Genomic DNA, 51062 nt, shown 5'->3' on the forward strand with positions numbered 1-51062 from the left:
CTGAAGAGGCCAAGGAGAGAATAAGCTAGCTCACTGAGCCCAGGGAGAGCTGGAACAGTGAGAGAAAGGCTACCTGACTGGGCGATGGCCACAGGAAACCACAGCCACTGCCAGAAACAGTAAGGCAAGGAGGAATCAGGGACCATAAATCCCCAGAGCTCTCCTCTGATTTTTGGCCAGTGCCTTCCCTCAGCCGAAGTCAACTAGGAGTCAGAGAGAGTGCAAGGGAGCCTCAGGGATGCAGTCTATAGAGGTATGCCTTTCACAGCAGAAGAGTGGATTGTAGGCTGGAGGGTGCTAGAGGGTCAGAGCACAACTACCCCTCACACCTTCACTTCATGAGCCCTGCCCTCATCTACACGCATCCTCAACATCCTTGCCCCACTGTCATACTGGCCTTGCAAGACCCAGCCTTCTCCACACCTATATCCAAGCGGGGGGTGTGGCTGGAGACAGTTGTGTGACTCTGCTTACAAGTGTCACTTTGAATTTACGTCTACAAGTCTCAAGAAGTTTCTGCGGTCTGGTTATGTTCCCCTAATCCACTCACCCTCCCAGTTTCACCCCATTCTCTCTTCATTGTACTATCCCCGTTCCTGATGATTTCATTTCGTATTTTACTCAGAAAACAGAAGCAATCAGAAGAAGACAACTTCATCTTGCCGTCGTCAACCTCTCCATAAACTCCACTCTCCCTCTAGTTACTGTGGGTATCCCAAGCCTGTTACTGTGGGTGCTGCACTTCCACACCATCATCTTTGGAGTGTGTGGAGGGAGCCCCCAGTCCCTGACACAGCAGTGGTGGAAGGCGCCCCCCCATTTCTGCCCAGCATGCTGGTGCTCCCCACTGGGCTGTCTGAAACCTCCTCAGACTATAACTTCATCTGAGGATCTTCCTGCCTGGTCCTCCTTCCTTCTGGTCTCAGGTGTCAGGTCTGAGATTTTTTTTTTTTTGCCAAAAAAATCTCTTATGCTTCTAACTCTGTCTCGTCTGTTTCCTGGATAACCCAGACTGACGCAATCAGACAACCCCTGCCTTGCCATATCCAATGGTCATCTCAAGTCCTGTGGCTGCCCAGAGTATGATAGGTTTATGAAACTGAAAGACCAATGGAGGATTTTCCCATAAAAGAGTAAAAAATAATTAAATTCTTAAGGTTTGAAAGAGTCTATTTAAATTTAAAAACTCACTTTACTGGAACGATTAGTTTCCAAATGACCAAGAATATTCCTATCGCCCCCCCTGTACCAAGCAAGTCTCGAAAACACCCATCACACTGGTAAGTACTCGTTTATCATCTTTTATTCCAGGTACGGGTTTCCCCTGTTATGGGAAAGTAGGGTGTTCCTCTGAAACCTTTTGTAAGCAGAAATGGCAGAGAGCAAAGAAACAATTATCATTAATGTATATGAAAAGGTTTTTAGCATTCTCAGACCCAAAAAATAATCTTTCTTGGGCTTTTCTGATACCCTAGGACCCGTCTTGCCAACAGATGTACAAAATAAATTGAGATAAAGCACAGATGCTCACAGCCGCAGTTTAAAGCAGCTTGATGCTGAGATGCCGAGTTCCCGGGGAAGGTCCAGGGGAAGGAGCTTGGCAGGGTCACTCTCGCGGCCTGGGATGCACACTGCCTCTGTAACCACTCACTGCAAAACAGATGCTGAACGCAATTTTTGCTTCGTGCCTTTTTGAGAAAATCCTCTTTTGGATTTCTTTTGGTCGTCAAAAACAAGTACTAACATCGGTCTTTCATAAAGAGAAGTGGTGTAACGTGAACTTTTGAAAAGCAGGGGACTCATGTACATGAGCTTCAGAAACAAATATTAAATCTGTCTTGTTCACAGTTATATCCCTAGTGCTTAACATTTGCTTAGTGCATTGCAAGTGCTATTTATTTATTTATTTATTTATTTATTTATTTATCTATCTATCTATCTTGAAACTGTTCACTTCTGTTAACCTTATTGCCATTTTGTTTGCCTTTGTGGAGGGGCAGCTTAAGACCACTCCGGGGTTGTTCCTCCCAACTCAGTGCCCGGAACAGTGGGAGCTGCACACCGGTCCGCACGGCAGGCTGAGAGCGCCAGGCTTCAGGAGGGAACTGCTGAACAGGCACAGAGGGCACCTGCTGCGCCTGCAGACCAGTCTGCGACTTGAGGTTGAGTAGCGGTGACCTCACTGGAGCTGGAGCAGTCCGTCCACCCTGCAATTCCTCCTTGCTCACAGCCTTTTCCTTTTCAACCTCTTCAGGTTCTCTGTAGAAGCAGAGATCAGGCGTGACCTCCCATGGGTGTTCACGGGAAATGGCGTCACGCACGTGCAGAACTTCCTGGACCAGCGACCACCACGTCAGACCCACTGAGCGAGCTCCCTTGTTGTTGCAAGGCGCGGCAATGTCCACACGGCGCAGAGGAGAGTTTGTGTTACACAGAGTGATGGCAGGGGGGTTACCAGAAGACGCCTCTGTGGGAGGGTGGTGGTCAGCCCTGGGATCCTAACCACCCCAAGTCTCGGCTTCCGGACGGCTGCCTGGATCCGGTTAGTGAAGGTTCCAGGAGTGAAGTGGCCGGCAGTGGGACCGGCTCCAGTAGCAGCCGCAAACTTCAGCCCAGCTCGCTGGCCAGGATTCCTGGGTGATAGGACACTGACGGGAGCCGTTTTCAACGGCAACAATGGCACAAGCTGCCAGCAGAAGCTTCTCCCACGTTCTCTTCAGATGCCATCACATTTCCTTTTATAGATGTAGTTCCATCTGGAAGTCAAGGTTGGCGCCACCTAAGTGGGTTCCTGCCGCAAGGAATTTGAGGACACCCTCCTCCTCCTTCATTTACAGGACATCAAGGGCTCTGGACATTATGAAAGTTTCCTTTAACGACAGGAATGCAGAACAACACCATATGGACCCTTCCCTGGGTAGCGCGGAAAGGGCAAGTGCTCTTTAAGTATCTTCAAAATCACTAAATTTGTAGAGCCATGATTTCCATTCACCTTTATATTTGTTTGTTGGGTAAACTATTTTAAGTTTTTGTCTAGGCCACGTGAAACCTTTTTCCTTTTCATTCACTCAATAGACATGGAGCACTAAAACTTGGCAGCAAAGTGCCAAGTAATAGGAGATACGATGACGAAATGACTCCCATTTCCCGAGGAGCACTAGTCTACGGGACAGGCAGACTTACAATGAGAATACAGTATGGCAACGGCTAAAGTAAAATGATGTACAAAATACGACTGAATTATCAGAGACTTACATATAAAAGCCAAAACTATAAAGCTCTTAGAAAAAAAGACGGTAGTAAATCTGTGTCATCTTGCGTTAAGCAATGATTTCCAAGGCCACAGAAAGCAAGTGATAGAAGAGAAGACAGATAAATTGGGCTTCATCAAAATTTAAACCTTTTGTGCTTCAAAGGACACCAGCAAGAAAACAGAAAGACAACAAACAGACTGGGAAAAAATATTTTCAAGTCACGTGTCTGATAAGGGACTCATATCTAGAATACACTTTAAAAACTCATAACTCAATCAATTTTTTAAAAAATAACCCATTATAGAAACTAGCAAAAGACTTGAATAGACATTTCTCCAAAGATGGCTAGTAAGCACACGAAATGGCTACTGGTAAACAGCATTAGTCAGTAGGGAAATGTACATCTAAGACACACCCACTGGGATAGATAAAATTAGAAGACAGAAAATAACAACTGCTGGGAAACGTGTACAGAAATTGGAACCCTCAGACGTTGCTGGTAGGATCGTAAGATCCTTTAAGTGGTACAGCCACTTTGGAAATCAGTCTGACAGTTTCTCAAAAAGTAAAACATAAAGTTGCCATATGACCAGCAATTCTACTGTTCCACTCCTAGGTATACAGCCCAAAAGAACTGAAAATAAGCATCCTTACAAAACTTATATACTAATGTTCACAGCAGCATCGCTCACAATAGCCAAAAAGTGGAAACAAACCAAATGCCTATGAACTGATAAATGGATAGAGAGGATGTGATATATCCTTACAATGGATATTATTTTGCCCATAAAAAGGAATGAAATGCTGCTACATGCTACAACACGGATGAACCTCAAAAACCTCACTTATGGTGAGTGAAAGAAGCCAGTCACAAACGACCGCAATTCTGTGTATATGAAATGTCAGAACAGGCAAATCTAGAGATGCAGAGAGATTAGTGGTTGCCAAGGGCTGCCAAGACTGCCTGGGAAAATGGAGAGTGAGTGGTAACGTGTATGGGATTTTTTTGGAGGATGACAAAAATGTCCTTAAGTTAGAATGTGATGATGTCGCACAACTTTGTTAATATACACCATCAAATTGTGCACTTGAACTATATGATATAAATTATTAAAAACTTAAAATTTCAGCTTAAATTTTTTTAATGTTTGTTTATTTTTGAGAGAGAGAAAGAGAGAGCACAAGCAGGGGAAGGGCAGAGAGACAGAGGGAGACACAGAATCCGAAGCAGGCTCCAGGCTCTGAACTGTCAGCACAGAGCCCGACGCAGGGCTCGAACCCATGAACTGTGACATCATGACCTGACCCAGTGGGACACTTAACCGACTGAGCCACCCGGGCGCCCCTAAAATTTCAACTTAAAATCTTAAAAATGTGTTTTAAAAAACACAATTGAATCATAAGAGACAGAACGCCTAGATCAGTCATAGAAGTCAGCGAAGGTTTCAAAGAGATCACACATGAATGTGACTTGGAGAAACAGTGGGAGTGTGCTGGGTGTATGAAGGGGAAAGGAGAAAACATTTCAGGCAGAAGCAGCAGCAGGCACAAAGCCAGGGGAGAGCGCATGCTGTAGAGTGTATAGTGTGTGAAGCCAGTAATGCTTGAACTAAGAAATTGGAGTCTATTACGGCAGGGTTTGAGCCTGTCTGGGTAGGCAGGGGCCAAATCATGAAGAGCTATTTAGTCATGCTAGCTTTCCATGAAAGAAAAGGAAAACCACCGAGAAATCTTGAGCCTGTTCAATGCACCATTCTAATGTAAAAATTGAAAGGTGATTTGGAGGTAAATGAAACTAGTAATCATTTGACCAGAAAGAAGAACATTCATAGCTAACGTGTATAGAGCCCTAATTCTCTACGAAGCACTTTCTTGGAATCACCTCATGTAATTGCATCTCATTTAATTACAATCATCTCCTCTTTATAGAAATGATATCGGCATGGCTTGATCCCTCAACTCTTTCAAGTCTTCAGGCAAATATAACTTCCCCACGCTTCCCTTACTCCATTTGCTTTATTTTTTTGTCTAGGACCCTCATCTCAACTTAACATATGTTTCACTTTTTAAATCCTGTTTAAAGATCCTCTCCACTCTCTAAAATGAAAATGCCCAAGAACAGGTTAATTTGTATTTCTCATTCAGTTCTGTATCCCCAGTGCCGAGCACGTAGGCAAACGCTCAGTATTTTTTTCAATAAATGAATACACAAATGAGGAAATCGAGTCTCATAGAAATTAAGTAACTTGTCCATGGTCATTCAGGTCATAAGTGGCAGAATTCGGACTCAAAAAACCATCATCTTAAACCACTCAGTGATTCACCAGAGTTGTAATGTTGTAAGCAAGAAATAAGTCCCCTCCTCAGGCTGTGGCAGTGGTAAAGGTGCAAAGGGATAGAATTACCTGTGTCTGACAATAGTTTGGATGTGGAAGAATGCTGAAAGGTATCAGTCCAGGATGACTTCGGTTTCTAGATTTGGCAAATGGGTAAACAGTGGTGCAATTTAAAAGAAAAAGTACAAAGGAAGTCTTGGTTTGAGAAGATAAAAGAGGAAGACCTATCTAGTCCAGAAACCTTCGTTACCATCTCTCTAGATTACTAAGAAATGCAAACAGGAATCAAGTAAGTAAACCCAAAGTGATGGTGATTGTTTTCAGTGAGAGACCCAATGGGGGCAGGGAAGGGCGGAGGATGGGTAGGTGGGGCTGAATAGGAATTGTTCCTTTTTTAAAACTCGTTCAAGCTTTCAACAGTTTTTTTTAAGTCACCAAGAGAGTTCAAAATAACTCTGAAGTTAATTTTTAAAAGATGCTAAAACTGAAGGATGCACCTTACCCTTGTGTATGTAGTTAGGCTGTGGTCGTATTTAGATTATCTTGATGGCGGCTGCGGCTTTCAAGAAGTGACTATCTATATGGAGACAAGCACTGACACCCAAGCCCAGCGTGGGCAGGTGGGCGGGAAGGCATGCTTGCGACTCTGCACGCCACCGCACGTGGCCGCTCTCCGACCCGCCGCGGACTCAGCCTGTTAACTAGGCGCTGGAAGCTCGCGCCTCAAGCGACTCCCAACCTCGTCCGGCAGCGGAGCAGTGGGCGTGCCGCTCTGGTTCAGTACCCAGGCCCGGCCGTGGGCCGACGGCCTCCGGTCCCCAGGCGGCGCTGTGGGCTCGCAGGGGCGGCCCCGGCACGAGCGAGCGCCGTCTCCCCGGTGCGCATGCTCACCCCCGCTGTGGGCTTGCCTTTTTTTTTTTTTTTTTTTTTTTTTTTTTTTTTTCGGGCGGCCCTGGCGGCTGCGTACTGGCTGTGGGATGGGAAGTGAAGCCCCAGCGAGTGGCAGCGGCGGGGCTGTGAGGAGCAGGCAGGGGGAGGCGGCGGCGGCAGCTAGTCGGTGAGCAGCTGGAAACAGCGGAGCCGGGGAGCACCTGCAGGCACGGGCGGTGGCTTCACCATGGCGATTCGCAAGAAGAGCACCAAGAGCCCCCCGGTCCTGAGCCACGAATTCATCCTGCAGAATCACGCGGACATCGTCTCCTGTGTGGCGATGGTCTTCCTGCTGGGGCTCATGTTCGAGGTGAGTCCGCCCCGCGCCCCAACCGCCCGCCCCGCCGCCCCCTCCCCGGGCTGCCAGCCTCGGGCCCCCGGCTCCCCCGCCCCTCGGCCCCTCGGCCCTGGACCGCGGGGGACGGGGCTGGGGGGGAGGTGCCGGCCCCCTGGACCCCGAAGTGCAGGCCTGCCCTGCCCTGCCCCGCGCGGGCCTGGGGATGCCGAGCCCCGGCAGGCCTGGCCACCGCCCGCAGGAGCTGGGGGCCACCGCGTCGCCCACTTAGCCTCCACGCACACCCCGCCCCCGCCCCAGTCCCTGTCCCCGTCCCCTCCCGCCGGCCTCGCCGCGCAGTTCCTGGTTCCCGCGAAGGGTTACGTGGCAGCCGGCGAGGGGCCGGCGGGCGGCGGGGGCGGCCCCTGTGCCGCCGAGCTGGCTCCCGGGCGGGTGGGCGGGCTGGCTGGGGGATGGCCGGCCTTGGGCGCCGAGTGCGTCCGACCGGCGCGGGCTGGAGACTAGGGGAGGCCAGGCCTCGGGGGGGCCCTTGTAGGACCGAGTTCGGGATGAACGGACAACAGCCGGAGCCAGGCGTCTGCTGCCTATTTGAAGGGCGGTGGCCGCGGGGCAGCGAGTGATCTCCACGAGTTCGGTACATTGAGGCACACCCGATTGTTTTCATTCTTCTCTCCCAAGCTGCTATTATTACCAGTCACTTACCGAACTTTTTGCCGTGACTCTTGCTTTTTCCTTAAAGAAACAAGATCTGATCCATAAATGTAGCTTCTGAACAGCCGTGCCAAGAAACCGAGTGATTTTCTTTTTGTTTCTTGAAGTATGAGAGAATGGAAATGTCAGGAGTGTGTAAATTCTCTTCCCACATGCCTAGTATTTTGATGACTTATTTAACAGCTGTTGAATAGGGGTAATAAACTTTGCAAGGTGAACGTGTATGTAACATCCTACGGTTTTCTTTCCCTCGCTCCTCAGTACACACGCCCATTCCTTACCTTCTTTTCCTTTAAAAATTTTCTATATAGCCGCTATGCCCCATCAGATATACTGATTATTTTACTTATGTATGGTTTGTCTCCCTCCTCCTGGAATATAACTTCGGTGAGGGCAGAAACTTTGAGGTTTTATTAGTCTGTTTCCAGTGCCTGGAATAGTACCTGGGATATAGTAGGTGTTTTAAAAATATTTGTTCAATGAGTGACGTTAAGAATTCTTGAGAAAAACTAATAGAACGAGACTGCCAGTGACAGATGAATAAATTTTTTTTGTGAACAAGATGAATAAAATTTTTAAGTGGAGTCGATGTGGGTTTTATAAGTGTTATTAGGTAAGTTAACATTTTAGTTTACTTTTACTTGTCTTTTAATAGGCTTTTCTGGACCTAGATAGATTTTTTTGATTCCTGATAGTGTCATTTATTCCACCCAGTCCACTACTAAGGAGGTAGTAGGTATGGTGGAAGGAAAAGTTAGAAGGGAACTAACATACGTCCCACGCTATTCGGCTGGCCCTATGCTACTTACTTATTGGGTGACTCAAGTCTAAGCCTCAGTGTTTCTGGGTAAGGAAATAACAGCACCTGTGGCATTCTCACAGCCGCTGTTACAAGAATCAGATAATATGGTGTGAGAGCATCTGATGGTTGTGTAAAGTACTATATGAATGTATGATATTAAAAATGCAATTCCAAACATATGTACTCACTTTCCGAATTTTGCATTTGTATATATTTTCTGCCTTGATATTTGAAGTGATACTTTGGTATGTACAATTTTGTAAAAACAGTTTTGTAAAAGTTGCCATAACCCATCTCCACATGTTAAGAATTCCTGACTTTAAAAATATAATTTAAGAGTAATATTACCTGCAGGGTATAGTTGCATTGTTTTCATTGAAATGGAATATAAATCAGAAATCCCGACACTTAAAAATGGTATAACTTTGCTTTTATGTAAGAGATTTCACAATCTTTTACCATATTTTGAGGGGAGTTCACCACCTATACCTTGCCCCACGTCAATGATTTCTTTATATGGTGAGTGGATTTTTGACTCTATGTAATCTGTAAAATTTGTAAATCTGAAAAGACACAACAAAGACTTAAATAGAAGTTGAGGGAACATTAAAGTAATATACAGAAGAGGGGTGTTTGTGCAAATTGTACATGTTTCTTACCACATGTTAAATAAAGTTTAGGATTTGAATGCATGTTATCTACACATCAGAAAAACTTAATTAGGTTAGTTTTCCTATTTGACTTTTAAAATAATTGCTGCTGAATCTCAAATTAACTAACATTAACATAACTATAGAATTACAGTATTTGTGCTAGAATAATAGAGAAGTTGATGTTTTTGCTGTAGAACCTGCTAAGCCTTTTGTGTAAATATATTGAGGAAATGTCAGAGGATTTATGGTGAAATTGACAAAGTGATAACAGATACTGTATTACTAGCCAAAATGAAAAATCGATATAGATATACTGTAGAAGCATAGATGCTGTAGCTAAAGGGGCTCATGTTCAAGTTAGGGCTCTGCAGCCTGCTCACTAGGTGACCTAGGGCATATCATTTAACTTCTCAGAACTTGTTTCCTTTTCTGTAAAACGAGGCTCATTGGGTTACTCTGAGAATTACATTAACTAATGTGTATCATGGCTTTAGTTCAGTGCTTGGCTTACAGGAGCCATGCCATAAATAGTAGCTATTATTATTCATTAGATATTTATCAAAGTTGAAAATAGAAGACAGCATTTTTTTTTAATGTGTATTTTTGAAGGAGAGAGAGAGAGAGAGAGGCAGAGCTTGAACGGGGAAGGGGCAGAGAGAGTGGGAGACACAGAATCCAAAGCAGGCTCCAGGCTCTGAGCTGTCAGCACAGAGCTGGACGTGGGGCTCCAACCCACAAACCTTGAGATCATGACCTGCGCCGAAGTCGGACGCTTAACTGACAGCCACCCAGGCCCCCCTAGAAGACAGCATTTTTAAATGTGAGAGAAGAGTCCAGTGGTTAGCATTTAAAGAGATTCATATACAAAAAAGGTTGAAAAAGAAGTAGACTGTTTTGGAGAAATCGAAGTTTAATTTCCAGGAAACTTCATGTTATCAAAAATTGCTTGTAACTTAAAATCATGGTTTTAGCAGTCAGTATCTGTCCACATAATGCATATCACGGTCTATAGTTAATGACTTCGTATTTGAGTTAGGAAAATTTGAACAATCAAAAAAGGATGTTTGGGAATTCAAGTGAGGATAAGAGGAGTTAGGGCTTTCCAAGAGGAATATTTTCATCTGGAAAGGAGCTTCTTTGCAGGAGGCCGGGTTGTGTGTACCAAGCAGACTTGAGGGAGCATTTACAACTGTAGCTATCTTAGAAGAGTTCTAGAGGCTTGTTGTATTTTTAAGGATGATGTGCCTTAATGCTAACGTTTTCTTTCCATCTCATTTTTTAAGAACTTAAGTTTATATCAGCTGGTGGGGAAGTGGAATTTGATACTCAGAAATTGTCTTTATCTTTCAGGCATACAGTCAATATAGTAAGTCACACCTTCTTCTAACAAGCACAAAATAATTTTAGCAAGAAAAAAATACCAAGCCTCAGCTGGTGACCATTTGATTAAGCAAACATTAGGATATTCATGATATTACATACTCATAGAATTAGGTAATTCCTCAGGGTTTATGTGACCTGTTCAAGATGTATCTATGTAAGTCTCATTCTTTTCTTGTAAACGTCCAAAACTGTCATAAACTCAGTTATTTTTACTTCTGAGTGTAACGCATGTTTTTGCAACGTATTTTATTCCAAACTAATTTTTGTCTTACTATTAACTGATTGTAATATTAATTTAAAGGATTGCTAGCTGGGGTGTGAGTCTTAGGAGGCCTGGGAATGGCTAATAGCATGATTACTGGTTTGCTTTTTCAATAAACTTTTTGGGATGTGTGGTTTGTAGTTTTCCTCTTGCTCTACTTAATGCCACATGCTAAAGTAGCTGGAGGCCAGGTTTTAATTGTATTTGGAAGCCCACCATAAAAAGATAATCCAGTTTTTGTTGCTTTTGGTATTTGATATTAAATTTATCTTTAAAGAATTTCACTTGTCCTTTTTAAAGGACTCCTAAGTAGTTTTCTTAGCTATGGTAGTGGTGACCTCATATTCCAAACTAGAAACAGGTATGTGGTGAAAGTATGTTATGTGCTGATGTGTGAGAAGTCTAAACAAAGATATCAAAAAAATGAAATTTAGTAATCAGTCAACTTTATTAAAAATAATCACATGAAAGCAGTGTTGCCCTAGAAACTCATGCCCTCATTCTGCTCTGATGCATCCGTATGAATGACCCAAATGGTAATACCAGAAGCCTTCCTCGCCTTTTCTATTCGAGTGACCTTTACATATCTACCACAGTTAAGCAACTCACTTTAGTGCCCATAGTGTGGACTTTATCACGTAGCCTGCCTTGTTTCCAGATTCTGAATTCCAGTAGAACAGAACACAGCCACAACCTACATATTGTTTCATCTCCCTCATTCTACTGTTCGTATGCCAGCTCTCTACCTAGTCTAAGCTTTTATGGTCCCGTGGCCCCCGCATTGCTTTGCTTTCTTCCTGTAGACTTTAACTACTTGTCCCCACTCACCCCAGGCCCTCAGCTCCCTTTCCTCATGGTCTTTCTCCATATTAGCCCTGCAAATATCCAACCAGCATCCGCCTTTTATGTGCTTCTCCATTCATGGATTGCTGAGGGTTGCCAGAGAAAGTGCTACACTTGTGTGGATAGATTATGTTACAAATCAAAGGTTTCTAATCTCAGACATCAGTAACACCCAGTGATCTTTTTTACTTTTCCCTGGCCAGCTCCTTTCCCTATAGGAACAATATAAATATTCATCATCCAAATCCCCCATTACGCTTAACAGATGGCATTGCTTTTTTTTCCCCCTACAGAGAAAATAAGAGTTTATTAGATGTGAATTTCTTCAGTTTTCCTGCCTTTTGCACTTATCTGTCTCATCCATTACTGCTTCCTCATCTAAGAAGAAAACTATTCAAAATTAACTTCTAGCTCTATCCTTACATTTCATTCCTTGTGAGATCTTCCTGTCCATTATCCCCTTCTATGCTGAATTTCTTCCTTTTCCCTGGCACCTTCTTAATTGCCCCCACACAAGCTCAGTCTCTCTCATCATAAAAACATTAATTTTGACCTGGCATCTATTGCTAGATACCATTTTCTTTCTCTTGTGTTCTTCAGTCCACTATATGTGGTTTTTGCTCTCACTGCTTCATTGGGATCACTCAAGCTGTGACCACTGTTGACTTCTTAAACTGTCCAGTCAATTGTACTCTTTTCCTGCCAAGTCTCTTTTGAAACCTTGACTTTATTAGCCATACCTTTTTGCCATGTTTCCTCCTTAGCTTCAAGGGCATCAAGCCCTCTTCATTCTCTTTCTGCCTCTCTAATCATTTCTTCTCATTTTGCCACCAGCTTTTTCTCTGCCCACTCCATGGCTCTGATGTTGTCCTACTTCTCTACAAACACTGTGCACTCTCCATAAGTGATTTATGTACCCCCAAAGCTTCAACTACTACCTGTAAAGTAGAGACTCCCAAGTCTTTAAGCAAGGGTCTCTCGGCAGAGTTCCAGGCGTAGGCTTATATGCCCACTGGTCTCTCCACCTGTGTATCTCACAGAAATCTAAGTTCATCTAAAACTCAGTTTTTTCCTCTTTTCCCCAAAATCTGCTCCTCCTCTTGTATTCCACATTTTTATTAATAATGTTACTTTTCACCTAATTGTTCAAGCTGTAAGTGTCCATACATAATCTTTGACTCTTTCTTCTTACTCCCCAAGCCTTATTCTGCCTCTATCCCACTATCACCGTGTTAGTTCAGGTCTTACTGTCTTTCATGTGGTATCTTGCAGAAGTTTTATATTTTGATTTGTGTACTTCATTTTATGTGTTATCGAGTATTTATTCAACAGTACCGATCAGTCAATCTAATATGGGTCAGGAGGCCCTGTGCTGGGCTCTAAGCATGTAATGAAGAAACAGGCATGGTCCCAGCTCTTACGGAGCTTACTTTCTAATGAGTGTGATAGAAATTAGTAATATTATCACACCAACAGTATGTGTTTTGAAAGAAAGGAACACAGTTTTCTGAGATAATCTAACCAAGGAAGTGACCTACTCTAAGAAGACAGGGAAGGCTTCCTTGAAAAGGTGTGATTGAACTGAGATCTGAAGGGGGAAGGTTTTCAACAGGGTTTCAGATAGAACTTGCACAGACCCTGTAATGGGAGGAGTGCGGGAGGCAGTGGTCTGAGGTAGGGCTGGAGAGAAGGGAATGGGCACAGATTGTTGTATGGTCCGCGTTAAAGATCTTGTTCTTTACCCTACAAAGAATGGGAATCCAGTGAAGGATTTTTGGGGTGGGGATAGAGGATGGGTGGCATGGGGAAAGGTGTTAACATGGTCAGAAGGTGATTCCGGTTGAAGTGTGGAGAATGGATCTGATGCTTTAGAGACCACTTAGTAGGTTACATCCATGATCTTTCTGAAAAACACAAACTCCCCCCGCCCCCACAATTCTCCAGTTGTGCCAAAATAAAATCTAAACTATTTAGTTCAACAAACAAGGCCCTTCCTAGCACTCGATAAGTTTTCCAGTCTTTTCTACTGCTTACTGATGCATATCCATGCCAGGCCTCATGTTTGCTGCTACTCAACCTTTGTGCTTTCTCTTCTTTTATCTAAGCTGCCCTTGTCGTCCCTCTTTATGAGGCTAGGGGACTTCTGTTTCCAACAAGAGACAGTTCCACACCACATGCTCTGAGAAGCCTTTGCCTCATTCCCCACTCCAGGAAAAAAGCAAAACAAAAACAAAATGCATTCTTTATCCTGAGTACCTGTTTGCACTGATTCTATAGAATTATAACACTTGCGTTTACTTATCTTCCTGACCCAACTGAGCTGTGAGTCATCAAGAATTGTATCATTCATCTTTGTTGTCCTTTCTTGTCTAGCACATTACCGGGTGCCTATAAATATTGAATAAGCATCCCATCTTTCTGTTCTGACCACTTCATTTTTACCAGTAGTCAGGTCAGTTAAGTATTTGTTGACCACTTAACTGTCCCAAATGTGTGGGAGATAAACATACACCACAGACCCTACCTTGGATCCATTTTGTCATGGTAACTGTGCTTCCTTTTCTGTATGAATTTACATTCCAGTTTTTTCTTGATAGGAACTTTGTTCATGGTACAGAGTAGAGAGTCTTTTTTGGATCAAATCCCTATTTACTGGAACTGCAGAGTGTCCCTTTAGAAATCTAAAGTTAGGAATAACACAGACTCATCTAAACTGCAGCACTCTCAGGTGAATTATGTTCACTCCCAAGCTCAACTCCTTGGTGATCAGGAATTCCAGTTGGGCCTGTCATGGTGCCACAGGAACTAGGGTGCCCTTGGTTCTTAGATTTGGGGCAGAACTTTTAATGGTTTCCTCCCCTGGTCTTCTATTTGGGAGAAGGTCACAGATTAACTTGATCTTTTTTTTTTTTTCTTTCTTTCTCTCTTTCTTTCTTCCTTCCTTTCTTTCTTTCTTTCCTTCTAGATAACAGCAAAAGCCTCTATCATTTTTGTGACTCTTCAGTACAATGTTACCCTCCCTGCAACAGGTAGGTAGTTTTCTGTTAGTTTACTTGAACAAACTTGGAAATTTCCATGAGTACTAAATTCCTTCATTTTAACAGATTTCATTCATGATTAGGCTGAACATTATTTTGATGATTTTGTAATGCAGAAATGATGTTTTTGTTGGCTGCACCCTATGCACTATATGAAAATCGGAATTTATGTGTTTAATGTTTATTGTATATTTTCCAAGTGGACTTGACTTTCCTTTTTTTTTTTTTTTCTTTTTGCCTTCTCTTCCTTCTGATCTTTTCCACAAGAAAATTCTAAGAATAGATATTGTTAAAGTGTATTGTTAAAGTGTTACCATTCAATCAAGGTTTCTAAAGGTACAGTGTTTAGGTTCAGTTTCTCTGACCTATGAGTTATGTTTTGGACCTATAACAATCCTTTTAAGCCTGTTTTATTTTTGTGTTTTTGTTGTGCTCTACCTGTAATAGTTACTTGATTAAAGAGGAAGTCAGTAAACTCTAGGAGTTATAATAGCATCCAAACTACACTTTCAGGCTTTATTTTTAAAAGTTTTCTTTCTTTCTTTTTTCTTTTTTCTTTTTTTTTTTTTTTTTTATTTTAAGTAGGCTTCACACCCAACATGGGGCTTGAACTTACAATCCTAAGATCAAAAATCACATGCTATACCACCTGAGCCAGCCAGGTACCCCTAAGTGTTTTATTTCTAAATTGGGCTATGTGAAAATCAAGTTGTTATTGGATATTGGTTGCAATTGAATACAGTAATACAGTTAACTAGCATGGGTGAGGGTATTTGGCTAATAAAATATTAACATATTCAGACAAGTATTTGGCTCTGTATTTAGAATGCAAGATCAGATAGATGTATATATGTATATATATGTATATATGTGTATATATATATATACACACATATATATATATGAAAAACGTTGAATTGGATTTAATTCAGTTATATAGTTGTATAAATACAGTTGACCCTTAAATAATGCAGAGGTTAGGGGCATCGACCGCTGCACAATCAAAAATCCATATATAATTTTTGAATCCCCACAAACTTAGCTACAATAGCCTACTGGTGACCAGAAGCCTTACCAGTAACATAAACTGTCAATTAACATGTTTTGTGTATGTATTATATACTGCATTCTTATAATAAAGTAAGCTAAGAGAAAAGAAAATGTTATTTAAAAAAAGAAAATGTTACTAAAATCATAAGGACAAGAATGTACATTTACAGTACCGTACTGTATTTCTTGAAAGAAATCGGCAGGTAAGTGGACCCATGCAGTTCAAACCCGTGTTGTTCAGATGTGAACCATATTTGATTTAGTGACTTAGATATCAGATCCCTCAAAATCACAAAGTTGTTTTGAAATTTGAATATGCCAGAGAAGAATAATGCTTCTTTTCCGCAATTGTTTCCATAATCGTGAAGCTTGGTAATAAGCTATAGCAATTCACAAGTATTTGATTAAGATTTGTTTTGAAAAATGACAATTTCAAGGATTAAAAACAATTTTAAGTAGCAGTTGCTTCTATCTCTACTGCTTATAGATCAAAACTAATTCATATATAGATTAAATCATTTTTTTCCATCAGAATCATAATGAAGTGTTTAATTTGAAATGAGGTAGAAAGTTTCAAAATTCCATGAAAAGACAGACATACAGGCTAAGTATAACTTTGTGTAACCTAAGTATAATCCGATCTCTACCTGGGATAATACCAATTTTACAGTCTTTTCGAGGATCTGAGTATGGCCTCCCTTTCCCTGTTTTTTGGTCTTTGATGGCTGTAATGGCTGTAACTAACACGTGTCAAATCTTTTGTAAGTAATTTCTGAGGCCTTAGATTTCTAGGTGGTGTCTTCAATTTTCATTGCTCCTAAGACTCAAAATGTCTAAAGGCAAATTACCTATGATGTTTCTGTGGGATTTATTTATTAGGTTATTAGTCTTCTTTTGTTTGTTTCCATAACTATGTTGTACTTAGTGCTGTTTTTATAATCTTAATGTATATTTTTGTGTATGTTTGTCCTGTCCTTTTTGGCCTTCAGAAGAACAAGCTGCTGAATCAGTGTCCCTTTATTACTATGGTATCAAAGATTTGGCTACAGTTTTCTTCTACATGCTAGTGGCGATAATTATTCATGCCATAATTCAAGAGTATGTGTTGGATGTAAGTATGCAATCTTAGAAATCTATACTTTGTAAAGTACTAGCTCTCCATACTGTGGTAGTCATGTATTAAATATATTTTATAATATATTCTTAATTACTAATGGTTGTTTTTATTTTTAGAAAATTAATAGGCGAATGCACTTCTCCAAAACGAAACACAGCAAGTTTAATGAATCTGGTCAGCTTAGTGCATTCTACCTTTTCTCTTGTATTTGGGGCACATTCATTCTAATATCTGTAAGTATATACTGTGCTGAAGTTTTCATTTCTCAAAGTATTTATGTTGTATACCCAGAACAAAAAATGATGTCCTATTTTTAATGCTCGTAAGCAAATCCTGAACCTTAGAAAATCCCTCTTGTATTCTTGTTCTTATCTAAGATGAGGAATTCTGTTTGAACTAGTATAAATCAGATTTCAGCGATAAATGGCTCTTTTGATTAGTTTTTATACAGCAGAAATTCTAAACTATGTCTGTGTTTCAGAAAGTTATTCATTTTCAGTCAGTCTGAATGTCGATTTTGTATCTTGTAATCATTTGCAGATAACTCTCTATTAGCAAAAGAGTCAGAGGTCAGTGATACTTTTAGTGGGTTCCATGAGTTGTAATGTTTCCAGTCATTTCCTCTTTTAAAAATAGTCTGAGGGGCTCCTGGGTGGCTCATTTGATTAAGTGCCTAACCCTTGATCTCAAAGTCATGAGTTCAGGCCCCATGTTGGGCTTCAAGGTGGGTGTGGAGCCTACTGAAAAAAAAAAAAAAAACTTGAGTATTGTCCAAGCAACTTAAAATATTATATAATTTTTCAGTTAAAGCTATCAAAACCTTTAAGTGTATCATTCTAACTAATGAGGGGGAAGGGAGTATCTACATCAGTTTCAGTATCCACAATCTCTGAAATTTATATGGACTCCAGAGTGTACAAATTTTTTGAGTTTATCAGGACACACAATTTTTTTGCATTACTGTGTTAAAGATGAGTAAACAGGCAAGTGTATGATATTTAATGTTGGAAATACACTAAAACTCAATCTTTCCAGGGCTCATTCCATTTTATACTGCTGTTTCTATAATACTTTATAAATGTATGTAATTTTAGCTTAAAATCTAGTGTACAATTTTTTGAAAAAAATATAAAAGTACACATTTCAGTGGGAAATTATTTTTATTAAAGATAAGTCATTTGAGAGGTTTTTTTGTTTGTTTGTTTTTACGTGTACAATAATTCTCACTGAATAGATTGGGTCGGTGTGTGGACATCATCCTATAAAACTTGGCAACACCTTCACCCTCCATCCACTGCCAAGTGCCACGTCTTTCTCAAAACCCTCCTCCGATTACCCGAGACAAAATTCATCTCTCCCGTAGCCACTGTTAACCTCTGTTATATACATTACTGGTTTTGGGTTGTTTTATGTTTGTTCACCTACATGTATTTTTTACCCTGATGAATTGAAAGAATTTTGAAGGCCAGGAATTATTCTTATTTGACCTCATGTCTTTCATAGTGGTTTTTACTTTGCTAAAATAAGCAATTCAACGGACTCAGAAATAACTAAAAAGTTCAACTTCAGTGGGACTCTTTGGAGCCTGGTCTGGGAAATTATAAATGTTCAAGAAATGAAAATACAGTGTTATTTCCCAAGAAGTTTGCATTGTACTCCATAGGCTAATTTTTATATCTTCTTTCTTAGGAAAACTACATCTCAGACCCAACTATCTTGTGGAGGGCTTATCCCCATAACCTGATGACGTAAGTCATTTTTAGCAGGCTTTTCCTAGTAATGGACCATGGTCATGTCACTTTTAAGCAGAATCCGTTCTTGTCATTCTCTTTAGGACTTTGCAAATTCATACAGTAGCTACGTCATCGGCAGTCCTGCTGCCATAAGAAAAAAAATGTGCTTTTTTCATGTATATAATATTTCCAACATGTTCATTAGCTTGAGAAAACCGATTTTAACAAGAATCGGAATTTAGTTCTCTGTTTTCCCTTCTCCCTCATCCTTTCTGCTCATCAGTTCTCCATCTTCTCCATACTTTTGCTCCTTTTCTTTATCCCAGTCTCTTTTTATTCCTTTCATTTCTTGTTCTCTTACACTGTAAACTTGAAGGTAGGGATTGTTGTCTCTTTTATATCTTCCTAGCCCCCAGGGTGTCTATATAGACCTGTAAAACAGCCCAGTGTTGCAAAGACATTCTGCTAAATGACTCTTCAAGCCCAGCTCTAGTAGGACTATTCCGCATTATTTTTCCTTGCTACTTTAGCCTGTATTGTCTTTTGCTTTCCTGAATTTGTCTTTTTGGTGTATTTTGGTAATATCTCTATATTGTCTTGAATGTTCTATAATTGCCTCATTTGTGTAAGTTATATTGTACCCATGCCCACCAAGACTCTGTGTACCTTGACAGCAGTAGGAACTCTCTCTATATTATATATCCTTCGTTGTGCCAGGCTGTATGTAGGTGTTCACCACCTAGACAGTGTTCAGTAAATGCCCTATGATGTAACAGTTGGAGAAAAAGATATGAAGGGAACAACATGGCCATGCATACCTTTGTTTTAGGTCCAGCAGTAATACCCATACTGCTGAGTCATTCTGACTTTAAAAATGATACTAATTCAATGAGCTTTTATGGAATAGGATGGTAGACGTCAGGTTTATATGGGACTATATCTCCCCTCTCCGCAAAAAACTTACTCCCGATTGGCTTTGTGTTTTCTATTATAGAAATCTGGAGGAGTAGGAGAATGGAGAACAAAGAGAAAGCAGGGGCTCTGGAGGGTTATAATGTCATGAGACTGTTGATTCTAGGCTGATTAGATCTATCTCCAAGGGAACACTTCTATGCCTTATCCCTCTTTCTAATTCTGGTTTGCCTCCATTCTTTTGAGACTCTCTCAGGGTTCCAACCAGGTAGAGTTTCCCTAAGAAAAAATCCAGGGGATATCTGCAGTTGGGATTATACCAGTTTCGGGTGATGGTTTATCTGTACACCTTCGCTTTTGTGTCTGTCTTTTTGCACTTCCTGCTTTCCTTTTGATGAAACCTTACAGGTCTGTGAACTGATTCCCTCAGTCATGTTCCTTATGTTTTCAGTAGCTAACACGACATACTAATCAGTATTAATTTGCTAATAGACAAGGGGCTCTGGTACCTCTCAGCCAGCTTGCACGTCATCAGGGTTCTGCAGATACTGTCTTTGCATCTGCTGTTTAATCCCGAGGAATTGACTGGTGGTAAGAATATTCTAGGGAGATGGGGAAGTGGCTGCTGGGGGGGCGCAGAGTATTGCGGGGGGGGACATGAAATGATAACACAAAGGGAGCTCCGTAGTACACCCTGATTTCCAGTGTTTTACTTTATTCTTTTAAAATATTATGCTTTAAAAGATATTTTTTGCTTTCTTGTGCAGATTTCAAATGAAGTTTTTCTACATAGCCCAGTTGGCTTACTGGTTTCATGCTTTTCCTGAACTCTACTTCCAGAAAACCAAAAAAGTAAGCTGAGATTTTGTAACTTTGAAAGCTGTCTTGTCATTTTTTCCTTTTATGAAAAGTCACTCTAAAATTAAACATTTCCTCATGTCTGTAACCTCCCCCCTTTCCTTCCCACCTCAACTCTCCCATTATTCTCCCACCGCACCTCCCCTCTTTCGTCAGAGACTAAATATCCTCACGTATCTCTTGATGTAAACCTTTCGTCCTATTTTATCTTAGAGTGGAATCTTTTACATGTGACATGTTAATCACTTGTCTTAAAATTGTATTAGTGGTAATTTAAAATAAACTAAAATTAAAATTTCAAAATGCAACATTAGTTTTATATTATTGATACTCTTAGGAGTTTCACAAATGAGACAAAAGGATTAATCAAATTATTTTACAACTAACCGTTCTATGTGCTAAGTCGCAGTGAAAAATTCAGTATAAAATAAAGTAAACCATAGTTAAACACTCAGCGGTGAAACTTTTCCTGAAATGGGTGGAGCGTACTTTTAACATGTGGGAAAGATGTTTGTTTGTTGTTTGTTGTATTTGAACAAATAACTACCAGAGCAGTGCGATATCCTTCTTTCTGCTTTATCCTCCGTACTCCTGAAGTCGGATGTCTGCAAAGTAAATTTTAGTTCCCTTATTTAACCCTTTCTTCTCTCAAACCTGTACCAGTTCCCTGTTGCTTTAAACTGCTCAGGGCATCTGGGTGGTTCAGTCAGTTGATTTCAGCTCAGCTCATGATCCTGGGATCATGGGATCGAGCCCTGGGTCAGGACTTAAGATTCTTAAGATTCTCTCTCTCTCTCTCCCTCTGCCCCTCTGCCCTACTCATGCTCCCTCTCTCTCTCTCAAGAAATAAATAAGTAAATAAAATAAAATACAGCTGTTCACCTGTCCTCTATGGGTTTCTTTGGTGTATACAACCTCCTCTCTGCTCCTTTTTTCCTCTTTTCTCTCCTTGGTCTTCATTCACACTGATAGTCTCTAATTTTATGATCCCAGCACATCAGTTCTTTTTCTGGGAATACCTTTAAACTAATCAAATGCTCTTATTCCCTTTCTCAGGGAGAGATTATTTATAAAATCCCCATATAGGAAACATGGGTGGGAATATGGACAAAACAAGTTTGGTCCTGAGTTAACAAGTATTAAAGATGGGTATGGCTACATGGGGATTCTTTATACTATTTGTTATATATGTATTTACATTTTTCTGCATTTATTTTTTTTTTTTAATTTTTTTTTTTTCAACGTTTATTTATTTTTGGGACAGAGAGAGACAGAGCATGAACGGGGGAGGGGCAGAGAGAGAGGGAGACACAGAATCGGAAACAGGCTCCAGGCTCTGAGCCATCAGCCCAGAGCCCGACGCGGGGCTCGAACTCACGGACCGCGAGATCGTGACCTGGCTGAAGTCGGACGCTTAACCGACTGCGCCACCCAGGCGCCCCACATTTTTCTGCATTTAAAGCCTCCTTGCTTTGAGAAGCTTTTCAGGATAGAAGTGTAATGTGACCAGTTTATCTCTGCCTTCTCCAAAGCCACATTTATTTCTGTATGTACTGCAAATAGTTAATCCATGAGTATAGATACCTGATTTACTACTGTTTTGTGTCTGTTTTTTGTGTCCTATGTGTTTGTCATCAACAACATCTGTCCTGATGTTGTCTGCTATGATTAGAAAATAGCACCAATTTAGAGTTCATGTACTATGTCTCGAAAGAAGTTATCTTTACGTTAATTTCTTGTATCAAGAAGAATGTTTTTCTAGTTAAGTTGATTATAAGGATAAGGATGAAAATCCATAAAACCTTTGGCTTAGAACTATGTTAAGATAAGGGACACCTGGGTGGCTCAGTTGGTTGAACTTCTGACTCATGATTTCAGTTCAGGTCATGATCTCACAGTTCATTTCATGACATCAAGCCCCACAGTTGGGCTCTGTGCTAACTGCATGGACCCTGCTTGGGATTCTCTCTTTCCCTCTGTCTGTGCCCCTCCCCTGCTCGTGAGCTCTTACTCTCTCTTTCTCTCTCTCTCCCTCAAAATAACAAAAGAAAAAAAAAGAACTGTGTTAAGATAAGATTCTTAGGCTCACAATTTCCAGAAGCCCTTCCATATTCATTAAGCACCTAATGTGAACCACAGATGTCCTAGAGCTGTATTGTCCAAAACAGAAGCCACTGGCCACATTTAAAGTAACTACAGTTGGGGAGCCTGGGTGGCTCAGTTGGTTGAGCGTCCAGCTTCAGCTCAGGTCCTGATCCCGCAGTCTGTGAATTCAAGCCCCTCATCAGGCTTTGTGCTGAGGGCTCAGAGCCTGGAGCCTGCTTCAGCTGTGTCTCCCTCTCTGTCCCTGCCCTTCTCCCACTTATACTCTCTGTCTCTTTCTCAAAATTAAGTAGCAGCAAAAAAAAAATTTTTAATACGTGAAGTAATTACAATTAAAAACCAAATTTACTTTCTGAGTCACACTTAGCCCTATTACAAGTACTCACTTAGCCACAAGTGGCTACATGTCTGCCATTTTGGATAGAAGAGATAGAGAACATTTCCATCATCGCAGAAACTTCTGTTGGGCAGTATTGCTGAGAACATCATAGTTTCTTGATGTCTTACTACCATGGCTCACATATTTAAAGCTTTCTTCATGTATGTACTTGTATACCCATGGACATAAGACGTTTGGGCTTCATTATTAATCCATATGTCTCTGTCTTGTTCCTTGACCATATAAATAAAGAGGGACATTTCAAAGTGAATGTTCATTTTAGTTTTCAAAGTTCTTTCCTTATCAATTCCTGCCAGATGGCATTTCTCCAGAAATGCAATCTAATTTTTATGGAATAATTTGCATAACTTAGAACTTAACTGAAACTATTTTTAACACCTACATATGACAGTCAAAAGTAACTGTTTCAAGTAATTAACATAATTTGAAAGTAACAGCTGCATATGTGTTAAACAGTTTCTTAAAATTTACTCTATGAAAATTATTTTTGGAAGAACTCTTTACTGGAAGAAACTAGTACAGTGATTGTTTCGAACTGATCCTACAGAGAAATGAAGAAAGGAAGGAACACTGTTAGTAGCAGTTCAAGGGGTGTGTTAGTCACAAATAACTCAGTTTCTCCTGAGGAGAATATTTTAATTGCATACAGTATGTATGGCTCCATATAAACATTACTCCATTTTGCCCATAAGAAGATTAACCATGTAATTTCTCAGCCAACTTGGATATATGAGCTTTCAGGGAAGTCTAGAGGAGGTAGCCAAATACTTTATTTCCAATATTCAGTTTATTTCGTTTAATTATACATGCATATTGCATTGTCATATGAAGTATTTTAAAATTTTTTTTTTTTTCAACGTTTATTTATTTTTGGGACAGAGAGAGACAGAGCATGAACGGGGGAGGGGCAGAGAGAGAGGGAGACACAGAATCAGAAACAGGCTCCAGGCTCCGAGCCATCAGCCCAGAGCCCGACGCGGGGCTCGAACTCACGGACCGCGAGATCGTGACCTGGCTGAAGTCGGACGCTTAACCGACTGCGCCACCCAGGCGCCCCTCATATGAAGTATTTTAAATTAGATGTAATGCATTTTCCCATTCCCACTTCATGAAAGTTATATTCACACTTTCCACATGCAACTTTGTTGTTCATACCTGTCATTCATCACTAGAGCCAATTTTGAATCCTCTAACTCCGTTTTTCCAAAGTGCATCATCTTCCCTCTAGTGATTCCTCTGTTAGACCTCTATAAGCACTTAGAAGTAACATTGATTAAAGTTCTTCAGGCTGTGTAACTTCCCCAAACATATATTTGTTGCTCAAAATAATGATCTAGATCCCTATAACATAAGAGCTTTGAAAAGATTTAAATAGGAGGTGGCTCCATGTGTGGTTTAGGCGAAAATCTTTGCCTTGTATTTGGGCATATTTATGCTATTCCATTTAAAGTCAAGTTTTTAGTAGTGTGTAGTTAAGAAAAGCATTTTCTTATAAAGATAGAATTTTACTGAAGTATATGCCTGATCTTTTTAATAAAAAGATGTTTGAATAACAACTGAAAATGTCACTTGAAGTTATTTATAATTTTAGAACTTGTTTTGACTTAATGTCCTATATTTACTAGATTTTCCATAAAAAATGAGACTATTAGAATTTTAATTCATCATTCATGAGAATGAAATCATTCTTATATAAACTATTTAAACATTAGCATTAAGAATATATAAGAACTTGGGGCGCCTGGGTGGCTCATTTGGTTAAGCGGTCAATTTTGGCTCAGGTCATGATCTCACAGTCTGTGGGTTTGAGCCCCATGTCGGGTTCTGTGCTGACAGCCCAGAGCCTGGAGCCTGCTTCGAATTCTGTGTCTCCCTCTCTCCTTGCCCCTCCCCCGCTCACACTCTGTGTCTGTCTCTCTCTCTCTCTCTCTCTCTCTCTCAAAAATGAATAAACATTAAAAAAATTTTAGAAAAAAGAATATATAAGAGCTTGATAAAGCTTTTCTAATAACTCATTTTCATTATATATTTTTTCCACTCAAATACAAAAGAAGTTTATTAATCTTTAAACAAAATAAACAAAACCTAATTTCTGGCTCCTGGTAGAAAACATTTGTTTATGTAATAATATTATAGGATGCTGTGTGAAAAATGTCTTGAGAAGCCAAAACAGCTTTCTTTCAGCAATTCAGCTAGACACTAGATTGTAGAACAATGATCAATGCTCTTGGACGGTATGCTGACTGCCTAACTGGAATCTCTGATGTGGCCAGTGAACTAAGATGGCCAGGTTTCACCCAGCCACCTCTGTTTCCCATTCCCCTCACTCCATGGAAATGTGTAACCCCAGAGACCATAGTGCTAGGCAAGGTTGTTGTTGGCCTCAGACATATAAGCACCCTGCCAGTGGAGCTGTAACCCCACAAGGATTGGAGAATGTTGGAGGGGTTTGGCCTGAAACAGGGGTGCCATTATAGCCATGATCTAATTGAAATATAGGTAAAATTTCTCTTTTAAAAAATCACGTTATATCATCCCCATTGCCTTTGTAATTTTAAAAGAATATGGGAATGTCTTTAATGTAGAATGTGTGTTCTCCAGTTCACAACAATCTCCACCATTCCCTGTAGTATTAACACTCCTCTGTGTCACCCATTTTTACTTAAACTTTTTCTCTGGTTGGACTTTCAAACATTCCTTTATAGACATTGGTCAATTTGTATATAGCTGAAGGGAATGTTATTTGGAAAAAGATTTCTTGATCCTCTGTCCTTTGGAAAGTTGTAGAAACTATTTTAAAAGCTCTTTCTGGGGCGCCTGAGTGGCTTAGTCAGTTGAGCGTCCGACTTCAGCTCAGGTCATGATCTCACAGTCTGTGAGTTCAAGCCCCTCGTCAGACTCTGCACTGACAGCATGAAGAAGCCTGCTTGTGATTCTCTCTCTCTCCCCCCTTCCCTGCTCTCTCTCTCTCTCAAAATAAATAAACATTTTTTAGAAATTAAATATTTTTTAATCCCCCCCAAGAAGTTAGATTCTATAAAATAGTTTTTCCTGCAGTCATTCCAGAAAATTGTGTTACACAAGTTTTTATGTAAGAAAATGAGTTTAGTGTTCAGTCAGTAATTTAAACACTTCAGAGAGTATCGAGAGTCTCCCTGGTCTCTTTTCGCCTCAGAAATTTGGAGCATTGATTAACACATCTGAAGGAATATGGCAGTATTTCCCATATCAAGTCATTTACATGCCACTTGCTCTAACTTAAAATATTTTAATTAAAATTATAGTTAAAAGAATTTTAACTATACACAACAAAAGTATTTTGTTGTGTACTATCTAAAATTATTTTGTACAGTGCCAGTGCTATGAATACCACACTCTAGGAAACATGTATATCATGTATATATTTAGTGGCACCTCTATTCATAGCATATGAAAACACATTTATAACACTACCAGTGAGCTGTTCTAAAATTATTGTAAGAGCAGAAAAAGGTTCCCTTGTTGAATTTTTAGCATGTTAGTCTTGACATTGTTCTCCCTCTCTCCTTTTGTAAGGAGAAATATTTCATTGGAAGTTTAAAAATTATGTGGAGAAAATCTTAATTAAGAAAGTTCCTTTTCAGAGATCCTTCTCTTTCCAAATGGAAGAACCTCTCTAAAGTTGATGTTCTGTCTTGGGTTTTTTCCCTGACAGTCCCAAAACATAGTATTATGTGTGGTAATATCTGACTCTTCTCCTACCTTTCTAACACTTGATCTTTGTACCATTCTTACTAGAGAAGAGTTTTCAATTTCAAAACTACAATTGTAAAATCTCTGTTCTTTCTCCGAAGATTTGGGGAAGTAACTCTACTGAACTGTAGAGACCTGCACTCAACTGTACTAGGTGGCAGACATGAGTTTTGTGAGGTTCCAGAAGAATACAGTTCAGTCCATTTAACATCAACCCACCATGTAAAAAATTGTAATTAGCAGCTGTAGTACATGAATAGTACTAACCAGATTAATACAGCTTTATACTACACATAGATCAGGCTAATGCAACTATGTTTTATACACACAGGCGCACATACACACACACATACACACACACATACATGTGTGGAAGAGCAAAAACCAGAGAGAGTAGAAATGAGAAGTCTATGCATTTCATTAATTAACAAGTGTTTATTGGGTTTAACACTGTCAGTTTTTACAAATATTTTTGACTGCAACTCCAGATGAAAAATCATATTTTACATTATAATTTAATGTGTATATGTGTGTGTGTGAAAACCATAATAAAATTTTCATGAAACAGTGCAATGTGCTGTACACCCTAGTATTTTCTAGTTTATTTCCTATTTTAAAAGATACTAGTGTGACTCCTAAATTGATTTCATGATCCACTAGTAGCCCTTGACTCCCATTTTTTTTTTAAACACGTTTTTTAAGACAACCAGGTCACTAGGGACTGTGGAAGAAAAAAGAAAAGCAAAAAGTAGAATCTGGATATGTGGCTTTACAGGGTTATTAGAAGGAGAAAGACTATATAACAAGGTAGTATCCTAAGTGAGAAGATAAAATTTTAACCTTCAGTTTTAATGGTTATAACGGTTAAAAGGGATTCAAAGCATGAGCTAAAAAATATGAATACTACTTTAAATAAAAGCATCTCTACTGCTATAAACATAGCAATTTTAATATTAGAAGGGCAGCGTTGTGATTATCAACATTATGTCATTTAATAGATGTTTATTGGGGCGCCTGGGTGGCGCAGTCGGTTGGGCGTCCGACTTCAGCCAGGTCACGATCTCGCGGTCCGTGAGTTCGAGCCCCGCGTCAGGCTCTGGGCTGATGGCTCGGAGCCTGGAGCCTGTTTCCGATTCTGTGTCTCCCTCTCTCTCTGCCCCTCCCCCATTCATGCTCTGTCTCTCTCTGTCCCAAAAATAAATAAAAAAACGTTGAAAAAAAAAATAATAGATGTTTATTACAGAAAGAAACCATAGGTTTTGGCCCTGAAAGGGATTTTGAGTTCTTCTGATTCAGGCAAACCCAAGTATTGAGTCACATTTTCCAGGTGAGACAGCTGAAGCCTAGAAAGGTGCTAAAGCCGTGTAGCAGCTGGGGTAGAATGCAGGGGCTGAATAGCCTTCAGGTCTTCTCTAAGAGTGTATTTTTCACTCTACCACACTGCTACTAAGGAACGGAAATGTTTCGGCATGTTTTTATCTGTAATGCATCTCTGTTTACAGGAAGATATTCCTCGTCAGCTTGTCTACATTGGTCTTTACCTCTTTCACATCGCTGGAGCTTATCTTTTAAAGTGAGTTGGGATTTTGTTTGGATGTGTAAATGGACTGGGTAGATAGTATGCTAATCTGTCTGCTAATTAATCTTTACATTTTAAATTTGTTCTTTTAACAGCTTGAATCATCTGGGACTTGTTCTTCTGGTGCTGCATTATTTTGTTGAATTTCTTTTCCACATTTCCCGCCTGTTTTATTTTAGTGATGAAAAGTATCAGAAAGGGTAAGTTGCTTAGCCATTCTGTTTCTTGTGTAATTAAAGAGTCAGGGCCTGTATTGTCAAGGACTGTGCTATTGCCAAGGTCCCTGCTGCCGGCAGTTATATCACTCTGTAAGCTGTTAGTAGTAGCTTTAAATAAAATGAAACGATTTTACAACTCAGGATGGTATTTTATTCTCTAAAATGGAGTCTTGTCTTAGTTAGCCAGATGTTACATTGAAACTTGTAATTTGGAAGAGTTTTAGGGTTTACTTTTCTATTATAACTTCTCTTTTGTTTAATGCATGTTTTTCTTTTGGAGGAGGAGTAATAAGGAAGTGATAATAGGGATAAAAGTAACAGGGAAGAAGAAGATTAAATAATAGATTATATAAGATGCTAAAACATTTCAACGGCACAATTGGACTGAAAACAGAATTAGAGCACTATGACTTGTTTTAAAAAAAAAAAGTAAAAGTAGGCCTGTTAAATGGGAATGGGTGTTCTGTTAACAGGATAGCTTTTGTTTTGTCTTATTTAGCATTTTTGAAAATTTTTCTATGTGCCGATAATTTTGAGGATCATTAATGATAGTTATATTTAAAAAAGAGATCAGCTAAATAAAAATTAATATTTCTTTTTTTAAAATTTAATTTAATTTTTTTATTAACTTGTTTTATTTTTTATTTTTTTTAATTTACATCCAGATTAGCATATAGTGCAACAATGATTTCAGGAGTAGATTTCTTAGGGCCCCTTACCCATTTAGTCCATCCCCCCTCCCAAAACCCCTCCAGTAACCCTCTGTTCTCCATATTTAAGACTCTTATGTTTTGTTCCCTTCCCTGTTTTTATATTATTTTTCTTTCCCTTCCCTTATGTTCATCTGTTTTGTCTCTTAAAGTCCTCATATGAGTGAAGTCATATGATTTTTGTCTTTCTCTAATTTCGCTTATATATATATATACCACATCTTCTTTATCCACTCATCCATTGATGGACATTTGGGCTCTTTCCATCCTTTGGCTGTTGTTGATAGTGCTGCTATAAACATGGGGGTGCATGTGTCCCTTCGAAACAGCACACCTGTATCCCTTGGATAAATGCATAGTAGTGCAATTGCTGGGTCATAGGGTAGTTCTGTTTTTAGTTTTTTGAGGAACCTCCATACTGTTTTCCAGAGTGGCTGCACCAGCTTGCATTCTCAAAATTAATTATTTCTTTATTGGATTTCCTAGAATCTTAAATATGCTGTGTTATGTATCTTCAAGCGTGTGATATAGTATATAGCATATCCCAGACATTTTATTTCAGAATCTCTTTTGCAGAACAATAGGAAATGCTGTCTTAATATGCATTTACTTAATAGGAATCTGATTCATATTAGAATCTTTTCATATCTTTGCAATTTTATGAATTTGACTTAGGATATTTTTCTTACAGGTTTTCTCTGTGGGCAGTTTTGTTTGTTTTGGGAAGACTTCTGACTTTAATTCTTTCAGTACTTACTGTTGGCTTTGGCCTTGCAAGAGCAGAGAACCAGAAATTGGATTTCAGTGCTGGGAACTTCAATGTGTTAGCTGTAAGGTACAATCGATTTAACATTTTTCTCACTTTGTCCTGCTATATAGTATGTATTACCAATTTATGATACAAATCCCCTTAAAAATAAATAGAGACAAATATGGGGGGAGCATATTTATTTGATTTGATTTCAGACCTGTTGCAGTTGCATATGTCTGAATTGAAATACTAAAGGATCTCTGACTTTGGGGATTAACTACTAATGGAATAATTGTTTATTAACATAATCTTGTCAGCCTTGGGAATTTAGCACTAAGTTAATTCTGTCAGTGCAAGATAGAATGCTTCATTCAATGACATTGTTTTGACGTACTCTTAATGTTTTGTTTATTGACTTTAATATCCTCAGAATTGCTGTCCTGGCATCCATTTGCATTACCCAAGCCTTCATGATGTGGAAGTTCATTAATTTTCAGCTTCGGAGGTGGAGAGAACATTCTACTTTTCAGGCACCAACTGTGAAGAAGAAACCAACAGTGACTAAAGGCAGGTCTTCTAGGAAAGGAACAGGTTTGTATTCAGTAAGCAGTGGAAAACATTTTTTTTTTAAATGTTGTGGAGTCTTATTATAAACGTATTAAGATTTAAAATCTTATAAAGAAATTTTTTTTCTCTCTTTAGCAAAATTAGAGGCAAAGTAAAACTTGCCCCATTCTACAGTTATTGTGTGAGGTCAGTTATTCCCCTCAAAAGCTGTCCACTAGGGGCGCCTGGGTGGCTCAGTCGGTTGGGCGTCCGACTTCGACTCAGGTCACGATCTCGCAGTCCGTGAGTTTGAGCCCCGCATCGGGCTCTGGGCTGATGGCTCAGAGCCTGGAGCCTGCTTCCGATTCTGTGTCTCCCTCTCTCTCTGCCCCTCCCCTGTTCATGCTCTGTCTCTCTCTATCTCAAAAATAAATAAACATTTAAAAAAAAATTTAAAAAAAAATAAAAAAAGCTGTCCACTAAATTTCTCTTTCCCAAGTTTTCCATTAGACTAGTATGTTTGGGCTGTTTTAGTAGCCAGTAACTAACCTAGAGTGTGGTAGTTTGTGCTTTCAAGCATCTTACTAATATTTACAATACAAAACCTCTTCACAGCCCCTTCCCATCTGCCCTTTAGTCCCAACTGGAAGAGCTCTTTCTATAACTTCTTATTGCTTGATCTTTCATATTTGAGCCTGCATCTGCCTTCTTTTCTCCTCTGGATTTTGATTGAAAAGGCATTGACATTGCAATAATTTTTTTGAACTTCTATTTGGTGTTATACTTGGAACTGTGACACAGGGAGTTCCAGTTTTATCGACTCTGGTTTGCTTCTTGTATGTCTTCATATTTGATAGTTTATGTCCTCCAGCCTTGTCCTATTCAAGCTTGTCTCAGTAATTCTTGGGCCTTTGTGTTTCGTATAAATTTTTGTACATCTTTGTCAATTTTCACTCCCGCCCTCTCCCCCTCCCCCCAAAAAAAACTCTTGCTGAGAAACTGGATTAGAATTACACTGAATCTATAGATCATTTCAGGGAGAATAGAGCACTTCAGGGCGTAAACATGGTGTATACTTCTATTTACCTAGACTGTCTTTAATTTCTCTCAGTAATATTTATTTAATACCATACCAAATTTAATCATATACCATAAAATTCAACCTTTAAAGTGTAGGTATCAGTGGTTCTTAAGTATATTCACAAAGTTCGTGAACCACTATCTAATTCCAGAACATTTTTATCTCCCCAGAAAGAAACCCCATGCCCACTAGCAGTCATTTCCTATCCCTTTCTTCCCCCTACCCCTGACAAATACTAACCCATTTTCTGTGTCTATGGATTGGTCTTTTCTGCATATTATATGGAATCATATAATATGTGATCTTTTGCAAATGATTTCTTTCACTTAGCATGTACCTAAGTGGATGTATATGCACATATGCAACATATATACATTGCAGCATATGCCAATACTTTATTCCTTTTTATGGCCAAATACTATTCTATTGTGTGAATATACCAAATTATGTTTATCATTTATTAGTTGATAGGCATTTGGATTGTTTCCACTCTTTGGCTACTATGAATAATGCTGCTGTAAACATTTATGTACAAGCTTTTGCTTGAACCCCTGTTTTTGCTTTCTTGGATATATACCTAGGAATGAATTGCTGGATCCTGTAGTTAACTGTGTGTTTAACGTTTTCAGGGAAATTGCTAAACTGATTTCTAAAGTAGTTGCACCATTTTACATTCATTGTTTTTACATATGATATGCAGTTGTCCCTTGCACCATTTGTCAAAAAGACTAACCTTTCTCTATTAAGTTGTCCTGATATTCCTATTGAAAACCAGTTGGTCAAGTGCTTACAGGGCAGAATAAATAACTTGTTTTGGGCGAGGGGAGAAAATCGGTTGATCCAAAAGTAAGAATTTATTTCTGGGCTCTCGATTCTATTCTGTCAATCTGTGTACCTATTCTTATGCCAATACCACACTGTCTTGATTACTGTTGCTTTCTAGTTAGTTTTGAAATCAGGAAATGTGAGTCTTCCATTTTGTCCTTTTTCATGCTTTAGTTATTCTGGTCCCTTGCACTTCCATGTGAATTTTTTTTTTTTTTAAGATTTTAAGTAATCTCTACACCCAGCATGGGGCTTGAACTCATGACCCCCAGACAAAGAGTCACATTCTCTAATGACTGAACCAGCCAGGCACCCCTCCATATGAATGTTAGGATCAGCTTGTCAATTTCTGCAAAAAAGCCAGCTGGGCTTTTGATGTGGATTACTTTGACTCTGTAGATTTCCTTGGGAAGTATGAACATGGATGTCTTTCCATTTATTTGGGTCTTCTTTCATTTCTTTCAATTAAATTTTATAGTTATCAGTATGTAAGTCTTTTATTTCTTTTTATTCCTCAATATTTTATTCTTTTTGATGATACTGTAAATAGAATTGTCTTCTTAATTTCATTTTTGTGTTAATCATTGCCAGTATGGAATTGATTTTTCCATATTTATCTTTTATCCTGCAACATTGCTGAATTTTTTAGATTTATTATTGACTAGTGAAGTTTTGTGTGGATTCCTTGCCATTTTCAGTATGTAGGATCATGTCATCTGCAAATAGAAATGGCTTCACTTCTTCTGTCAAATCTGTATGATTTTTATTTCATTTTCTTGCCATATTGCCCTGCCTAGAACCTCCAGAATAATTTTGAATAGAAGTAGTGACAGCAGACATTCTTACCTTGTTACTGATTTTATCAGGAAGGCATCTAGTCTTTTCACATTAAGTATGATGTTATTACCTATGGGTTTTCCTAAATGTCTTTAGCAGCATGAGGAAGTTCCCTTCTATTTCTCGTTTGTTAGTATTTTCATTATGAAAGAATGTTATATTTTGTCACTTGCTTTTTCTACGTCTACGACTGAGATCATCAGATGGTTTTTGTCCTTCCATTTTTTTGATATCATGTATTCCTATTAATTGATTTTTGAATGTTAAGCCAACAGTGCATTCCTGGGATAAATCCCATTTGGTCATGGCATATAATCCTCTTTAAGATGTTGTTTGATTTGGTTTGCTAGTATTTTATTGAGCATTTTTATATCTATATTCATAAAGGATATTGATGGGTATTTTTTTGTAAAATATTTGTTTTCAGATGTAAAACCAGTCTTGCATTTATGGCATAAAGGTGATGATGATAATGCATCACTTTTAGTAGATTGGTGTTTTCAGTATTTTTTTTAGAATTTTTGCATCTGTATTCACAAAAGATTGGCCTCTAATTAATCTGTTTTTCTTTTTGTTTTTGTAATATTTTTGTCAGATCTTGGTATCAGGGTGATGATGGCTTTATAAAAACTATTGAGGGGCACCTGGGTGGCTCAGTGGTTAAGTGTCCAGCTCTTGGTTTCTGCTCAGGTCATGATCTTGTGGTTTTGTGGGTTTGAGCCCCACATCAGGCTCTGTGCTGACGGTGCGGAGCCTGCTTGGAATCCTTGGTCTCCATCTCTTTCTGCCCCTCCTCCACTCACACTGTCTCTCCAAAAATAAATAAACAAACCATTAATAGCTTTATCCTTTGTGTGATTTCAAGCATTGTTTCGTACTTAAATGTTTGGAAGAATCCATCAGTGAAGCCATGTAACCTAGAATCTTCTCTAGGGGAGGATATTTACATTATTTAATAGATAATAGGATTATTCAGATATTTTATTCCTTATTGTGTCTCTTTTGGTAAGTTGTGTTTTCAAGGAATTTTTCCATTGCAGTTATATTGGTAAAATTATTCATAATATTCTTTTATTAATTTGTGTACAACAGTGGTATCTTATTCCCTATGTTAGTAATTTATGCCTTTATCTCTTTTTTTTTTTCATTAGCCAAGAACCAACATTTGTGGGGGATTTTATTGATTTTCATAGTCATATCATTGATTTCTGTTCTCATTTCCCTTTTTGGGGCTTGATTTGCTGTTTTGTTATTTGTGGTTTACCTTCTTGAAATGAATTTTTATATCATTGATTTTCCACCCATCTTGTGAATTACTTGCAATTAAGGGCAGACTTTCCCTTTCAGCCCTGCTTTAGCTGCATTTTACAAATTTTGATATGTCTTTTTCATTATCATTCAGTTCAGGATATTATAATTCCAATCTGGTTTCTTCTTTGACCCATGCATTACTTATTAGTACATTGTTTAATTAACATCTACTTGGGCATTTTCTAGTGGTTTTGTTGTTGTTACTCATTTCTAGCTTAATTCTGTTATTGTTTAAGAACATGTTCTGAATGATTTCAGTTCTTTGGAGTTTATTGAGACTTTCATTATGGCTCAGCATGTGTTCGGTTTTGGTAAATGTTCCATTTATACTTCAAAAGAGTGTGTTTTCCGTATTTGTTGGATATTCCATTATATATCAGGTCAGATTTGTTACTGTATTGTTCAGTCTTTTATATCTCTACTGTTTTGGTCGAAGGAGTTCTGTTTGTTCAGTCAGTTATTGCAGGAGATATTGACCACTTCTCCTTGTAGCTTATAAGTTTTTGCTTTAAATATTTTGAAGATGGAGGTACATCAAAATTTAGGGTTGTTCTAAATTCCTATTGAATATGTCCTTTTCTCTTAATGAATGTCCACCTTCATCTCTAGTAAATGTCTGAATTTACTATAGGTACAACAGTTTTTTTTTTATGTTTATTTATTTTGAGGGAGAGAGAGTGAGGGAGGGGCAGAGAGAAAGGGAGAGAGAGAGAGAGAATCTGCCGGACAGTGTGGGAAAGACACAGGGCTTGAACTCACAAACCATGAGATCATGACCTAGGCCAAAATCAAGATTCAGACGCTTAATTGACTGAGCCACCCAGGCACCCTGCTACACCAACTTTCTTTTGGTAAAATGTTGAGGTGTATCTTTTTCTATATTTTTTCTACTTTAAACCTTTCTTTGTTATTAAATATAAATTGTGTCTCTTGTAAACACATATAATTGGATTTATTTTCATCCAGTGTGATAATTATTGTCTTTGTTTTTTGGCAGTTATACTGTGCTGTCCCTGGGTGTGGTTGTCTTTGTATTTATCCTGCATTCTGTCATGTAGAGCTTCCTGAGTCGTGGCTTAGCTTCTTTTACATTTTTGGAGAGTTCTTGACCATAATTTCTTCAAATATTCTTCTGTCCCATTCTCTCTCTTGTCCTTTTGGAACTCCAATAATATGTGTTAAATCCTCTTCCCCTGTCTCTTACATCTTTTCATACTTTCTGCATTGTTCATCCCTTTTCTTTGAGTTTCAGTCTGAGTATTTTTTCTGGTTCACTGGTCTCTTCTGTTGTGCCTAATCTGCTGTTCATTTGTTAAGTCTGCATTTTCAGTTACTGTATTTTCCAGTTCTAGGATTAAAGATTTTAGTTCTCTGGTGAAATTCTCCGTATTTTCATTTCTTTCTTTCTGGGCCTTGATTTTCCTCAAATAGAATTCCAGCTTCTTGCGCTCTAGCACATAGCAATCTGCTCAGCCATACTGACCTGGTCTTCAAGCAATGCACACAAGAAGCTTGCCCTGATGGAACTGTTCCTCCTAAAGACTGCTGATTATGGCATTCTTTTTCCTGTCGTTACATTTCTTCTGAAATTTCTTTGATTCTTTTTTGTTTAAAATCTCTTCCTCCTTAGGAATCAACTTGGCTCCCTGCTTGCAGCCCATAGTGGGACTCATACTGTTGTCAGCATGGTGTGCTGTCATTGAACACAGTACAATTCCTCACTAGTATCTTGGTGTGGACTAGTTCACTGTTGGATGCATTGTAGACAGTGTCAGTAATTCCACTCAGAGCCCCAGGAGAAGTTCCCCACATCCAGCCTCAAGGCACAGTACTTCTTATTGCCTCCCCAGATTGGGACTGTGTATGGGGCAGAGCATCCCAGCTCATACTTCTGCTTCTTGTGGAAGGGCTTTCTCTTGCCCCTGGTTTTGCAGGGCTTGTGCCAGTTGTCCCGTGAGATGCCCATCACCTGGTGCTGGCTGAAAAAAACGAAGATCTATTTCTGATACATACTTTTTTTCTCTTGGTTTTTAGTCATTTGGTCTTGCTTTCTGATGGCTGGTAATTTTTAATTGAATACTGGACATTTTATATAACAATGTGTGTAGGCTCTAGATGTGTTTATAGAGGCTCTGGGTTGAATATGGGTAGATCATTCTATCCTGTCACAGTATCCATTTCCAGTTTGCCCTCATTCCTAGGACATCAACAACTATTTGTACAATCTGTCTTCTCTGACAGACTCTGAATTCAAATTTTTTTCTTCCTGTTATTATAGAGTAATCAGCTCTCTTGTACTTGCAAAGGAAGTGCTCTCTGCTTGACTTCTCTGAGTCTTGCTTTGTGCATGCGTGTTCAGTAATTGGGAGAAATACACAGAGCTGCCTTGTTTGTATGTTTTTTTCATTGTCTTCAAACCGCCAATTTTTGTATTCCAACTTTTTTTTTAATTTTATTTTTTTAATTTACATCCAAATTAATTAGCATATAGTGCAACAATGATTTCAGGAGTAGATTCCTTAGTGCCCCTTACCCATTTAGCCCATCCCCCCTCCCATAACCCCTCCAGTAACGCTCAGTTCTCCATATTTATGGGTCTCTTCTGTTTTGTCCCCCTCCCTGTTTTTATTTTGTTTCCCTTCCCTTAGTTCATCTGTTTTATCTCTTAAAGCCCTCATATGAGTGAAGTCATACGATGTTTGTCTTTCTCTGACTAATTTCACCTAGCATAATACCCTCCAGTTCCATCCACGTAGTTGCAAATGGCAAGATTTCATTCTTTCTGATTGCCGAGTAAGACTCCATTGTCTATACATACCACATCTTCTTTATCCATTCATCCATCGATGGACATTTGGGCTCTTTCCATCCTTTGGCTGTTGTTGATAGTGCTGCTATAAACATGGGGGTGCATGTGTCCCTTCGAAACAGCACACCTCTATCCCGTTGATAAATGCCTACTAGTGCAATTGCTGGGTCGTAGGGTAGTTGTATTTTTAGTTTTTTTGAGGAAACTCCATATTGTTTTTCAGAGTGGCTGCACCAGCTTGCGTTCCCATGTATTCCAACTTTTATGGATCTTTTTGGAGATGAGTCTGACATTAGTTATATACACACACATGCATACATACATACATACATACATACATATCCATCATAACTTGAAGAAGAAGGCAGCCATAGTACACTCCTAAACATAAGAGTTATCCTAAATACCGACTCTGTGTATTGTAAGGAAACATATCCCTAAGAACTTTGCAGACAAATGTGAAAAGGTTCTTTATTTCTATCAAAAGTACTGCTCTTAAGACTACTATTTTAAAATTCTTGTAATTGATTTTAGAATTTTTTGTTTTCTGTCACTTTTTTTTAAATTTTTTATAAATTATAAATTTACATATAGTAATTGCTTTTTTCTAATTTATATTTTTTGAGATACAATTGACATATTATAGTTTTTTTTTTTTAATTTGCTGCTTTTGGTTCATTGTGTTACATGTTACCAGGTTTTATGATTGGTTAAATACTATTAAAAATTAATTACCACTAAGTTTTACATAAGGACAAACAGATACGAGGTTTTAAATTTCCTTTTCTGAAGGTACTTTTATGAATAAAGATGATATTCTTTGCATTTCTTTAGAAAAGAGAGTAACCCTGATTCTTTTCTCTTTTCAGAAAATGGTGTAAATGGAACAGTAACTTCAAATGGAGCAGACTCTCCCCGTAATAGAAAAGAGAAATCTTCATAATGAATTATAATCTAATTGATTAATGTCCCCAAAGAAATCTGCTTTTTACTATATCTTTCAGCACTAGAGATTTTTTTCTGTCCTTGAAAATACAGTTTGTGCTCTTTGATTCTTGCTATTGTACTGTTTCATGCATATTTTTAAAGGGCATTTGAGGGAAGAATGATTACTATGAGTGAAAAAAATATTTAGCTTAGACTAAGCTACCTGCCTTCAAAATAGTTTAGGGACCACCACCATATTTTATTTTGTTTTTTATCTTTGAACGTTTTTCTAATGATTTGGAGAGATAACTATTTACAAAAATTCTACATATCAGTGATAAAATTTCTTGCTGTCACCAATTTTTTATATTAGCAAGATGGCCTCTTCCAGCAAGGTCATATTTTTTAAGTTATCTTTCAGGGTAAAATGGAAATACTATAAAGTTGGAAGTCAAACTTTAATATGTTTTCAAGTATCCTCTAATTTTTAGGAATTTTTGTAGTCTTTACACCTGGGGAAAAAGATTTGTAAATTCGCTAAAATAATTGTGTGCTTTATTATATAGGTAACGGTTGTTAATGTCACATCCCCATTTAAAAGAAAACATACTATTGGTTACGATGTGTGGAGATTTATTGCCGTATGTATTGAATCAAAATATATGAACATAAAACTACATGTGAAGAAAAATCTTTCTTGTGCATTTTCAACACTTATAAACTGGAAATCAGAAAATTAAATATTTACTATAAAGAAGCAAAGTTGACTATAGCCCTTTTTGATATGTTTGTTAATAATGATTCTTAATGGGGCTTGTTATAAGTTCTATATGCACAGCATCTTAGAAAAATACTGTTTAACCTACAAACCCTTTTTAAAAATAATGCCTACTTTGATTTATATCTATAAAAAGAATGTTGGGTAATTATATTTGGAAAACACTGCGCTAATCTTAAAGAAATCAAAAATTGAGTTGGATAAATAGTCTTATAAAAGACAGTGCTTTATGTTATAACTATAGCTTTGGTCCCATCTTTAATTGAGAAGCATTTATCTGTATAAAACATATTTTTGGATAAATATATATATATATATATTTGTATCTCTAAAGAAAGGCTCTAAAAAACATTTGAGTAAAACATTTGGTTCCCTTTTCTATAATTATCCTTAAAAATTCTTACAGCTATATTTGGTTTTTTGTTGTCTTCACAGGACCTATACTGCTCCTTTTGGTGTTCACATCTTGTTCTCCATTTCTCACTTTTGTCACCAGCTCATGTTTGTGCCATTTTTAGTATAAAAGTTGCAGGCTTGTTAGGTCTGCAGCTTAATAAGTTGCCATGCTGCTAGAAAGTTTTGCTTTCTATTTCCAGCTGTTTACTTACTTCCTGGAAAAAGTAGTAGCTCTCTGTAGCATCATGGAGTTTCAGTGGAACCAAATTTTTGCCATTAAAAACTGGCATTATATTGAACTATATACATTGAGAAATCAATCAAAATAAAATTTTTACTTTCACAAGCTGTATCCTGGACATTTTCTTTATTGTTAGCAAGTTTTATGCTTTTAGTATATAATCTCATTTAAATGTATCATGTTTAAACAGTAAACTCTTCACAGACATTCAGAATAGCCTTTCCCAAAAAACTTGTATGCAAAAAAAGGTGATTAGTTTCATACAATTTTTGCGAGCTACTGAGGGAAACAAATGGTCAATAAATTCAGAGACTGCTGAGTTAAAAGGTGTTTCTTTACTACAGAACTTTTCAACCCTTCATATGCAAATATGCTGATGCACCAAGAATATTTGCAATGGGGATATAATATGTAGTGTAAATCCTTTGTATGTAGCTAAAACTTCACAGACACACATAAATACCCAAGTGTATTTGTGAATTATATAAGCTCTAGACCCCCTTGTCCCAAATGCTCTCAGGAAAGTCTTTCTTTACTGGCCTCCAGGTCATGGCAGAATATGGCATTGTCACCTGGCCTCAGGTCAGCTTTGAAGCCTGATGGGAAGCATGCAGGACCGCCAGCTGTCAGATTCATTGAGTAACCTTGAACTAGTTGCTTTACCATTTTGGGATTCAGTCTTTGCCTCTGTAAAATGCCTTTTTGCTTGCTTGCATTGTAGAATATGGTTGTGGGTGGTCCAGGTGGACTATTCTGGAACAAAAGTATTAACTGCATTCTTCTAAAATTCACTAATTCTGCACAGTCAAAACCAGAACTAATCCCAGAACAAAGCTTATATAGATGAAGAAATGAGAAATTTTTTGTGGCACATTTTGTTAGCAATATCCAATGACACCCTGTGTCTACAAGGTGTTCCCAAATGTTTTCACTGAAAACTAGTTCTGCCTGTCTACATAAAACAGTAAGAATAGTTTTCAAGAAGTGATAGTTAACATTGATCGTTTCCTTTTTTTTTTTCTAATTTATACTTTTCTCTGAAACATTGCCGTTCATTTTTTCTTAACTCTTACAAGCACCAAATTTCAATATCTAATAAGTCAATTTGGGGAGAAAGAAGCACCATCAAGAACTTCCCTCCAGACCAAAACAGTGATGTTCATTCCTCCAAACAACTAAATTCAATCATTGTGATCTTGATGATCACAACAAAAACAAAAAGCCCACACACAAAAAAAGTAACAAAAGTCACATTCTAGGGGTTAAGTGCATTTAGCCATCGCTGTGCTGTCTGTTCATCCTTAAGCTGACTTTAAAAAAAGAAGAAACACCCTAGCCCATCCAAATATACTTTTTCCATTTACTTTTTTTTTTTTTTTAATGTTTATTTACTTTTGAGAGACAGAGCATGAGCAGGGGAGGGGCAGAGAAAGGGAGACACGGAATCTGAAGCAGGTTCCAGGCTCTGAGCTGTCAGCACAGAGCCCCATGCGGGGCTCGAACTCATAAACCATGAGATCATGACCTGAGCCGAAGTCGGCAATTAACCGGCAGAGCCACCCGGGTGCCCCCATTTACTTTTTTTTAATTAAAAATAAGAATTAGAAAAAAAAAAAACTTGAAAGGATTCACTGTTGCCTGACTCATTTTGATGTATACAGCATAAGAAGGTCAGGAAGGCTATTTGCAGCATGCATGATTAGGGGATACTGGTCTTCAAGGTTCTTTCTACCAGTGTAAATACCCACAATTCCAAGTGTGAAAGAACATCAATGATCCCTTAGAATTCCATAGGACAATACAGCCTCCCGAGCTGATCATGGAGTTGACAGTGCTTCTGTCAAATTGACAGTTACCATGTGTAAAATATTTCCTATCCTGTTCCAGTACTTTCATTGAGAGGTCAAGAATTAGCCTGAGAAACTCCCGTGTGGAACCTTCCGGAGATGTGGAGATTGGAACAGCTGTCAAATCATGAATCACATAAACTCTCTTTGGTGTATCTCTTCAGTACTGGGATAGTCTTCTATTAGAACCTGAAAGTAGGCTCTTTCAAGATTGTCTAAGGTGACACCTCGTGTTTTTCACATGCATTTCTTACATTCATCAATCACCATTTGGTCAATCTCTACCATAGTGACCATCACTGGATTCAGTTTGACTATTTCACATATGTCCCCATCTCCACCCCCTAGAATCAGTGCCACTGTAGTCTTTTCCACTGCCCACGATGGTTTGGATATACCTCAATCACCCTCTGCCAGGTTCACACCCCCACTTAAGGATGAGAATATTTCCAAATTTCTTTGAGTGTAGAATTGTAATGTTCTGAAAGGTGAATCTTCATTACACCAGGCACCTCTGTGTCATACTCAACCAGGCAGCCGTCGGCAGTGGGCCACTATCTGTCCATGGGTGGTCATCGCTTCAGTTCTTCCATTCTCTCTTCTACTTTTTCAAAAGACTCAACTTCTTGGCCCTGCGAATCACCATCATAACTCTGAAGTGCCAACAATGCCAATCCATGTGGGTGAATTCTCAAATTGGCAAAGCTGCCTTTTTGGTTTACGAAAGCCGCTAAATAACTGTGGTCTTGCCAGTTGTGCACCGACTCTGTCATCGCTTGCTCCTGGAAAATGGACTGGAGGCCTTTTAGAACAGTCTCACCATCAGCTTTGGCGCCGAGCATGAAGGTGAGCGCACTGTGCCCCGCTGTTGGCATAGTGAGGCGAGGCCCTGTGTCACACCTGAGGGAGGAGGCGGCAGGAGCCTGGGGGGCTGCTCGGCCTGTCAGGCTGCGGCCTGCAGGGAGGGCCCACTGGTTTGCATTTTACGAAAATGTTCTTAACGTTTATTCTTGAGAGATAGAGACAGAGTGCGAGCAGGGGAGGGGCAGAGAAGGGGGAGACACAGAATCCAAAGCAGGCTCCTGACCTGACACGGGTCACGAACTCACAAACTGTGAGATCATGACCTGAGCCCAAGTCAGAGACTTAACCACAGAGCCACCCAGGCACCCCTGGTTTGCATTTTTAAAGGAGCGGCTTCAAGAGGCACCTGGGTGGCTCAGTCGGTTAAGCGTGTGGACTTCAGCTCAGATCATGATCGCACAGTTTGTGAGTTCAAGCCGCGCATCAGGCTCGCTGCTGTCAGCACAGAGCCCGATTCAGATCCTCTGTCCCTCTCTCTCCGCCCCTCCCCTGCTTGTGCTCCTCAAAAATAAATAAAACATTTTAAAAAATGAAAATGAGAAAATAGAGGAATGGCTTCAAAAGTAATCCTGGGGAAATTCCAGGGAAATGCTTAAACAGATGGTTCTCCCCAAAGATCACCCTTGATGTGATAGGTGATTCAGTTAATCATCAACTATAAAACTTCAACACAAGACAGGTTTGGGAATTTCAAAGCAGACATTAGCAAGTATTTGTTGCAAGAATGAAAGATTAGTAACCCAGGGCATGAGAAGGGAATGAATGGGGTTAGACTGCATTGGAAGCCCAATCCACTAGGATGAAACGAGGCATTATTTACAAAAACAAACCAGTCCTGGGTTTAAGCATGATTTGCTTTACAAAATTAACCAGCTTTATTCAACACCATTCAGGAAGAGGCTAAGCCAATTTGTCTAACTATTTTCAGTGAAAATACTTTGCTGGCTTAAGGCTGAAATCAAACATTTGGGTGTCCTGAAGGCAAGCAAATCAGAAAAAAGCAGTTAAGAGGTTTAGGCCCATCACATAGTCTCATGCATAACTATTAGTAACTTTGAGGTTAAGTGAGCCAAAGGAAAAAAACATAGTCTCTTGTGAAGATTCACACGTCAACCAATTCAAGTGATAAATAACCTTGTTGACTTCTGTTAACATTAACAGGCACAAAATGGTTAGACTAGCAGACCAGAGTCCAAATCTTGACTTCTCCACTGATAGCTCTGTGTGATCTAATGTCTGTGCCTCAGTTTCCTGAGATACGTAATGGCGCCTACCTCACGAGGTAGTTCTGCAGACTAAGATAATGCGCATAAACTGCGTTCCTCCATGCCTAATGTACACTAGATGTTAGTTGTAGGCTCACAACGTTGTGACAAACACAGTAAAGGAATGATTAATACTATTAAGTAAGTTTAGTTGTTACTACTTCTCCATATATGATTTATTATACAAGGTTATAGAGCACTCCTGTTCTCGAATGCACATACCCTTGAGCAGGCAGGCCAATAAAGTCGCATGAGATGCTCAGGCCAATATTATGGTCATTTAATCACCACAAGACTGCAAGCATGCTTATCTAACACAAAAGTTCATAAATCAAACATCCAAGTCTGTACTGAATCATTTATACTTATATGATACCATAATTATACGTTTATTAATTTTTTTAGAGAGAGAAAGTGTGTGCACATGAGCGGGGGGGGGGGCAGAGGGAGAGAGGGAGAGACAGAATCTTAAGCAGGCTCCACACTCAACAAGGAGCCCTAGGAAAGGCTCAATCTCACACCCCTGAGATCACTACCTGAGCAGAAATCAAGTTGGCTTCACCGACTGAGCCACCCAGGTGCCCCTGTGATACCATAATTATAAAAGCCGCAAATAGCTTAGTTTCTAAAGAATGATTTATTTTACTTTATTTTATTTTATTTATTTTTTATTTGAGAGAGACAGCATAAGTGAGGGAGAGGGGCAGAGAGAGACAGAATCTTAAGCAGACTCCACGCTCAGGGTGAATGAAGTTGGACGCCGGGCTTATCCCATGACCCTGGAATCATGACCAGAGCTGAAACCAAGAGTTGGAAGCCTAACCAACTGAGCCCCCCAGGCGCTCCAAGAACGATTTTTTTTTTAATTTTTTTAATGTTTATTTATTTTTTTTTAATTTTTTTTTCAACGTTTATTTATTTTTTTGGGACAGAGAGAGAGCATGAACGGGGGAGGGGCAGAGAGAGAGGGAGACACAGAATCGGAAGCAGGCTCCAGGCTCTGAGCCATCAGCCCAGAGCCTGACGCGGGGCTCGAACTCACGGACCGCGAGATCGTGACCTGGCTGAAGTCGACGCTTAACCGACTGCGCCACCCAGGCGCCCCTAATGTTTATTTATTTTTGAGAGAGGGAGAGAAAGATAATGTGTGAGCAGGGGAAGGGCAAAGAGCAAAGGAGACACAGAACCCGAAGCAGGCTCCAGGCTCTGAGCTGTCAGCACAGAGCCCAATGCGGGGCTTGAACCCACGAACTGTGAGGTCATGACCTGAGTCGAAGTTGGATGCTTAACCGACTGAGCCACCCAGGTGCCCCAAGAATGAGTTTTAAATCAGATACCTAGGGTTTATGAAATCATAGTTTCACTTCAATGGTGTGTACAACTTCTAGAAAATTTTTAGTTGCTTGGAGTTGCCTTACCTTCTACTGGGAAGAATCAAACTCCATCAGGGAAATGAGAATATTTACCTGGGATAAGGAAAAACATGTATTACAAACAATATTTATCAATATACTTGAACTAATCTCAAAAAAATGTCCTACAAATTACAATTTCACAAGTGGACAGAAGGCCCGGCTGTAATGGTGTGTGTGGGATGTACATAAAAGTGTGGATAATGCATGAAATAGACTAAACTCTGAAGACTAAGGTCGCTACTTTATGGCGTTCTTGCTGATTAACTTCTGGACTAATCCTTTTTTCCTTCATCAACTATGAGAAACTATTTTATGAGAACGATTAGAGAACACTTTTTTAAATGCTATTGTACAAGACTAATTTAGGTTAGTCATGACCTCCTAACCAGGGTGGCCCTTTTCTCTTTTTTGCTGATTTCATTCACAACAAACAAACAAAATAATAAGATACAGGTTATGTGTAACTTGGGTCAGAAGGGGAAAATGTCTATACTGTAAGTAAGTATATGAAGAAGAAAAAATTAAATGTGGTTTTTTTGTTTGTTTTGAGAGAGTATGTGTGTGCACATGCGCATGAGCAGGGGAGGGGCAGAGGGAGACGGAGAGAGAATCCCAAGCAGGCTCTGCGCTGTCACAACTATGAGATCAGGACCTGAGCCAAAACCAGGAGTCGGATGCTCAACCAACTGAGCCACCCCGGCTCCCCTAAGCGTGGTTTTTATTTTTTTTTATTTTTTATTTTTGGGGGAGGGTCAGAGAGAGAGGGAGACAGAATCTGAAGCAGGCTCCAGGCTCTGAGCTGTCAGCACAGAGCCCGACGCAGGGCTCGAACTCACCGACCATGAGATCATGACCTGAGCCGAAGTCGGATGCTTAAGCGACTGAGCCACCCAGGCGCCCCATAAGTGTGGTTTTTAAAAAGTGAATTCCATTCTGTAGGATTAAGGCCTAGAAGACTACGAGGAATGTCAGAAGACCGATATGCGTAAATCCCAACACACATAAGAAGCTTTGAACATTTCAAAAGAAAGCAAGCAAGGCTTGGTTCAACTTGATCTTCAAAGAGAACTTACGTTAACTGCCCTCAGTGAATCCAAAGCCAAGGTTTACACCCAGAAGTCCTTTCCCTGTTGTTATTACCCTATGGTGGGTCAATTCTGCTTCAGAGCAGACACAATAATACAAGCGGCATAAAATGAAGATGGAGAGATGGCCAGGTAGCAAAGCGGAATCTCTTTCTGAAGAGAAATGCTCTACAGTGCTTCTCATTGCAATTTACAGAGCACATCTCTAAACACTGGCCGTTGTACAGAAAGCTCAGGCTCGTCTCATGCATTCTATTAGATGGCATCTGAATTTTGTACGGCCTGCGGGGGTTTTTTGTTCTTTTAATGAACGCTGAAACAATAGAGAATTTAAAAAGCAAGCCATCTTGTAGACTATAGCTTCAGGTTTGAGTAATCACTGCTCTCCTTGTTTTACTGTATTTTGATGAGAGCCAACATCCTAATTACAGCCCAGCATCTCCAGTTCGGCAGGCGGTGCCAATCACACCCCATTATCTATTGATGTGGAGCAAGTGCCCGTTAGGGGCTGCTGCAATCACCACCCTCATTTTCCGCTCTCGCTCCATCCACGTCAGCGCTCTCGTCTCCAGAGGTAAGAGCAGCTGTACTCTCTGTACTCATTAACCCAGCCGCCCTTGACATTTGTTCCCTTTTTTTTTCAAACCTAATGTCGCAAATTCTCTACTAAAAGAGAGACTTTCAGCCTGTGATTTTTTTTTTTTTTGCATTGATTATTTCAGCTGTTTTCCAGGATCTGCACTTGCATCTAAAATAGTACTCTTACATTTCACACATTGAGCTTCAGAATTCCAAACAGAAGACCTGTGCCTTACTGTGATTTGATGCGCTAGAATGGCCGATGGTGCGGGGGTGGGGGCGGGGGTTTGGGGAGGGAGACCGAGTTGAATGTAGGTCCGGAACTTCACTCATGGATCTGAATTTGGCTTTAAAAGCATTAGAAATTTGTTTCTTCCTGATATTACCAATTGCCTGAAGACCTGAGGCGATCAGGTATGTAGGATATTTTTTTTTTACACGTAGTGATTCTCATTCCAGAGAAGCTTAGTTTTGATGGGCTCCTTCTCTGCTCTGACTCTCCCTTAGCTCTCCACATGTCCATTCTTGGCAGGATAGCTTAGAGTAATTACACTGCACCTTCATCTTTCCCCACGTGCAGTAGGGTTCCAGTGTCTTCTGAAAGGGAAGAGATGGGGAAAAGACAATTGCATTTTTATATTCTCCTGTAGCAAAGGCCCAACCTTTCCTACCTCTGTCCCCAAAATACCCTCCCACAGTCCATTCTTTATCCTCCACAATCTTTTATTCCATAAGGCACAGTAATATTGTACTTTATTGATTCTAAAATAAATAATTTTAGAATATTTATTTTAAATATTCTAAACAGGGGTACCCCCCATTATTATTAAATATAAAAAAACGGGGGCACCCCCCATGATTATTTTTAAGTGCTTTCCCAACCCCCTCATTTTGATCCTCCACAGGAACCCTATGAATAGGTATGGACGATTCTTAGCCCCATTTTACAGAAACTGAATCTCAGAAAGATGAAGTGACTCAGTAAGTGACAAAGCCGGGCTTTGAACATAGGTCTTTGATCGAGAACCTGTTCTTCACTATGTTCTAACACACCTCTCCTCCAGCCAAGCCTGTCCTTGGAAGACGACCATTTTATTTGATCTTCAGTGTTCTTCCTTCCAAAGAGTTTCACAAAGATCAGGTTATCTCTAATTGTAGATTATTAATCGTGTAAAGTAAAATCGCTTATTTATTTTATTCAATACACACTAATACACTTTTTTCTGGATGTTATGAGAATGCAGAAATTCCTAGAACACAGTCCCTACCTTCAAGGGCTCACAGTCCAGTGTGAGAAGCAGACATCCCAGACAATAATATCAGCAATGGGGAAAGTTCTAGAGCAGGGATAAGTACCAGGTACCTCAGATGTAAGGCTGAACTTGAGCCGGACTATCTGGCTGCTGAAAGGCTTTTTTCAGAAAATGACCCTAAGGTTGAGTTTTGAATCATGAGAATTTACTTCAGGCTTCATGTACAGTGTAAGATGATGAATGAATGAGTGAATGAATGAATGAATCCATAAATCGGTGAAAAAAGGCATCAACTATGGCTTGAAAGAGATTGAGCCCACAACTTGGGGACATGGATGTGTCAGGAAAAATCATTGAGAGACAAATCCTTGGGGGAGCCTGAGAGGGGAATGGAAAGAGGTGAAGAGATGCCAGAGGCCATGGAAACCAAGCAAAGGGACTTCAGGAGGACATAGTCAGCAGTGTCCAAAGGTGCAAAGAAGAAAAAAGAAAGCCTGAAAAGAGTTGGTCGACTTTGTTTCCTTGGAAGTCTCCGTGCCCTCAGAGAAGAGCAAACAGGATGTTACCAGGTTCCCTCTGCCTCATTTTCGCTTATGGACCTAAGGCCTAGAAGGATCTGGTGGGCTCCTTGTGTGGCCTCAGCTCCCACGTGGACAGCAGATGCTGGACCTCTCCCAGCACGTGGGGAGAGGTTGTGAGCGCAGTTTTGCAGCTCACCACCCTGCCCCAGCCTGCGGAAAATCCAAATTGGAAAAGTGCAGGCGAGGGCGGTGGGGGTGCCGGCACGTTGCCCCCAGCCCTGACCTCGCTGAGCGCCATGTGAGGGCCTTCCTGGACTACTGTGCACGGGGCCCACCAGAGGAGCCAAGTTTGGGCAAACATTCACAGATTTTCCTCAGGCCCCCGGTTTCAGCTATAACTACGAATATATCGGCTCTTGTGACTGCAAGTGATTTTTTTTTTAAGTTTATTTATTTTGAGAGAGAGAGAGAGAGAGAGAGAGAGCATACACGCATGGGCAGGGGAGGGGCAGAGAGAAAGGAAGAGAGTGAATCATAAGCAGGCCCTGTGCCGTCATTGCAGAGCCTGATGCAGGGCTCCATCCCACGAAGGTCTGTGAGATCATGACCTGAGCCGAAATCAAGAGTCGGCCACCTAATTGCCTGGGCCAACCAGCCGCCCCTGCAAGCGACTTTTTATGACCTACGACTAACTGTACAAGCTATCGGACCTGCCTGACATCCCCCTCAGGGGCAGGAAAGAAGGAACCCACAGAGTGGGTTTGAAGGGACTATGAAACAAAGTGAGGTCACTTTAGGATTCCACTCTATCAAACCCATGTAATGAAAGGTTACGAGCAAAATCGAGAGAGAAAAGAAAAGGTTACACGGAGCGTGGTTGTTGTGGCCGGGCTGTCACTAAGCAGCCATTTAGGGCGTGGGTTGCAAGCACTGTGCCAATCGCGGTACCTGCAGGAGGGACAACACGGCATGATTCCCGCCCTCCCCGGCTTCCAGTGTCAACACAAGGAGCCATGTACGAAAATATAATGAGAAATCATAAGCTGTAGAAAGGGAGAAATCCCTGGCTTGTAAAGAGAGGACACCGGCAGGAGGAGGAAAGGCCTTTCTGAGAAAACTACCGCCGAGCTAAGAAGCTCCAGATGAATAACTCGGGCAGAGAGTGAGGGAGGCCCAACCAGGACACTCGGGCCATTGGGTGGGGGTGGCAGGAAGGGCGGGGCCTCGGGACATCGGTTCCGTCCTTGGTGCCAAGGCGTCTCCCAAGTCTTCCCATGGAGAATCACGGCCTGAAGGTGCGAATACTGTGCCGGGTCTAGCGATTGACTGTATTTATCTTTTACCCTGCTTGGGTTTTCTCAACAAGTCTTTCTCCTGTGAAGATGCTGGTGACCGAGCAAAATTTCTTGGGACACTCTCAGCAGTATTTGTAAATCTGATGGGGTCACGTGCCCCAGTGCGTGTGCTTAGAATTATCATTCTGTTCCTCCTCACCATGTTATTGAGTACTATTGAGGCAGATCTTGTAGGTTAGTCAAAGAGGTAAGACACTGCACTAAATAGCTCTATGGACGTGTCCAGAGGAGCCTGCGTCCCAGCTGGGAGACCAAGAGAAATGGGAGCTGGTTTTCAGGCCGAGCGAGCATTGTTGATTTCACATTTGCAAGTTCTGGTTTAAGTCAGAACAAAAGGCTACAGGGAATCAACTAAAAGGGGGCTGCTCTCTGGCTCCTTAACAATTAGCTTAAAGGCTCCTACTCTGAAAATAATTCACAGCCCCCTCATCTTTCAAGCCAATGCTGCTTCAACTACAACCCAGGGACCAGTTCCTGTTCCATTCTGCAAATTGTTTGTAACCCGTCTGCAGTGAGATAAGTACGGAAACAAACTAAGCATTTAGAACTTTTTTGGCAATATGGCAGAATGGTTTTATGTCTGCCGAATCTGGAAAGAAAGAAAGAAGAAAGGAAGAAAGAAAGGAGAAAGAAAGGAAGGAAGAAAGAAGGAAAGAAAGGAAGGAAGAAATTGAGCTTATGTTTTGTATGTCTTTGGAGGATTTTTTTTCTATTTATGTTATTTATTATTATTTGTAAAAATATTGATGTATAATGGATTTAAGGCAGAACTGGTCCTTCCACACAGGTGTTCTGAGATGCGTTGTTCAGAGCCACTAAGTGGGCCTCAAAGACAGTCCACTCACAAGAACAGGTAGTTAAACACGACAGTTCCCAATGGATCTAGAAACACTGAGGTCAAGTCAGGAGCCACGCTTTAGGCTTTCTCATTCAAAACAGAGTTCTTGGCCAGATCATTGGCAGCTTTCCAGATTTTTGCCAGCAGGAAGCACAGATCAGGAGTCTACACTCTCCTTGAAAAAATCAGATTTATCCAGAGCGATGCTTAATTCCACATGAAATCCACAAAAATGTGAGCCGGCCAACTAGAGGCACAGAGAAACTGTTGCCAGTGGTGTCTTCAAAGCTAAGTGTCACATCTGTTTCTCCTGACTTTAAAGAAGATGGAAGAGCGCTGAGCTGATATAGTTACAAAGCCTGTGGCAAAAATCCCCAAATGGCCACAACTGTATTATCAGTTAAATAAAATCAGGTATGATGGGTATGAAACCAGCCCTTTAAGGTCACCACATTTAGCTGTATGGTTGTTCCTGCAGTGGCTGAGAGAGGTGAGGTCTGCAGTCGGACTGTTTTGGCCAAGGAGGTGCCACGACATCCCCAGTGGAATGCTTCATTGCAACATGGGTCTCAGGACACGCTCATTGAGCCAGCCCTTCATCACTCACAGACAATTGAAA

General features: G+C 39.8%; 1 protein-coding gene, 1 long non-coding RNA gene and 2 pseudogenes across 2 annotated transcripts; 1 reads left to right on the forward strand and 3 right to left on the reverse strand.

The window, feature by feature from the left end:
* Positions 1–1285: 1285 nt before the first annotated feature.
* LOC115505950 lies at positions 1286–6487 on the reverse strand. Its single transcript, XR_003966188.1, has 2 exons — positions 6093–6487; positions 1286–2870 (listed from the first exon to the last, which is right to left on the reverse strand). It is a non-coding gene; the product is annotated as an uncharacterized LOC115505950 (long non-coding RNA).
* A 29-nt stretch (positions 6488–6516) lies between these two features.
* TRAM1 (translocation associated membrane protein 1) lies at positions 6517–39530 on the forward strand. Its single transcript, XM_030303757.2, has 11 exons — positions 6517–6830; positions 14435–14498; positions 16547–16668; positions 16791–16907; positions 18364–18422; positions 20087–20171; positions 27915–27985; positions 28087–28191; positions 29611–29754; positions 30101–30261; positions 37949–39530. Exons 1-11 carry the CDS (start codon positions 6708–6710, stop codon positions 38020–38022), a joined length of 1125 nt encoding a protein of 374 aa, XP_030159617.1. The 5' UTR covers positions 6517–6707; the 3' UTR covers positions 38023–39530.
* LOC115506499 lies at positions 35542–36236 on the reverse strand (annotated as a pseudogene).
* A 1590-nt stretch (positions 39531–41120) lies between the features above and the next one.
* Positions 41121–42151, reverse strand: LOC115506048 (annotated as a pseudogene).
* Positions 42152–51062: the final 8911 nt, after the last annotated feature.

Source organism: Lynx canadensis, chromosome F2 (assembly GCF_007474595.2).
Source record: "Lynx canadensis isolate LIC74 chromosome F2, mLynCan4.pri.v2, whole genome shotgun sequence".
NCBI classification, from domain to species: Eukaryota; Metazoa; Chordata; class Mammalia; order Carnivora; family Felidae; genus Lynx; species Lynx canadensis.

Bases quoted from the DNA above. Each gene is read 5' to 3' on its own strand.
- TRAM1 (XM_030303757.2), top strand. From the start codon at position 6,708: ATGGCGATTCGCAAGAAGAGCACCAAGAGCCCCCCGGTCCTGAGCCAC. The intron at 16,669-16,790 runs GTAAGTATGCAA...TTTTATTTTTAG, and splicing joins TTCAAGAGTATGTGTTGGAT to AAAATTAATAGGCGAATGCA. The intron at 20,172-27,914 runs GTAAGCTGAGAT...CTCTGTTTACAG, and splicing joins ACTTCCAGAAAACCAAAAAA to GAAGATATTCCTCGTCAGCT.